This window comes from Anas platyrhynchos, chromosome 31 (genome assembly GCF_047663525.1).
Source record: "Anas platyrhynchos isolate ZD024472 breed Pekin duck chromosome 31, IASCAAS_PekinDuck_T2T, whole genome shotgun sequence".
Taxonomy (NCBI): Eukaryota; Metazoa; Chordata; class Aves; order Anseriformes; family Anatidae; genus Anas; species Anas platyrhynchos.
In genome coordinates, this window is record NC_092617.1 from 332,056 (window position 1) to 401,558 (window position 69,503).

Below are 69,503 nucleotides of genomic sequence, written 5' to 3' on the forward strand. Positions count from 1 at the left end.
CGGAAAATTCGAACCCGGAGGGTCCAGTTGCATGTGGGGCTGCGTAAAGGCTCCCCTGGGGAGTTCTCTTGTATGCAAAGCCTTCCTTTGGGGGCACTTTTGGATGGTCCAAAGGGGCTTGCAATGCATTTCCTGGGGCCTGATTTTTCTGTCGTCTTCGATGCCGGCTAAGGCTATGTTTAGGGATGCTCGGAAACAGCGAACCCGGAGGGTCCAGTTGCATGTGGGGCTGCGTAAAGGCTCCCCTGGGGAGTACACTTGTACCCAAAGCCTTCCTTTGGTGACACTTTTGGATGGTCCAAACGGGCTTGCAACGCTTTTTCTGGGGCCCGGTTTTTCAGTCTTCTCCCATGCCGGCTAGGGATATGTTTAGGGATGCTCGGAAAAATCGAACCCGGAGGGTCCAGTTGCATGTGGGGCTGCGTAAAGGCTCCCCTGGGGAGTTCTCTTGTACCCAAAGCCTTCCTTTGGGGGCACTTTTGGGTGGTCCAAAGGGGCTTGCAACGTGTTTTCTGGGGCCCGGTTTTTCAGTCTTCTCCCATGCCGTCTAGGAATATATTTAGTGTTGCTCGGAAAATTCGATCCCGGAGGGTCCAGTTGCATGTGGGGCTGCGTAAAGGCTCCCCTGGGGAGTTCTCTTGTACCCAAAGCCTTCCTTTGGGGCCACTTTTGGATGGGCGAAAAGGGCTTGGAACGTATTTCCTGGGGCCTGATTTTTCACTCGTCTTCGATGCCGGCTAGGGCTATATTTAGGGACACTCGGAAATAGCGATCCCGCAGGGTCCATTTGCATGTGGGGCTGGGTAAAGGCTCCCCTGGGGAGTTCACTTGTACCCAAAGCCTTCCTTTGGGGGCACTTTTGGATGGGCGAAAAGGGCTTGGAACGTATTTCCTGGGGCCTGATTTTTCAGTCGTCTTCGATGCCGGGTAGGGCTATATTTAGGGACACTCGGAAATAACGATCCCGCAGGGTCCATTTGCATGAGGGGCTGCGTAAAGGCTCCCCTGGGGAGTTCACTTGTACCCAAAGCCTTCCTTTGGGGGCACTTTTGGATGGTCCAAAGGGGCTCGCAACGCATTTCCTGGGGCCTGATTTTTCACTCGTCTCCAATGACGGCTAGTGCTACGTTTAGGTTTGCTCAGGAACTGCGATCCCGGAGGGTCCAGTTGCATGTGGGGCTGCGTAAAGGCTCCCCTGGGGAGTTCTCTTGTACCCAAAGCCTTCCTTTGGGGGCACTTTTGGATGGGCGAAAAGGGCTCGAAACGCATTTCCTGGGGCCTGATTTTTCAGTCGTCTTCGATGCCGGCTAGGGCTATGTTTAGGTTTGCTCAGGAAACAGCGAACCCGGAGGGTCCAGTTGCATGTGGGGCTGCATAAAGGCTCCCCTGGGGAGTTCACTTGTACTCAAAGCCTTCCTTTGGGGGCACTTTTGGATGGTCCAAAGGGGCTTGCAACGCGCTTTCTGGGGCCCAGTTTTTCAGTCTTCTTTCATGCCGGCTAGCTCTACTTTTTGGGTTGCTCGTGAAAATCGAACCCGGATGGTCCAGTTGCATGTGGGGCTGCGTAAAGGCTCCCCTGGGGAGTTCACTTGTACCCAAAGCCTTCCTTTGGGGGCACTTTTGGATGGTCCAAAGGGGCTCGCAACGCATTTCCTGGGGCCTGATTTTTCACTCGTCTCCAATGACGGCTAGGGCTACGTTTAGCTTTGCTCAGGAACAGCGAACCCGGATGGTCCAGTTGCATGTGGGGCTGCATAAAGGCTCCCCTGGGGAGTTCTCTTGTATGCAAAGCCTTCCTTTGGGGGCACTTTTGGATGGGCGAAAAGGGCTCGCAACGCATTTGCTGGGGCCTGAGTTTTCAGTCGTCTTCGATGCCGGCTAGGGCTATGTTTAGGGATGCTCAGAAACAGCGAACCCGGAGGGGTCCAGTTGCATGTGGGGCTGCGTAAAGGCTCCCCTGGGGAGTTCACTTGTACCCAAAGCCTTCCTTTGGGGGCGCTTTTGGATGGGCGAAAAGGGCTTGGAACGCATTTCCTGGGGCCTGATTTTTCACTCGTCTTCGATGCCGGCTAGGGCTATGTTTTGGTTTGCTCAGGAAACAGCGAACCCGGAGGGTCCAGTTGCATGTGGGGCTGCATAAAGGCTCCCCTGGGGAGTTCACTTGTACCCAAAGCCTTCCTTTGGTGACACTTTTGGATGGTCCAAAGGGGCTTGCAACTCTTTTTCTGGGGCCCAGATTTTCAGTCTTCTTTCATGCCGGCTTGGGCTACTTTTAGGGTTGCTCGTAAAAATCGAACCCGGAGGGTCCAGTTGCATGTGGGGTTGCGTAAAGGCTCCCCTGGGGAGTTCTCTTGTACCCAAAGCCTTCCTTTGGGGGCACTTTTGGATGGTCCAAAGGGGCTCACAACGAATTTCCTGAGGACTCTTTTTTCACTCGTCTCCAATGACGGCTAGCGCTATGTTTAGGTTTGCTCAGGAACAGCGAACCCGGAGGGTCCAGTTGCATGTGGGGCTGTGTAAAGGCTCCCCTGGGGAGTTCTCTTGTACCCAAAGCCTTCCTTTGGGGGCACTGTTGGATGGGCATAAAGGGCTCGCAACGCATTTCCTGGGGCCTGATTTTTCAGTCGTCTTCGATGCCGGCTAAGGCTATGTTTAGGGATGCTCGGAAACAGCGAACCCGGAGGGTCCAGTTGCATGTGGGGCTGCGTAAAGGCTCCCCTGGGGAGTACACTTGTACCCAAAGCCTTCCTTTGGTGACACTTTTGGATGGTCCAAACGGGCTTGCAACGCTTTTTCTGGGGCCCGGTTTTTCAGTCTTCTCCCATGCCGGCTAGGGATATGTTTAGGGATGCTCGGAAAAATCGAACCCGGAGGGTCCAGTTGCATGTGGGGCTGCGTAAAGGCTCCCCTGGGGAGTTCTCTTGTACCCAAAGCCTTCCTTTGGGGGCACTTTTGGGTGGTCCAAAGGGGCTTTCAACGTGTTTTCTGGGGCCCGGTTTTTCAGTCTTCTCCCATGCCGTCTAGGAATATATTTAGTGTTGCTCGGAAAATTCGATCCCGGAGGGTCCAGTTGCATGTGGGGCTGCGTAAAGGCTCCCCTGGGGAGTTCTCTTGTACCCAAACCCTTCCTTTGGGGGCACTTTTGGATGGGCGAAAAGGGCTTGGAACGTATTTCCTGGGGCCGGATTTTTCACTCGTCTTCGATGCCGGCTAGGGCTATATTTAGGGACACTCGGAAATAGCGATCCCGCAGGGTCCATTTGCATGTGGGGCTGCGTAAAGGCTCCCCTGGGGAGTTCACTTGTACCCAAAGCCTTCCTTTGGGGGCACTTTTGGATGGGCGAAAAGGGCTTGGAACGTATTTCCTGGGGCCTGATTTTTCAGTCGTCTTCGATGCCGGCTAGGGATATATTTAGGGACACTCGGAAATAGCGATCCCGCAGGGTCCATTTGCATGAGGGGCTGCGTAAAGGCTCCCCTGGGGAGTTCACTTGTACCCAAAGCCTTCCTTTGGGGGCACTTTTGGATGGTCCAAAGGGGCTCGCAACGCATTTCCTGGGGCCTGATTTTTCACTCGTCTCCAATGACGGCTAGGGCTACGTTTAGGTTTGCTCAGGAACTGTGATCCCGGAGGGTCCAGTTGCATGTGGGGCTGCGTAAAGGCTCCCCTGGGGAGTTCTCTTGTACCCAAAACCTTCCTTTGGGGGCACTTTTGGATGGGCAAAAAGGGCTTGCAACACATTTCCTGGGGCCTGATTTTTCAGTCGTCTTCGATGCCGGCTAGGGATATGTTTAGGGACACTCGGAAAATTCGAACCCGGAGGGTCCAGTTGCATGTGGGGCTGCGTAAAGGCTCCCCTGGGGAGTTCACTTGTACCCAAAGCCTTCCTTTGGGGGCACTTTTGGATGGTCCAAAGGGGCTCGCAACGCATTTCCTGGGGCCTGATTTTTCACTCGTCTCCAATGACGGCTAGGGCTACGTTTAGCTTTGCTCAGGAACAGCGAACCCGGATGGTCCAGTTGCATGTGGGGCTGCGTAAAGGCTCCCCTGGGGAGTTCTCTTGTATGCAAAGCCTTCCTATGGGGGCACTTTTGGATGGGCGAAAAGGGCTCGCAACGCATTTCCTGGGGCCTGAGTTTTCAGTCGTCTTCGATGCCGGCTAGGGCTATGTTTAGGGATGCTCGGAAACAGCGTACCCGGAGGTGTCCAGTTGCATGTGGGGCTGCGTAAAGGCTCCCCTGGGGAGTTCTCTTGTACCCAAAGCCTTCCTTTGGGGGCACTTTTGGGTTGTCCAAAGGGGCATGCAACGCGTTTTCTGGGGCCCGGTTTCTCAGTCTTCTCCCATGCCGGCTAGGGATATATTTAGGGTTGTTCGGAAAAATCCAACCGGGAGGGTCCAGTTGCATGTGGGGCTTCGTAAAGGCTCCCCTGGGGAGTTCTCTTGTTCCCAAAGCCTTCCTTTGGGGGTACTTTTGGATGGGCGAAAAGGGCTCGGAACGCATTTCCTGGGGCCTGATTTTTTACTCGTCTCCGATGACGTCTAGTGCTACGTTTAGGTTTGCTCAGGCACAGCGAACCCGGAGGGTCCAGTTGCATGTGGGGCTGCGTAAAGGCTCCCCTGGGGAGTTCACATGTACCCAAAGCCTTCCTTTGGGGGCACTTTTGGATGGGCGAAAAGGCTCGCAACGCATTTCCTGGGGCCTGATTTTTCAGTCGTCTTCGATGCCGGCTTAGGATATGTTTAGGGATGCTCGTAAACAGCGAACTCGGAGGGTCCAGTTGCATGTGGGGCTGCGTAAAGGCTCCCCTGGGGAGTTCTCTTGTACCCAAAGCCTTCCTTTGGGGGCACTTTTGGATGGTCCAAAGGGGCTTGGAACGCATTTCCTGGGGCCTGATTTTTCACTCGTCTTCGATGCCGGCTAGGGCTATGTTTTGGTTTGCTCAGGAAACAGCGAACCCGGAGGGTCCAGTTGCATGTGGGGCTGCGTAAAGGCTCCCCTGGGGAGTTCACTTGTACCCAAAGCCTTCCTTTGGTGACACTTTTGGATGGTCCAAAGGGGCTTGCAACGCTTTTTCTGGGGCCCAGATTTTCAGTCTTCTTTCATGCCGGCTTGGGCTACTTTTAGGGTTGCTCGTAAAAATCGAACCCGGAGGGTCCAGTTGCATGTGGGGCTGCGTAAAGGCTCCCCTGGGGAGTTCTCTTGTACGCAAAGCCTTCCTTTGGTGACACTTTTGGATGGTCCAAAGGGGCTTGCAACGTGTTTTCTGGGGCCCGGTTTTTCAGTCTTCTCCCATGCCGGCTAGCGATATGTTTAGGGATGCTCGGAAAAATCGAACCCGGAGGGTCCAGTTGCATGTGGGGCTGCGTAAAGGCTCCCCTGGGGAGTTCTCTTGTACCCAAAGCCTTCCTTTGGGGGCACTTTTGGATGGGCGAAAAGGGCTTGGAACGTATTTCCTGGGGCCTGATTTTTCACTCGTCTTCGATGCCGGCTAGGGCTATATTTAGGGACACTCGGAAATAGCGATCCCGCAGGGTCCATTTGCATGTGGGGCTGCGTAAAGGCTCCCCTGGGGAGTTCACTTGTACCCAAAGCCTTCCTTTGGGGGCACTTTTGGATGGGCGAAAAGGGCTTGGAACGTATTTCCTGGGGCCTGATTTTTCAGTCGTCTTCGATGCCGGCTAGGGTTATATTTAGGGACACTCGGAAATAGCGATCCCGCAGGGTCCATTTGCATGAGGGGCTGCGTAAAGGCTCCCCTGGGGAGTTCACTTGTACCCAAAGCCTTCCTTTGGGGGCACTTTTGGATGGTCCAATGGGGCTCGCAACGCATTTCCTGGGGCCTGATTTTTCACTCGTCTCCGATGACGGCTAGGGCTACGTTTAGGTTTGCTCAGGAACTGTGATCCCGGAGGGTCCAGTTGCATGTGGGGCTGCGTAAAGGCTCCCCTGGGGAGTTCTCTTGTATGCAAAGCCTTCCTTTGGGGGCACTTTTGGATGGGCGAAAAGGGCTCGAAACGCATTTCCTGGGGCCTGATTTTTCAGTCGTCTTCGATGCCGGCTAGGGCTATGTTTAGGTTTGCTCAGGAAACAGCGAACCCGGATGGTCCAGTTGCATGTGGGGTTGCGTAAAGGCTCCCCTGGGGAGTTCACTTGTACCCAAAACCTTCCTTTGGGGGCACTTTTGGATGGGCGAAAAGGGCTTGCAACACATTTCCTGGGGCCTGATTTTTCAGTCGTCTTCGATGCTGGCTAGGGCTATGTTTAGGGACACTCGGAAAATTCGAACCCGGAGGGTCCAGTTGCATGTGGGGCTGCGTAAAGGCTCCCCTGGGGAGTTCTCTTGTACCCAAAGCCTTCCTTTGGGGGCACTTTTGGATGGTCCAAAGGGGCTCGCAACGCATTTCCTGGGGCCTGATTTTTCACTCGTCTCCAATAACGGCTAGGGCTACGTTTAGGTTTGCTCAGGAACAGCGAACCCGGATGGTCCAGTTGCATGTGGGGCTGCGTAAAGGCTCCCCTGGGGAATTCTCTTGTATGCAAAGCCTTCCTTTGGGGGCACTTTTGGATGGGCGAAAAGGGCTCGCAACGCATTTCCTGTGGCCTGAGTTTTCAGTCGTCTTCGATGCCGGCTAAGGCTATGTTTAGGGATGCTCGGAAACAGCGAACCCGGAGGGTCCAGTTGCATGTGGGGCTGCGTAAAGGCTCCCCTGGGGAGTTCACTTGTACCCAAAGCCTTCCTTTGGGGGCACTTTTGGATGGTCCAAAGGGGCTTGCAACGCATTTCCTGGGGCCCAGTTTTTCAGTCTTCTTTCATGCCGACTTGGGATACTTTTAGGGTTGCTCGGAAAAATCGAACCCGGAGGGTCCAGTTGAATGTGGGGCTGTGTAAAGGCTCCCCTGGGGAGTTCTCTTGTACCCAAAGCCTTCCTTTGGGGGCACTTTTGGGTGGTCCAAAGGGGCATGCAACGCGTTTTCTGGGGCCCGGTTTCTCAGTCTTCTCCCATGCCGGCTAGGGATATATTTAGGATTGTTCGGAAAAATTGAACCGGGAGGGTCCAGTTGCATGTGGGGCTTCGTAAAGGCTCCCCTGGGGAGTTCTCTTGTTCCCAAAGCCTTCCTTTGGGGGTACTTTTGGATGGGCGAAAAGGGCTCGGAACGCATTTCCTGGGGCCTGATTTTTCACTCGTCTCCGATGACGTCTAGTGCTACGTTTAGGTTTGCTCAGGCACAGCGAACCCGGAGGGTCCAGTTGCATGTGGGGCTGCGTAAAGGCTCCCCTGGGGAGTTCTCTTGTACCCAAAGCCTTCCTTTGGGGGCACTTTTGGATGGTCCAAAGGGGCTCACAACGAATTTCCTGGGGACTCATTTTTCACTCGTCTCGGATGACGGCTAGCGCTACGTTTAGGTTTGCTCAGGAACAGCGAACCCGGAGGGTCCAGTTGCATGTGGGGCTGTGTAAAGGCTCCCCTGGGGAGTTCTCTTGTACCCAAAGCCTTCCTTTGGGGGCACTGTTGGATGGGCAAATAGGGCTTGCAACGTGTTTTCTGGGGCCCGGTTTTTCAGTCTTCTCCCATGCCGGCTAGGGATATGTTTAGGGATGCTCGGAAAAATCGAACCCGGAGGGTCCAGTTGCATGTGGGGCTGCGTAAAGGCTCCCCTGGGGAGTTCTCTTGTACCCAAAGCCTTCCTTTGGGGGCACTTTTGGGTGGTCCAAAGGGGCTTGCAACGTGTTTTCTGGGGCCCGGTTTTTCAGTCTTCTCCCATGCCGTCTAGGAATATATTTAGTGTTGCTCGGAAAATTCGATCCCGGAGGGTCCAGTTGCATGTGGGGCTGCGTAAAGGCTCCCCTGGGGAGTTCTCTTGTACCCAAACCCTTCCTTTGGGGGCACTTTTGGATGGGCGAAAAGGGCTTGGAACGTATTTCCTGGGGCCTGATTTTTCAGTCGTCTTCGATGCCGGCTTAGGATATGTTTAGGGATGCTCGGAAACAGCGAACTCGGAGGGTCCATTTGCATGTGGGGCTGCGTAAAGGCTCCCCTGGGGAGTTCACTTGTACCCAAAGCCTTCCTTTGGGGGCACTTTTGGATGGGCGAAAAGGGCTTGGAACGTATTTCCTGGGGCCTGATTTTTCAGTCGTCTTCGATGCCGGCTGGGCTATATTTAGGGACACTCGGAAATAGCGATCCCGCAGGGTCCATTTGCATGAGGGGCTGCCTAAAGGCTCCCCTGGGGAGTTCACTTGTACCCAAAGCCTTCCTTTGGGGGCACTTTTGGATGGTCCAAAGGGGCTCGCAACGCATTTCCTGGGGCCTGATTTTTCACTCGTCTCCGATGACGGCTAGGGCTACGTTTAGGTTTGCTCAGGAACTGTGATCCCGGAGGGTCCAGTTGCATGTGGGGCTGCGTAAAGGCTCCCCTGGGGAGTTCTCTTGTACCCAATGCCTTCCTTTGGGGGCACTTTTGGATGGGCGAAAAGGGCTCGAAACGCATTTCCTGGGGCCTGATTTTTCAGTTGTCTTCGATGCCGGCTAGGGCTATGTTTAGGTTTGCTCAGGAAACAGCGAACCCGGAGGGTCCAGTTGCATGTGGGGCTGCATAAAGGCTCCCCTGGGGAGTTCACTTGTACTCAAAGCCTTCCTTTGGTGACACTTTTGGATGGTCCAAAGGGGCTTGCAACGCGCTTTCTGGAGCCCAGTTTTTCAGTCTTCTTTCATGCCGGCTAGCGCTACTTTTTGGGTTGCTCGTGAAAATCGAACCCGGATGGTCCAGTTGCATGTGGGGCTGCGTAAAGGCTCCCCTGGGGAGTTCTCTTGTATGCAAAGCCTTCCTTTGGGGGCACTTTTGGATGGGCGAAAAGGGCTCGCAACGCATTTCCTGGGGCTTGAGTTTTCAGTCGTCTTCGATGCCGGCTAGGGCTATGTTTAGGGATGCTCGGAAAGAGCGAACCAGGAGGGGTCCAGTTGCATGTGGGGCTGCGTAAAGGCTCCCCTGGGGAGTTCACTTGTACCCAAAGCCTTCCTTTGGGGGCACTTTTGGATGGTCCAAAGGGGCTTGCAACGCATTTCCTGGGGCCCAGTTTTTCAGTCTTCTTTCATGCCGACTTGGGATACTTTTAGGGTTGCTCGGAAAAATCGAACCCGGAGGGTCCAGTTGAATGTGGGGCTGTGTAAAGGCTCCCCTGGGGAGTTCACTTGTACCCAAAGCCTTCCTTTGGGGGCACTTTTGGGTGGTCCAAAGGGGCATGTAACGCGTTTTCTGGGGCCCGGTTTCTCAGTCTTCTCCCATGCCGGCTAGGGATATATTTAGGTTTGTTTGGAAAAATCGAACCGGGAGGGTCCAGTTGCATGTGGGGCTTCGTAAAGGCTCCCCTGGGGAGTTCTCTTGTTCCCAAAGCCTTCCTTTGGGGGTACTTTTGGATGGGCGAAAAGGGCTCGGAACGCATTTCCTGGGGCCTGATTTTTCACTCGTCTCCGATGACGTCTAGTGCTACGTTTAGGTTTGCTCAGGCACAGCGAACCCGGAGGGTCCAGTTGCATGTGGGGCTGCGTAAAGGCTCCCCTGGGGAGTTTCTTGTACCCAAAGCCTTCCTTTGGGGGCACTTTTGGATGGGCGAAAAGGCTCGCAACGCATTTCCTGGGGCCTGATTTTTCATTCGTCTTCGATGCCGGCTTAGGATATGTTTAGGGATGCTCGTAAACAGCGAACTCGGAGGGTCCAGTTGCATGTGGGGCTGCGTAAAGGCTCCCCTGGGGAGTTCTCTTGTACCCAAAGCCTTCCTTTGGGGGCACTTTTGGATGGTCCAAAGGGGCTTGGAACGCATTTCCTGGGGCCTGATTTTTCAATCTTCTCCCATGCCGGCTAGGGATACATTTAGGTTTGCTCAGGAACAGCGAACCCGGAGGGTCCAGTTGCATGTGGGGCTGCGTAAAGGCTCCCCTGGGGAGTTCTCTTGTATGCAAAGCCTTTCTTTGGGGACACTTTTGGATGGGCGAAAAGGGCTCGCAACGCATTTCCTGGGGCCTGAGTTTTCAGTCGTCTTAGATGACGGCTAGGGCTATGTTTAGGGATGCTCGGAAAGAGCGAACCAGGAGGGGTCCAGTTGCATGTGGGGCTGCGTAAAGGCTCCCCTGGGGAGTTCACTTGTACCCAAAGCCTTCCTTTGGGGGCACTTTTGGATGGTCCAAAGGGGCTTGCAACGCATTTCCTGGGGCCCAGTTTTTCAGTCTTCTTTCATGCCGACTTGGGATACTTTTAGGGTTGCTCGGAAAAATCGAACCCGGAGGGTCCAGTTGAATGTGGGGCTGTGTAAAGGCTCCCCTGGGGAGTTCACTTGTACCCAAAGCCTTCCTTTGGGGGCACTTTTGGGTGGTCCAAAGGGGCATGTAACGCGTTTTCTGGGGCCCGGTTTCTCAGTCTTCTCCCATGCCGGCTAGGGATATATTTAGGTTTGTTTGGAAAAATCGAACCGGGAGGGTCCAGTTGCATGTGGGGCTTCGTAAAGGCTCCCCTGGGGAGTTCTCTTGTTCCCAAAGCCTTCCTTTGGGGGTACTTTTGGATGGGCGAAAAGGGCTCGGAACGCATTTCCTGGGGCCTGATTTTTCACTCGTCTCCGATGACGTCTAGTGCTACGTTTAGGTTTGCTCAGGCACAGCGAACCCGGAGGGTCCAGTTGCATGTGGGGCTGCGTAAAGGCTCCCCTGGGGAGTTTCTTGTACCCAAAGCCTTCCTTTGGGGGCACTTTTGGATGGGCGAAAAGGCTCGCAACGCATTTCCTGGGGCCTGATTTTTCATTCGTCTTCGATGCCGGCTTAGGATATGTTTAGGGATGCTCGTAAACAGCGAACTCGGAGGGTCCAGTTGCATGTGGGGCTGCGTAAAGGCTCCCCTGGGGAGTTCTCTTGTACCCAAAGCCTTCCTTTGGGGGCACTTTTGGATGGTCCAAAGGGGCTTGGAACGCATTTCCTGGGGCCTGATTTTTCAATCTTCTCCCATGCCGGCTAGGGATACATTTAGGTTTGCTCAGGAACAGCGAACCCGGAGGGTCCAGTTGCATGTGGGGCTGCGTAAAGGCTCCCCTGGGGAGTTCTCTTGTATGCAAAGCCTTTCTTTGGGGACACTTTTGGATGGGCGAAAAGGGCTCGCAACGCATTTCCTGGGGCCTGAGTTTTCAGTCGTCTTAGATGACGGCTAGGGCTATGTTTAGGGATGCTCGGAAAAATCGAACCCGGAGGGTCTAGGTGCATGTGGGGCTGCGTAAAGGCTCCCCTGGGGAGTTCACTTGTACCCAAAGCCTTCCTTTGGTGACATATTTGGATGGTCCAAAGGGGCTTGGAATGTCTTTCCTGGGGCCTGATTTTTCAGTCGTCTCCGATGACGGCTAGGGCTACGTTTAGGGATGCTCGGAAAAATCGAACCCGTAGGGTCCAGTTGCATGTGGGGCTGCGTAAAGGCTCCCCTGGGGAGTTCACTTGTACCCAAAGCCTTCCTTTGGGGGCACTTTTGGATGGTCCAAAGGGGCTCGCAACGCATTTCCTGGGGCCTGATTTTTCAGTCGTCTCCGATGACGGCTAGGGCTACGTTTAGGTTTGCTCAGGAACAGCGAACCCGAAGGGTCCAGTTGCATGTGGGGCTGCGTAAAGGCTCCCCTGGGGAGTTCACTTGTACCCAAAGCCTTCCTTTGGGGGCACTTTTGAATGGTACCAAGGGGCTCGCAACGCATTTCCTGGGGCCTGATTTTTCAGTCTTCTCCGATGACGGCTAGGGCTACGTTTAGGGATGCTCGGAAAAATCGAACCCGGAGGGTCTAGGTGCATGTGGGGCTGCGTAAAGGCTCCCCTGGGGAGTTCACTTGTACCCAAAGCCTTCCTTTGGTGACATATTTGGATGGTCCAAAGGGGCTTGGAATGTCTTTCCTGGGTCCTGATTTTTCAGTCGTCTCCGATGACGGCTAGGGCTACGTTTAGGGATGCTCGGAAAAATCGAACCCGTAGGGTCCAGTTGCATGTGGGGCTGCGTAAAGGCTCCCCTGGGGAGTTCACTTGTACCCAAAGCCTACCTTTGGGGGCACTTTTGGATGGTCCAAAGGGGCTCGCAACGCATTTCCTGGGGCCTGATTTTTCAGTCGTCTCCGATGACGGCTAGGGCTACGTTTAGGTTTGCTCAGGAACAGCGAACCCGGAGGGTCCAGTTGCATGTGGGGCTGCGTAAAGGCTCCCCTGGGGAGTTCACTTGTACCCAAAGCCTTCCTTTGGGGGCACTTTTGAATGGTACCAAGGGGCTCGCAACGCATTTCCTGGGGCCTGATTTTTCACTCGTCTCCGATGACGGCTAGGGCTACGTTTAGGTTTGCTCGGAAACAGCGAACCCGGAGGGTCCAGTTGCATGTGGGGCTGCGTAAAGGCTCCCCTGGGGATTTCAGATTTACCCAAAGACTTCCATTTGGGGAAATTTTGGATGGTCCACAGGGGCTCGCAACGCATTTCCTGGGGCCTGATTTTTCAGTCGTCTCCGATGACGGCTAGGGCTACGTTTAGGTTTGCTCAGGAACAGCGAACCCGGAGGGTCCAGTTGCATGTGGGGCTGCGTAAAGGCTCCCCTGGGGAGTTCACTTGTACCCAAAGCCTTCCTTTGGGAGCACTTTTTGATGGTCCAAAGGGGCTCGCAACGCATTTCCTGGGGACTGATTTTTCACTCGTCTCCGATGACGGCTAGGGCTACGTTTATGTTTGCTCAGGAACAGCGAACCCGGAGGGTCCAGTTGCATGTGGGGCTGCGTAAAGGCTCCCCTGGGGAGTTCTCTTGTACCCAAAGCCTTCCTTTGGGGGCACTTTTGGATGGTCCAAAGGGGCTCGCAACGCATTTCCTGGGGCCTGATTTTTCACTCGTCTCCGATGACGGCAAGGGCTACGTTTAGGTTTGCTCAGGAACAGCGAACCCGGAGGGTCCAGTTGCATGTGGGGCTGCGTAAAGGCTCCCCTGGGGAGTTCACTTGTACCCAAAGCCTTCCTTTGGGGGCACATTTGGATGGGCGATATGGGCTAGCAAGGCGTTTTCCTGGGCCCTGTTTTTCAGTCTTCTCCTATGCCTGCTAGGGATATATTTAGTGTTGCTCGGAGAAATCGAACCCGGAGGGTCCAGTTGCATGTGTGGCTGCGTAAAGGCTCCCCTGGGGAGTTCACTTGTACCCAAAGCCTTCCTTTGGGGGCACTTTTGGATGGTCCAAAGGGGCTCGCAACCCATTTCCTGGGGCCTGATTTTTCACTCGTCTCCGATGACGGCTAGGGCTACGTTTAGGTTTGCTCAGGAACAGCGAACCGGGAGGGTCCAGTTGCATGTGGGGCTGCATAAAGGCTCCCCTGGGGAGTTCACGTGAACCCAAAGCCTTCCTTTGGGGGCACTTTTGGATGGGCGAAAAGGGCTCGCAACGCATTTCCTGGGGCCTGATTTTTCACACGTCTTCGATGCCGGCTAGGGCTATGTTTAGGGATGCTCGTAAACAGCGAACCCGGAGGGTCCAATTACATAAGGGGCTGCGTAAAGGCTCCCTTGGGGAGTTCAGATGTACCCAAAGCCTTCCTTTGGGGGCACTTTTGGATGGGCGAAAAAGGCTCGCAACGAATTTCCTAGGGCCTGATTTTTCACTCGTCTCCGATGACGGCTAGGGCTACGTTTAGGTTTGCTCAGGAACAGCGAACCCGGAGGGTCCAGTCGCATGTGGGGCTGCGTAAAGGCTCCCCTGGGGAGTTCTCTTGTACCCAAAGCCTTCAGTTGGGGGCCCTTTTGGATGGTCCAAAGGGGCTCGCAACAAATTTCCTTGGGCCTGATTTTTCACTCATCTCCGATGACGGCTAGGGTTACTTTAAGGTTTGCTCAGGAACAGCAAACCGGGAGGGTCCAGTTGCATGTGGGGCTGCAAAAAGCCTCCCCTGGGGGGTTCACTTGTACCCAAAGCCTTCCTTTCGGGGCACTTTTGGATGGTCCAAAGGGTCTCGCAACGCATTTCCTGGAGCCTGATTTTTCACTCGTCTCCGATGACGGCTATGGCTACGTTTAGGTTTGCTCAGGAACAGCGAACCCGGAGGGTCCAGTCGCATGTGGGGCTGCATAAAGGCTCCACTGGGGAGTTCTCTTGTACCCAAAGCCTTCCTTTGGGGGCACTTTTGGATGGTCCAAAGGGGCTTGGAACGCATTTCCTGGGGCCTGATTTTTCAGTCGTCTTCGATGCCGGCTAGGGTTTTGTATAAGGATGCTTGGAAAAAGCGAACCCGAAGGGTCCAGTTGCATGTGGGGCTGCATAAAGGCTCCCCTGGGGAGTTCACGTGAACCCAAAGCCTTCCTTTGGGGGCACTTTTGGATGGTCCAAGGGGGCTCGCAACGCATTTCCTGGGGCCTGATTTTTCTGTCGTCTTCGATTCCGGCTAGGGCTTTGTATAAGGATGCTCGGAAAAAGCGAACCCGAAGGGTCCAGTTGCATGTGGGGATGCATAAAGGCTCCCCTGGGGAGTTCACTTGTACCCAAAGCCTTCCTTTGGTGACACTTTTGGATGGGAGAAAGGAGCTTGCAACGCGTTTTCTGGGACCCGGTTTTTCAATCTTATCCCATGCCGGCTAGGGGTATATTTAGGGGTGCTCGGAAAAATCGAACCCGGAGGGTCCAGTTGCATGTGGGGCTGCGTAAAGGCTCCCCTGGGGAGTTCACTTGTACCCAAAGCCTTCCTTTGGGGGTACTTTTGGATGGTCCAAACGGGCTTGCAACGCGTTTTCCTTGGCCCGGTTTTTCAATCTTCTCCTATGCCGACTAGGTATATATTTAGTTTTGCTCGGAAAAATCGAACCCGGAGGGTCCAGTTGCATGTGGGGCTGCGTAAAGGCTCCCCTGGGGAGTTCTCTTGTACCCAAAGCCTTCCTTTGGGGGCACTTTTGGATGGTCCAAAGGGGCTCGCAACGCATTTCCTGGGGCCTGATTTTTCACTCATCTCAGATGACGGCTAGGGCTACGTTTAGGATTGCTCAGGAACAGCGAACCCGGAGGGTCCAGTCGCATGTGGGACTGCATAACGGCTCCCCTGGGGAGTTCACTTGTACCCAAAGCCTTCCTTTGGGGGCACTTTTGGATGGGCAAAAAGGGCTTGCAACGCATTTCCTGGGGCCTGATTTTTCACTCGTCTTCGATGACGGCTAGGGCTATGTATAAGAATGCTAGGAAAAAGCGAACCCGGAGGATCCAGTTGCATGTGGGGCTGGGTAAAGGCTCCCCTGGTGAGTTCACATGTACCCAAAGCCTTCCTTTGGGGGCACTTTTGGATGGGCGAAAGGGGTACGCAACGCATTTCCTGGGGCCTGATTTTTCAATCGTCTTCGATGCCGGCTAGGGCTATGTTTAGGGATGCTCGTAAACAGCGAACCCGGAGGGCCCAGTTGCATGTGGGGCTGCGTAAAGGCTCCCCTGGGGAGTTCACTTGTACCCAAAGCCTTCCTTTGGGGGCACTTTTGGATGGTACCAAAGGGCTCGCAACGCATTTCCTGGGGCCTGATTTTTCAGTCGTCTCCGATGACGGCTAGTGCTACGTTTAGGTTTGCTCGGAAACAGCGAACCCGGAGGGTCCAGTTGCATGTGGGGCTGCGTAAAGTCTCCCCTGGGGAGTTCAGTTTTACCCAAAGCCTTCCTTTTGGGGAAATTTTGGATGGTCCACAGGGGCTCGCAACGCATTTCCTGGGGCCTGATTTTTCAGTCGTCTCCGATGACGGCTAGGGCTACGTTTAGGTTTGCTCAGGAACAGCGAACCCGGAGGGTCCAGTTGCATGTGGGGCTGCGTAAAGGCTCCCCTGGGGAGTTCACTTGTACCCAAAGCCTTCCTTTGGGGGCACTTTTGAATGGTACCAAGGGGCTCGCAACGCATTTCCTGGGGCCTGATCTTTCACTCATCTCCGATGACGGCTAGGGCTACGTTTAGATTTGCTCAGGAAGAGCGAACCCGGAGGGTCCAGTTGCATGTGGGGCTGCATAAAGTCTCCCCTGGGGAGTTCACTTGTACCCAAATCCTTCCTTTGGTGACACTTTTGGATGGGAGAAAGGAGCTTGCAACGCGTTTTCTGGGGCCCGGTTTTTCAGTCTTCTCCCATGCCGGCTAGGGGTATATTTAGGGGTGCTTGGAAAAATCGAACCCGGAGGGTCAAGTTGCATGTGGGGCTGCGTAAAGGCTCCCCTGGGGAGTTCACTTGTATGCAAAGCCTTCCTTTGTAAGCACTTTTGGATGGTCCATTGGCGCTCGCAATGCATTTCCTGGGGCCTGATTTTTCACTCGTCTCCGATGCCGCCTAGGACTACGGTTAGGTTTACTCAGGAACAGCGAACCCGGAGGGTCCAGTTGCATGTGGGGCTGCGTAAAGGCTCCCCTGGGGAGTTCTCTTGTACCCAAAGCCTTCCTTTGGGGGCACTTTAGGATGGTCCAAAGGGGCTCGCAACGCATTTCCTGGGGCCTGATTTTTCACTCATCTCAGATGACGGCTAGGTCTACTTTTAGGTTTGCTCAGGAACAGCGAACCCGGAGGGTCCAGTCGCATGTGGGACTGCATAAAGGCTCCCCTGGGGAGTTCACTTGTACCCAAAGCCTTCCTTTGGGGGCACTTTTGGATGGGCGAAAAGGGCTCGAAACGCATTTCCTGGGGCCTGATTTTTCACTCGTCTTCGATGACGGCTAGGGGTATGTATAAGAATGCTCGGAAAATGCGAACCCGGAGGGTCCAGTTGCATATGGGGCTGCATAAAGGCTCCCCTGGGGGGTTCTCTTGTACCCAAAGCCTTCCTTTGGGGGCACTTTTGGATGGGCGAAAAGGGCTCGCAACGCATTTCCTGGGGCCTGATTTTTAAATCGTCTTCGATGCTGGCTAGGGCTATGTTTAGGGACGCTCGTAAACAGCGAACCCGGAGGGTCCAGTTGCATCTGGGGCTGCATAAAGGCTCCCTTGGGGAGTTCACTTGTACCCAAATCCTTCCTTTGGTGACACTTTTGGATGGGAGAAAGGAGCTTGCAACGTGTTTTCTGGGGCCCGGTTTTTCAGTCTTCTCCCATGCCGGCTAGGGCTATGTTTAGGGATGCTCGGAAAAATCGAACCCGGAGGGTCCAGTTGCATGTGGGGCTGCGTAAAGGCTCCCCTGGGGAGTTCTCTTGTACCCAAAGCCGTCCTTTGGGGGCACTTTTGGATGGTCCAAAGGGGCTCGCAACGCATTTCCTGGGGCCTGATTTTTCACTCATCTCCGATGACGGCTAGGGCTACGTTTAGGTTTGCTCAGGAACAGCGAACCCGGAGGGTCCAGTTGCATGTGGGGCTGCGTAAAGGCTCCCCTGGGGAGTTCACTTGTACCCAAAGCCTTCCTTTGGGGGCACTTTTGGATGGGCGAAAAGGGCTCGCAACGCATTTCCTGGGGCCTGATTTTTCAATCGTCTTCGATGCCGGCTAGGGCTATGTTTAGGGATGCTCGTAAACAACGAACCCGGAGGGTCCAGTTACATGTGGGGCTGCGTAAAGGCTCCCCTGGGGAGTTCACTTGTACCCAAAGCCTTCATTTGGGGGCACTTTTGGATGGGCGAAAAGGGCTCGCAACGCATTTCCTGGGGCCTGATTTTTCACTCGTCTCCGATGACGGCTAGGGCTACGTTTAGGTTTGCTCAGGAACAGCGAACCTGGAGGGTCCAGTTGCATGTGGGGCTGCGTAAAGGCTCCCCTGGGGAGTTCACTTGTACCCAAAGCCTTCCTTTGGGGACACTTTTGGATGGGCGATAGGGGCTGGCAACGCGTTTTTCTGGGCCCGGTTTTTCAGTCTTCTCCTATGCCAGCTAGGGATATATGTAAGGTTGCTCCGAGAAATCGAACCCGGAGGGTCCAGTTGCATGTGGGGCTGCATAAAGGCTCCCCTGGGGAGTTCACTTGTACCCAAACCCTTCCTTTGGGGGCACTTTTGGATGGTCCAAAGGGGCTCGCAACGCATTTCCTGGGGCCTGATTTTTCACTCGTCTCCGATGACGGCTAGGGCTACGTTTAGGTTTGCTCAGGAACAGCGAACCTGGAGGGTCCAGTTGCATGTGGGGCTGCGTAAAGGCTCCCCTGGGGAGTTCACTTGTACCCAAAGCCTTCCTTTGGGGGCACTTTTGGATGGGCGATAGGGGCTGGCAACGCATTTCCTGGGGCCTGATCTTTCACTCATCTCCGATGACGGCTAGGACTACGTTTAGGTTTGCTCAGGAACAGCGAACCCGGAGGGTCCAGTTGCATGTGGGGCTGCATAAAAGCTCCCCTGGGGAGTTCACTTGTACCCAAATCCTTCCTTTGGTGACACTTTTGGATGGGAGAAAGGAGCTTGCAACGTGTTTTCTGGGGCCCTGTTTTTCAGTCTTCTCCCATGCCGGTAGGGGTATATTTAGGGGTGCTCGGAAAAATCGAACCCGGAGGGTCCAGTTGCATGTGGGGCTGCGTAAAGGCTCCCCTGGGGAGTTCACTTGTACCCAAAGCCTTCCTTTGGGGGCACTTTTTGATGGTCCAAAGGGGCTCGCAACGCATTTCCTGGGGCCTGATTTTTCACTCATCTCCGATGACGGCTAGTGCTACGTTTAGTTTTGCTCAGGAACAGCGAACCCGGAGGGTCCAGTCGCATGTGGGACTGCATAAAGGCTCCCCTGGGGAGTTCACTTGTACCCAAAGCCTTCCTTTGGGGGCACTTTTGGATGGGCGAAAAGGGCTCGAAACGCATTTCCTGGGGCCTGATTTTTCACTCGTCTTCGATGACGGCTAGAGTTATGTATAAGAATGCTCGGAAAAAGCGAACCCGGAGGGTCCAGTTGCATGTGGGGCTGCATAAAGGCTCCCCTGGAGGGTTCTCTTGTACTTAAAGCCTTCCTTTGGGGGCACTTTTGGATGGGCGAAAAGGCTCGCAACTCATTTCCTGGGGCCTGATTTTTCAATCGTCTTCGATGACGGCTAGGGATATATTTAGTGTTGCTCGGAGAAATCGAACCCGGAGGGTCCAGTTGCATGTGTGGCTGCGTAAAGGCTCCCCTGGGGAGTTCACTTGTACCCAAAGCCTTCCTTTGGGGGCACTTTTGGATGGGCGAAAAGGGCTCGCAACGCATTTCCTGGGGCCTGATTTTTCACTCGTCTCCGATGACGGCTAGGGCTACGTTTAGGTTTGCTCAGGAACTGCGAACCTGGAGGGTCCAGTTGCATGTGGGGCTGCGTAAAGGCTCCCCTGGGGAGTTCACTTGTACCCAAAGCCTTACTTTGGGGGCACTTTTGGATGGTCCAAAGGGGCTCGCAACGCATTTCCTGGGGCCTGATTTTTCACTCGTCTCCGATGACGGCTAGGGCTACGTTTAGGTTTGCTCAGGAACAGCGAACCTGGAGGGTCCAGTTGCATGTGGGGCTGCGTAAAGGCTCTCCTGGGGAGTTCACTTGTACCCAAAGCCTTCCTTTGGGGGCACTTTTGGATGGGCGATAGGGGCTGGCAACGCGTTTTCCTGGGCCCGGTTTTTCAGTCTTCTCCTATGCCAGCTAGGGATATATTTAAGGTTGCTCCGAGAAATCGAACCCGGAGGGTCCAGTTGCATGTGGGGCTGCGTAAAGGCTCCCCTGGGGAGTTCACTTGTACCCAAAGCCTTCCTTTGGGGGCACTTTTGGATGGTCCAAAGGGGCTCGCTACGCATTTCCTGGGGCCTGATTTTTCACTCGTCTCCGATGACGGCTAGGGCTACGTTTAGGTTTGCTCAGGAACAGCGAACCCGGAGGGTCCAGTTGCATGTGGGGCTGCATAAAGGCTCCCCTGGGGAGTTCTCTTGTACCCAAAGCCTTCCTTTGGGGGCACTTTTGGATGGGCAAAAAGGTCTTGGAACGCATTTCCTGGGGCCTGATTTTTCAGTCATCTTCGATGCCGGCTTGGGATATGTTTAGGGATGCTCGGAAAGAGCGATCCCGTAGGGTCCAGTTGCATGTGGTGCTGTGTAAAGGCTACCCTGGGGAGTTCACTTGTACCCAAAGCCTTCCTTTGGGGGCACTTTTGGATGATCCAAACGGGCTTGAAACGCGTTTTCCTGGGCACAGTTTTTCAGTCTTCTCCTATGCCGGCTAGGTATATATTTAGTGTTGCTCGGAAAAATCGAACCCGGAGGGTCCAGTTGCATGTGGGGCTGCGTAAAGGCTCCCCTGGGGAGTTCTCTTGTACCCAAAGCCTTCCTTTGGGGGCACTTTTGGATGGGCGAAAAGGGCTCGCAACGCATTTCCTGGGGCCTGATTTTTCACTCGTCTTCGATGACGGCTAGGGCTATGTATAAGAATGCTCGGAAAAAGCGAACCCGGAGGGTCCAGTTGCATGTGGGGCTGCATAAAGGCTCCCCTGGGGGGTTCTCTTGTACCCAAAGACTTCTTTTGGGGGCACTTTTGGATGGGCGAAAAGGGCTCACAACGCATTTCCTGGGGCCTGATTTTTCAATCGTCTTCGATGCCGGCTAGGGCTATGTTTAGGGATGCTCGTAAACAGCGAACCCGGAGGGTCCAGTTACATGTGGGGCTGCATAAAGGCTCCCCTGGGGAGTTCACTTGTACCCAAAGCCTTCCTTTGGGGGCACATTTGGATGGTCCAAACGGGCTCGCAACGCATTTCCTGGGACCTGATTTTTCACTCGTCTCCGATGACGGCTAGGGCTACGTTTAGGTTTGCTCAGGAACAGCGAACCCGGAGGGTCCAGTTGCATGTGGGGCTGCGTAAAGGCTCCCCTGGGGAGTTCTCTTGTACCCAAAGCCTTCCTTTGGGGGCACTTTTGGATGGGCGAAAAGGGCTTGGAACGTATTTCCTGGGGCCTGATTTTTCACTCGTCTTCGATGCCGGCTAGGGCTATATTTAGGGACACTCGGAAGTAGCGATCCCGCAGGGTCCATTTGCATGTGGGGCTGCGTAAAGGCTCCCCTGGGGAGTTCACTTGTACCCAAAGCCTTCCTTTGGGGGCACTTTTGGATGGGCGAAAAGGGCTTGGAACGTATTTCCTGGGGCCTGATTTTTCAGTCGTCTTCGATGCCGGCTAGGGTTATATTTAGGGACACTCGGAAATAGCGATCCCGCAGGGTCCATTTGCATGAGGGGCTGCATAAAGGCTCCCCTGGGGAGTTCACTTGTACCCAAAGCCTTCCTTTGGGGGCACTTTTGGATGGTCCAAAGGGGCTTGCAACGCATTTCCTGGGGCCTGATTTTTCACTCGTCTCCGATGACGGCTAGGGCTACGTTTAGGTTTGCTCAGGAACTGTGATCCCGGAGGGTCCAGTTGCATGTGGGGCTGCGTAAAGGCTCCCCTGGGGAGTTCTCTTGTACCCAATGCCTTCCTTTGGGGGCACTTTTGGATGGGCGAAAAGGGCTCGCAACGCATTTCCTGGGGCCTGAGTTTTCAGTCGTCTTCGATGCCGGCTAAGGCTATGTTTAGGGATGCTCGGAAACAGCGAACCCGGAGGGTCCAGTTGCATGTGGGGCTGCGTAAAGGCTCCCCTGGGGAGTTCACTTGTACCCAAAGCCTTCCTTTGGGGGCACTTTTGGATGGTCCAAAGGGGCTTGCAACGCATTTCCTGGGGCCCAGTTTTTCAGTCTTCTTTCATGCCGACTTGGGATACTTTTAGGGTTGCTCGGAAAAATCGAACCCGGAGGGTCCAGTTGAATGTGGGGCTGTGTAAAGGCTCCCCTGGGGAGTTCTCTTGTACCCAAAGCCTTCCTTTGGGGGCACTTTTGGGTGGTCCAAAGGGGCATGCAACGCGTTTTCTGGGGCCCGGTTTCTCAGTCTTCTTTCATGCCGGCTAGGGATATATTTAGGATTGTTCGGAAAAATTGAACCGGGAGGGTCCAGTTGCATGTAGGGCTTCGTAAAGGCTCCCCTGGGGAGTTCTCTTGTTCCCAAAGCCTTCCTTTGGGGGTACTTTTGGATGGGCGAAAAGGGCTCGGAACGCATTTCCTGGGGCCTGATTTTTCACTCGTCTCCTATGACGTCTAGTGCTACGTTTAGGTTTGCTCAGGCACAGCGAACCCGGAGGGTCCAGTTGCATGTGGGGCTGTGTAAAGGCTCCCCTGGGGAGTTCTCTTGTACCCAAAGCCTTCCTTTGGGGGCACTTTTGGATGGGCGAAAAGGCTCGCAACGCATTTCCTGGGGCCTGATTTTTCAGTCGTCTTCGATGCCGGCTTAGGATATGTTTAGGGATGCTCGTAAACAGCGAACTCGGAGGGTCCAGTTGCATGTGGGGCTGCGTAAAGGCTCCCCTGGGGAGTTCTCTTGTACCCAAAGCCTTCCTTTGGTGACACTTTTGGATGGTCCAAAGGGGCTTGCAACGCTTTTTCTGGGGCCCAGATTTTCAGTCTTCTTTCATGCCGGCTTGGGCTACTTTTAGGGTTGCTCGTAAAAATCGAACCCGGAGGGTCCAGTTGCATGTGGGGCTGCGTAAAGGCTCCCCTGGGGAGTTCTCTTGTACCCAAAGCCTTCCTTTGGGGGCACTTTTGGATGGTCCAAAGGGGCTCACAACGAATTTCCTGGGGCCTGATTTTTCACTCGTCTCGGATGACGGCTAGCGCTACGTTTAGGTTTGCTCAGGAACAGCGAACCCGGAGGGTCCAGTTGCATGTGGGGCTGTGTAAAGGCTCCCCTGGGGAGTTCTCTTGTACCCAAAGCCTTCCTTTGGGGGCACTGTTGGATGGGCAAATAGGGCTTGCAACGTGTTTTCTGGGGCCCGGTTTTTCAGTCTTCTCCCATGCCGGCTAGGGATATGTTTAGGGATGCTCGGAAAAATCGAACCCGGAGGGTCCAGTTGCATGTGGGGCTGCGTAAAGGCTCCCCTGGGGAGTTCTCTTGTACCCAAAGCCTTCCTTTGGGGGCACTTTTGGGTGGTCCAAAGGGGCTTGCAACGTGTTTTCTGGGGCCCGGTTTTTCAGTCTTCTCCCATGCCGTCTAGGAATATATTTAGTGTTGCTCGGAAAATTCGATCCCGGAGGGTCCAGTTGCATGTGGGGCTGCGTAAAGGCTCCCCTGGGGAGTTCACTTGTACCCAAACCCTTCCTTTGGGGGCACTTTTGGATGGGCGAAAAGGGCTTGGAACGTATTTCCTGGGGCCTGATTTTTCAGTCGTCTTCGATGCCGGCTTAGGATATGTTTAGGGATGCTCGTAAACAGCGAACTCGGAGGGTCCATTTGCATGTGGGGCTGCGTAAAGGCTCCCCTGGGGAGTTCACTTGTACCCAAAGCCTTCCTTTGGGGGCACTTTTGGATGGGCGAAAAGGGCTTGGAACGTATTTCCTGGGGCCTGATTTTTCAGTCGTCTTCGATGCCGGCTAGGGCTATATTTAGGGACACTCGGAAATAGCGATCCCGCAGGGTCCATTTGCATGAGGGGCTGCGTAAAGGCTCCCCTGGGGAGTTCACTTGTACCCAAAGCCTTCCTTTGGGGGCACTTTTGGATGGTCCAAAGGGGCTCGCAACGCATTTCCTGGGGCCTGATTTTTCACTCGTCTCCGATGACGGCTAGGGCTACGTTTAGGTTTGCTCAGGAACTGTGATCCCGGAGGGTCCAGTTGCATGTGGGGCTGCGTAAAGGCTCCCCTGGGGAGTTCTCTTGTACCCAATGCCTTCCTTTGGGGGCACTTTTGGATGGGCGAAAAGGGCTCGAAACGCATTTCCTGGGGCCTGATTTTTCAGTCGTCTTCGATGCCGGCTAGGGCTATGTTTAGGTTTGCTCAGGAAACAGCGAACCCGGAGGGTCCAGTTGCATGTGGGGCTGCATAAAGGCTCCCCTGGGGAGTTCACTTGTACTCAAAGCCTTCCTTTGGTGACACTTTTGGATGGTCCAAAGGGGCTTGCAACGCGCTTTCTGGAGCCCAGTTTTTCAGTCTTCTTTCATGCCGGCTAGCGCTAATTTTTGGGTTGCTCGTGAAAATCGAACCCGGATGGTCCAGTTTCATGTGGGGCTGCGTAAAGGCTCCCCTGGGGAGTTCTCTTGTATGCAAAGCCTTCCTTTGGGGGCACTTTTGGATGGGCGAAAAGGGCTCGCAACGCATTTCCTGGGGCCTGATTTTTCAGTCGTCTTCGATGCCGGCTAGGGCTATGTTTAGGGATGCTCGGAAAGAGCGAACCAGGAGGGGTCCAGTTGCATGTGGGGCTGCGTAAAGGCTCCCCTGGGGAGTTCACTTGTACCCAAAGCCTTCCTTTGGGGGCACTTTTGGATGGTCCAAAGGGGCTTGCAACGCATTTCCTGGGGCCCAGTTTTTCAGTCTTCTTTCATGCCGACTTGGGATACTTTTAGGGTTGCTCGGAAAAATCGAACCCGGAGGGTCCAGTTGAATGTGGGGCTGTGTAAAGGCTCCCCTGGGGAGTTCTCTTGTACCCAAAGCCTTCCTTGGGGGGCACTTTTGGGTGGTCCAAAGGGGCATGTAACGCGTTTTCTGGGGCCCGGTTTCTCAGTCTTCTCCCATGCCGGCTAGGGATATATTTAGGGTTGTTCGGAAAAATCGAACCGGGAGGGTCCAGTTGCATGTGGGGCTGCGTAAAGGCTCCCCTGGGGAGTTCTCTTGTTCCCAAAGCCTTCCTTTGGGGGTACTTTTGGATGGGCGAAAAGGGCTCGGAACGTATTTCCTGGGGCCTGATTTTTCAATCGTCTCCGATGACGTCAAGTGCTACGTTTAGGTTTGCTCAGGCACAGCGAACCCGGAGGGTCCAGTTGCATGTGGGGCTTCGTAAAGGCTCCCCTGGGGAGTTTCTTGTACCCAAAGCCTTCCTTTGGGTGCACTTTTGGATGGGCGAAAAGGCTCGCAACGCATTTCCTGGGGCCTGATTTTTCAGTCGTCTTCGATGCCGGCTAGGGTTTTGTATAAGGATGCTTTTAAAAAAGCGAACCCGAAGGGTCCAGTTGCATGTGGGGCTGCATAAAGGCTCCCGTGGGGAGTTCACGTGAACCCAAAGCCTTCCTTTGGGGGCACTTTTGGATGGTCCAAGGGGGCTCGCAACGCATGTCCTGGGGCCTGATTTTTCACTCGTCTCCGATGACGGATAGGGCTACGTTTAGGTTTTCTCAGGAACAGCGAACCCGGAGGGTCCAGTTGCATGTGGGGCTGCGTAAAGGCTCCACTGTGGAGTTCTCTTGTATCCAAAGCCTTCCTTTGGGGGCACTTTTTGATGGGCGAAAAGGGCTCGCAACGCATTTCCTGGGGCCTGATTTTTCAGTCGTCTTCGATTCCGGCTAGGGCTATGTATAAGGATGCTCGGAAAAAGCGAACCCGAAGGGTCCAGTTGCATGTGGGGCTGCATAAAGGCTCCCCTGGGGGGTTCACTTGTACCCAAAGCCTTCCTTTGGTGACACTTTTGGATGGGAGAAAGGAGCTTGCAACGCGTTTTCTGGGGCCCGGTTTTTCAATCTTCTCCCATGCCGGCTAGGGGTATATTTAGGGGTGCTCGGAAAAATCGAACCCGGAGGGTCCAGTTGCATGTGGGGCTGCGTAAAGGCTCCCCTGGGGAGTTCACTTGTACCCAAAGCCTTCCTTTGGGGTTACTTTTGGATGGTCCAAACGGGCTTGCAACGCGTTTTCCTTGGCCCGGTTTTTCAATCTTCTCCTATGCCGACTAGGTATATATTTAGTTTTGCTCGGAAAAATCGAACCCGGAGGGTCCAGTTGCATGTGGGGCTGCGTAAAGGCTCCCCTGGTGAGTTCACATGTACCCAAAGCCTTCCTTTGGGGGCACTTTTGGATGGGCGAAAGGGGTACGCAACGCATTTCCTGGGGCCTGATTTTTCAATCGTCTTTGATGCCGGCTAGGGCTATGTTTAGGGATGCTCGTAAACAGCGAACCCGGAGGGTCCAGTTGCATGTGGGGCTCCGTAAAGGCTCCCCTGGGGAGTTCACTTGTACCCAAAGCCTTCCTTTGGGGGCACTTTTGGATGGTACCAAAGGGCTCGCAACGCATTTCCTGGGGCCTGATTTTTCAGTCGTCTCCGATGACGGCTAGTGCTACGTTTAGGTTTGCTCGGAAACAGCGAACCCGGAGGGTCCAGTTGCATGTGGGGCTGCATAAAGTCTCCCCTGGGGAGTTCACTTGTACCCAAATCCTTCCTTTGGTGACACTTTTGGATGGGAGAAAGGAGCTTGCAACGCGTTTTCTGGGGCCTGGTTTTTCAGTCTTCTCCCATGCCGGCTAGGGGTATATTTAGGGGTGCTCGGAAAAATCGAACCCGGAGGGTCAAGTTGCATGTGGGGCTGCGTAAAGGCTCCCCTGGGGAGTTCACTTGTACCCAAAGCCTTCCTTTGGGGGCACTTTTGGATGGTCCAAAGGCGCTCGCAATGCATTTCCTGGGGCCTGATTTTTCACTCGTCTCCGATGCCGCCTAGGACTACGGTTAGGTTTACTCAGGAACAGCGAACCCGGAGGGTCCAGTTGCATGTTGGGCTGCGTAAAGGCTCCCCTGGGGAGTTCTCTTGTACCCAAAGCCTTCCTTTGGGGGCACTTTTGGATGATCCAAACGGGCTTGAAACGCGTTTTCCTGGGCACAGTTTTTCAGTCTTCTCCTATGCCGGCTAGGTCTACTTTTATGTTTGCTCAGGAACAGCGAACCCGGAGGGTCCAGTCGCATGTGGGACTGCATAAAGGCTCCCCTGGGGAGTTCACTTGTACCCAAAGCCTTCCTTTGGGGGCACTTTTGGATGGGCGAAAAGGGCTCGAAACGCATTTCCTGGGGCCTGATTTTTCACTCGTCTTCTATGACGGCTAGGGGTATGTATAAGAATGCTCGGAAAATGCGAACCCGGAGGGTCCAGTTGCATGTGGGGCTGCATAAAGGCTCCCCTGGGGGGTTCTCTTGTACCCAAAGCCTTCCTTTGGGGGCACTTTTGGATGGGCGAAAAGGGCTCGCAACTCATTTCCTGGGGCCTGATTTTTAAATCGTCTTCGATGCTGGCTAGGGCTATGTTTAGGGATGCTCGTAAACAGCGAACCCGGAGGGTCCAGTTGCATCTGGGGCTGCATAAAGGCTCCCCTGGGGAGTTCACTTGTACCCAAATCCTTCCTTTGGTGACACTTTTGGATGGGAGAAAGGAGCTTGCAACGTGTTTTCTGGGGCCCGGTTTTTCAGTCTTCTCCCATGCCGGCTAGGGGTATAATTAGGGGTACTCGGAAAAATCGAACCCGGAGGGTCCAGTTGCATGTGGGGCTGCGTAAAGGCTCCCCTGGGGAGTTCTCTTGTACCCAAAGCCTTCCTTTGGGGGCACTTTTGGATGGTCCAAAGGGGCTCGCAACGCATTTCCTGGGGCCTGATTTTTCACTCATCTCCGATGACGGCTAGGGCTACGTTTAGGTTTGCTCAGGAACAGCGAACCCGGAGGGTCCAGTCGCATTTGGGACTGCATAAAAGCTCCCCTGGGGAGTTCACTTGTACCCAAAGCCTTCCTTTGGGGGCACTTTTGGATGGGCGAAAAGGGCTCGCAACGCATTTCCTGGGGCCTGATTTTTCAATCGTCTTCGATGCCGGCTAGGGCTATGTTTAGGGATGCTCGTAAACAACGAACCCGGAGGGTCCAGTTACATGTGGGGCTGCGTAAAGGCTCCCCTGGGGAGTTCACTTGTACCCAAAGCCTTCCTTTGGGGGCACTTTTGGATGGGCGAAAAGGGCTCGCAACGCATTTCCTGGGGCCTGATTTTTCACTCGTCTCCGATGACGGCTAGGGCTACGTTTAGGTTTGCTCAGGAACAGCGAACCTGGAGGGTCCAGTTGCATGTGGGGCTGCGTAAAGGCTCCCCTGGGGAGTTCACTTGTACCCAAAGCCTTCCTTTGGGGGCACTTTTGGATGGGCGATAGGGGCTGGCAACGCGTTTTTCTGGGCCCGGTTTTTCAGTCTTCTCCTATGCCAGCTAGGGATATATTTAAGGTTGCTCCGAGAAATCGAACCCGGAGGGTCCAGTTGCATGTTGGGCTGCGTAAAGGCTCCCCTGGGGAGTTCACTTGTACCCAAAGCCTTCCTTTGGGGGCACTTTTGGATGGTCCAAAGGGGCTCGCAACGCATTTCCTGGGGCCTGATTTTTCACTCGTCTCCGATGACGGCTAGGGCTACGTTTAGGTTTGCTCAGGAACAGCGAACCTGGAGGGTCCAGTTGCATGTGGGGCTGCGTAAAGGCTCCCCTGGGGAGTTCACTTGTACCCAAAGCCTTCCTTTGGGGGCACTTTTGGATGGGCGATAGGGGCTGGCAACGCATTTCCTGGGGCCTGATCTTTCACTCATCTCCGATGACGGCTAGGGCTACGTTTAGGTTTGCTCAGGAACAGCGAACCCGGAGGGTCCAGTTGCATGTGGGGCTGCATAAAAGCTCCCCTGGGGAGTTCACTTGTACCCAAATCCTTCCTTTGGTGACACTTTTGGATGGGAGAAAGGAGCTTGCAACGTGTTTTCTGGGGCCCGGTTTTTCAGTCTTCTCCCATGCCGGTAGGGGTATATTTAGGAGTGCTCGGAAAAATCGAACCCGGAGGGTCCAGTTGCATGTGGGGCTGCGTAAAGGCTCCCCTGGGGAGTTCACTTGTACCCAAAGCCTTCCTTTGGGGGCACTTTTGGATGGTCCAAAGGGGCTCGCAACGCATTTCCTGGGGCCTGATTTTTCACTCATCTCCGATGACGGCTAGTGCTACGTTTAGGTTTGCTCAGGAACAGCGAACCCGGAGGGTCCAGTCGCATGTGGGACTGCATAAAGGCTCCCCTGGGGAGTTCACTTGTACCCAAAGCCTTCCTTTGGGGGCACTTTTGGATGGGCGAAAAGGGCTCGAAACGCATTTCCTGGGGCCTGATTTTTCACTCGTCTTCGATGACGGCTAGAGTTATGTATAAGAATGCTCGGAAAAAGCGAACCCGGAGGGTCCAGTTGCATGTGGGGCTGCGTAAAGGCTCCCCTGGGGGGTTCTCTTGTACCCAAAGCCTTCCTTTGGGGGCACTTTTGGATGGGCGAAAAGGCTCGCAACTCATTTCCTGGGGCCTGATTTTTCAATCGTCTTCGATGACGGCTAGGGGTATGTTTAGGGATGCTCGTAAACAGCGAACCCGGAGGGTCCAGTTACATGTGGGGCTGCGTAAAGGCTCCCCTGGGGAGTTCACTTGTACCCAAAGCCTTACTTTGGGGGCACTTTTGGATGGTCCAAAGGGGCTCGCAACGCATTTCCTGGGGCCTGATTTTTCACTCGTCTCCGATGACGGCTAGGGCTACGTTTAGGTTTGCTCAGGAACAGCGAAAACGGAGGGTCCAGTTGCATGTGGGACTGCGTAAAGGCTCTCCTGGGGAGTTCACTTGTACCCAAAGCCTTCCTTTGGGGGCACTTTTGGATGGGCGATAGGGGCTGGCAACGCGTTTTCCTGGGCCCGGTTTTTCAGTCTTCTCCTATGCCAGCTAGGGATATATTTAAGGTTGCTCGGAGAAATCGAACCCGGAGGGTCCAGTTGCATGTGGGGCTGCGTAAAGGCTCCCCTGGGGAGTTCACTTGTACCCAAAGCCTTCCTTTGGGGGCACTTTTGGATGGTCCAAAGGGGCTCGCAACGCATTTCCTGGGGCCTGATTTTTCACTCGTCTCCGATGACGGCTAGGGCTACGTTTAGGTTTGCTCAGGAACAGCGAACCCGGAGGGTCCAGTTGCATGTGGGGCTGCATAAAGGCTCCCCTGGGGAGTTCTCTTGTACCCAAAGCCTTCCTTTGGGGGCACTTTTGGATGGGCAAAAAGGTCTTGGAACGCATTTCCTGGGGCCTGATTTTTCAGTCGTCTTCGATGCCGGCTTGGGCTATGTTTAGGGATGCTCGGAAAGAGCGATCCCGTAGGGTCCAGTTGCATGTGGTGCTGTGTAAAGGCTACCCTGGGGAGTTCACTTGTACCCAAAGCCTTCCTTTGGGGGCACTTTTGGATGATCCAAACGGGCTTGAAACGCGTTTTCCTGGGCCCAGTTTTTCAGTCTTCTCCTATGCCGGCTAGGTATATATTTAGTGTTGCTCGGAAAAATCGAACCCGGAGGGTCCAGTTGCATGTGGGGCTGCGTAAAGGCTCCCCTGGGGAGTTCTCTTGTACCCAAAGCCTTCCTTTGGGGGCACTTTTGGATGGTCCAAAGGGGCTCGCAACGCATTTCCTGGGGCCTGATTTTTCACTCATTTCCGATGACGGCTAGGGCTACGTTTAGTTTTGCTCAGGAACAGCGAACCCGGAGGGTCCAGTCGCATGTGGGACTGCGTAAAGGCTCCCCTGGGGAGTTCACTTGTACCCAAAGCCTTCCTTTGGGGGCACTTTTGGATGGGCGAAAAGGGCTCGAAACGCATTTCCTGGGGCCTGATTTTTCACTCGTCTTCGATGACGGCTAGGGCTATGTATAAGTATGCTCGGAAAAAGCGAACCCGGAGGGTCCAGTTGCATGTGGGGCTGCATAAAACCTCCCCTGGGGGGTTCTCTTGTACCCAAAGACTTCTTTTGGGGGCACTTTTGGATGGGCGAAAAGGGCTCACAACGCATTTCCTGGGGCCTGATTTTTCAATCGTCTTCGATGCCGGCTAGGGCTATGTTTAGGGATGCTCGTAAACAGCGAACCCGGAGGGTCCAGTTACATGTGGGGCTGCATAAAGGCTCCCCTGGGGAGTTCACTTGTACCCAAAGCCTTCCTATGGGGGCACATTTGGATGGTCCAAACGGGCTCGCAACGCATTTCCTGGGGCCTGATTTTTCACTCGTCTCCGATGACGGCTAGGGCTACGTTTAGGTTTGCTCAGGAACAGCGAACCCGGAGGGTCCAGTTGCATGTGGGGCTGCGTAAAGGCTCCCCTGGGGAGTTCTCTTGTACCCAAAGCCTTCCTTTGGGGCACTTTTGGATGGTCCAACGGGTCTCGCAACGCATTTCCTGGAGCCTGATTTTTCACTCGTCTCCGATGACGGCTAGGGCTACGTTTAGGTTTGCTCAGGAACAGCGAACCTGGAGGGTCCAGTCGCATTTGGGGCTGCATAAAGGCTCCCCTGGGGAGTTCTCTTGTACCCAAAGCCTTCCTTTGGGGGCACTTTTGGATGGGCGAAAGGGGCTCGCAACGCATTTCCTGGAGCCTGATTTTTCACTCGTCTCCGATGATGGCTAGGGCTACGTTTAGGTTTGCTCAGAAACAGCGAACCCGGAGGGTCCAGTTGCATGTGGGGCTGCGAAAAGGCTCCCGTGGGGAGTTCAGATGTACCCAAAGCCTTCCTTTGGGGGCACTTTTGGATGGGCGAAAAAGGCTTGCAACGCATTTCCTGGGGCCTGATTTTTCAGTCGTCTCCGATGACGGCTAGGGCTACGTTTAGGTTTGCTCAGGAACAGCGAACCCGGAGGGTCCAGTTGCATGTGGGGCTGCATAAAGGATCCCCTGGGGAGTTCTCTTGTACCCAAAGCCTTCCTTTGGTGACACTTTTGGATGGGAAAAAAGGCCTTGGAACGCATTTCCCGGGGCCTGATTTTTCGATCGTCTTCGATGCCGGCTAGGAATATGTTTAGGTATGCTCAGGAACAGCGATCCCGGAGGGTCCAGTTACATGTGGGGCTGCGTAAAGGCTCCCCTGGGGAGTTCACTTGTACCCAAAGCCTTCCATTGGGGGCACTTTTGAATGGTACCAAGGGGCTCGCAACGCATTTCCTGGGGCCTGAGTTTTCAGTCGTCTCCGATGACCGCTAGGGCTACGTTTAGGTTTGCTCGGAAATAGCGAACCCGGAGGGTCCAGTTGCATGTGGGGCTGCGTAAAGGCTCCCCTGGGGAGTTCTCTTGTACCCAAAGCCTTCCTTTGGGGGCACTTTTGGATGGTCCAAAGGGGCTCGGAACGCATTTCTTGGGGCCTGATTTTTCACTCGTCTCCGATGACGGCTAGTGCTACGTTTAGGTTTGCTCAGGAACAGCGAACCCGGAGGGTCCAGTCGCATGTGGGACTGCATAAAGGCTCCCCTGGGGAGTTCACTTGTACCCAAAGCCTTCCTTTGGGGGCACTTTTGGATGGGCGAAAAGGGCTCGAAACGCATTTCCTGGGGCCTGATTTTTCACTCGTCTTCGATGACGGCTAGAGTTATGTATAAGAATGCTCGGAAAAAGCGAACCCGGAGGGTCCAGTTGCATGTGGGGCTGCATAAAGGCTCCCCTGGGGGGTTCTCTTGTACCCAAAGCCTTCCTTTGGGGGCACTTTTGGATGGGCGAAAAGGCTCGCAACTCATTTCCTGGGGCCTGATTTTTCAATCGTCTTCGATGACGGCTAGGGGTATGTTTAGGGATGCTCGTAAACAGCGAACCCGGAGGGTCCAGTTACATGTGGGGCTGCGTAAAGGCTCCCCTGGGGAGTTCACTTGTACCCAAAGCCTTACTTTGGGGGCACTTTTGGATGGTCCAAAGGGGCTCGCAACGCATTTCCTGGGGCCTGATTTTTCACTCGTCTCCGATGACGGCTAGGGCTACGTTTAGGTTTGCTCAGGAACAGCGAAAACGGAGGGTCCAGTTGCATGTGGGGCTGCGTAAAGGCTCTCCTGGGGAGTTCACTTGTACCCAAAGCCTTCCTTTGGGGGCACTTTTGGATGGGCGATAGGGGCTGGCAACGCGTTTTCCTGGGCCCGGTTTTTCAGTCTTCTCCTATGCCAGCTAGGGCTCCGTTTAGGTTTGCTCAGGAACAGCGAACCTGGAGGGTCCAGTCGCATTTGGGGCTGCATAAAGGCTCCCCTGGGGAGTTCTCTTGTACCCAAAGCCTTCCTTTGGGGGCACTTTTGGATGGGCGAAAGGGGCTCGCAACGCATTTCCTGGGGCCTGATTTTTCACTCGTCTCCGATGATGGCTAGGGCTACGTTTAGGTTTGCTCAGAAACAGCGAACCCGGAGGGTCCAGTTGCATGTGGGGCTGCGAAAAGGCTCCCGTGGGGAGTTCAGATGTACCCAAAGCCTTCCTTTGGGGGCACTTTTGGATGGGCGAAAAAGGCTTGCAACGCATTTCCTGGGGCCTGATTTTTCAGTCGTCTCCGATGACGGCTAGGGCTACGTTTAGGTTTGCTCAGGAACAGCGAACCCGGAGGGTCCAGTTGCATGTGGGGCTGCATAAAGGATCCCCTGGGGAGTTCTCTTGTACCCAAAGCCTTCCTTTGGTGACACTTTTGGATGGGAAAAAAGGCCTTGGAACGCATTTCCCGGGGCCTGATTTTTCGATCGTCTTCGATGCCGGCTAGGAATATGTTTAGGTATGCTCAGGAACAGCGATCCCGGAGGGTCCAGTTACATGTGGGGCTGCGTAAAGGCTCCCCTGGGGAGTTCACTTGTACCCAAAGCCTTCCATTGGGGGCACTTTTGAATGGTACCAAGGGGCTCGCAACGCATTTCCTGGGGCCTGAGTTTTCAGTCGTCTCCGATGACCGCTAGGGCTACGTTTAGGTTTGCTCGGAAATAGCGAACCCGGAGGGTCCAGTTGCATGTGGGGCTGCGTAAAGGCTCCCCTGGGGAGTTCTCTTGTACCCAAAGCCTTCCTTTGGGGGCACTTTTGGATGGTCCAAAGGGGCTCGGAACGCATTTCTTGGGGCCTGATTTTTCACTCGTCTCCGATGACGGCTAGTGCTACGTTTAGGTTTGCTCAGGAACAGCGAACCCGGAGGGTCCAGTCGCATGTGGGACTGCATAAAGGCTCCCCTGGGGAGTTCACTTGTACCCAAAGCCTTCCTTTGGGGGCACTTTTGGATGGGCGAAAAGGGCTCGAAACGCATTTCCTGGGGCCTGATTTTTCACTCGTCTTCGATGACGGCTAGAGTTATGTATAAGAATGCTCGGAAAAAGCGAACCCGGAGGGTCCAGTTGCATGTGGGGCTGCATAAAGGCTCCCCTGGGGGGTTCTCTTGTACCCAAAGCCTTCCTTTGGGGGCACTTTTGGATGGGCGAAAAGGCTCGCAACTCATTTCCTGGGGCCTGATTTTTCAATCGTCTTCGATGACGGCTAGGGGTATGTTTAGGGATGCTCGTAAACAGCGAACCCGGAGGGTCCAGTTACATGTGGGGCTGCGTAAAGGCTCCCCTGGGGAGTTCACTTGTACCCAAAGCCTTACTTTGGGGGCACTTTTGGATGGTCCAAAGGGGCTCGCAACGCATTTCCTGGGGCCTGATTTTTCACTCGTCTCCGATGACGGCTAGGGCTACGTTTAGGTTTGCTCAGGAACAGCGAAAACGGAGGGTCCAGTTGCATGTGGGGCTGCGTAAAGGCTCTCCTGGGGAGTTCACTTGTACCCAAAGCCTTCCTTTGGGGGCACTTTTGGATGGGCGATAGGGGCTGGCAACGCGTTTTCCTGGGCCCGGTTTTTCAGTCTTCTCCTATGCCAGCTAGGGCTCCGTTTAGGTTTGCTCAGGAACAGCGAACCTGGAGGGTCCAGTCGCATTTGGGGCTGCATAAAGGCTCCCCTGGGGAGTTCTCTTGTACCCAAAGCCTTCCTTTGGGGGCACTTTTGGATGGGCGAAAGGGGCTCGCAACGCATTTCCTGGGGCCTGATTTTTCACTCGTCTCCGATGATGGCTAGGGCTACGTTTAGGTTTGCTCAGAAACAGCGAACCCGGAGGGTCCAGTTGCATGTGGGGCTGCGAAAAGGCTCCCGTGGGGAGTTCAGATGTACCCAAAGCCTTCCTTTGGGGGCACTTTTGGATGGGCGAAAAAGGCTTGCAACGCATTTCCTGGGGCCTGATTTTTCAGTCGTCTCCGATGACGGCTAGGGCTACGTTTAGGTTTGCTCAGGAACAGCGAACCCGGAGGGTCCAGTAGCATGTGGGGCTGCGTAAAGGCTCCCCTGGTGAGTTCACTTGTACCCAAAGCCTTCCTTTGGTGGCACTTTTGAATGGGCGAAAAGGGCTCGCTCCGCATTTCATAGAGCCTGATGTTTCATTCGTCTCCGATGACGGCTAGGTCTACGTTTAGGTTTGCTCAGGGACAGCGAACCCGGAGGGTCCAGTTGCATGTGGGGCTGCATAAAGACTCCCCTGGGGAGTTCACTTGTACCCAAAGCCTTCCTTTGGGGGCACTTTTGAATGGTCCAAAGGGGCTCACAACGCATTTCCTGGGGCCTGATTTTTCACTCATCTTCGATGACAGCTAGGGATATGTTTAGGGATACTCGGAAACAGCGAACCCGGAGGGTCCAGTCGCATGTGGGGCTGCGTAAAGGCTCCCCTGGGGAGTTCACTTGTACCCAAAGCCTTCCTTTGGGGGCACTTTTGGATGGGCGAAAAGGGCTCGCAACTCATTTCCTGGGGCCTGATTTTTCACTCGTCTTCGATGATGGCTAGGGCTATGTATAAGAATGCTCGGAAAAAGCGAACCCGAAGGGTCCAGTTGCATGTGGGGCTGCATAAAGGCTCCCCTGGGAAGTTCACTTGTACCCAAAGCCTTCCTTTGGTGACACTTTTGGATGGGTGATAGGGGCTTGCAACGCGTTTTCTGGTGCCCGGTTCTTCAGTCTTCTCCCATGCTGGCTAGGGATTTATTTAGGGATACTCGGAAACAGTGAACCCGGAGGGTCCAGTTGCATGTGGGGCTGCGTAAAGGCTCCCCTGGGGAGTTCTCTTGTACCCAAAGCCTTCCTTTGGGGGCACTTTTGGATGGTCCAAAGGGGCTCGCAATGCCTTTCCTGGGGCCTGATTTTTCACTCATCTCCGATGACGGCTAGGGCTACGTTTAGGTTTGCTCAGGAACAGCGAACCCGGAGGGTCCAATCGCATGTGGGGCTGCATAAAGCCTCCCCTGGGGAGTTCACTTGTACCCAAAGCCTTCCTTTGGGGGCACTATTGGATGGTCCAAAGGGGCTCGCAACGCATTTCCTGGAGCCTGATATTTCACTCGTCTCCGATGACGGCTAGGGCTACGTTTAGGTTTGCTCAGGAACAGCGAACCCGGAGGGTCCAGTCGCATGTGGGGCTGCATAAAGGCTCCCCTGGGGAGTTCTCTTGTACCCAAAGCCTTCCTTTGGGGGCACTTTTGGATGGGCGAAAAGGGCTCGCAACGCATTTCCTGGGGCCTGATTTTTCAATCGTCTTCAATGACGGCTAGGGTTATGTATAAGAATGCTCGGAAAAAGCGAACCCGAAGGGTCCAGTTGCATGTGGGGCTGCATAAAGGATCCCCTGGGGAGTTCTCTTGTACCCAAAGCCTTCCTTTGGTGACACTTTTGGATGGGAAAAAAGGCCTTGGAACGCATTTCCCGGGGCCTGATTTTTCGATCGTCTTCGATGCCGGCTAGGAATATGTTTAGGTATGCTCAGGAACAGCGATCCCGGAGGGTCCAGTTACATGTGGGGCTGCGTAAAGGCTCCCCTGGGGAGTTCACTTGTACCAAAAGCCTTCCATTGGGGGCACTTTTGAATGGTACCAAGGGGCTCGCAACGCATTTCCTGGGGCCTGAGTTTTCAGTCGTCTCCGATGACCGCTAGGGCTACGTTTAGGTTTGCTCGGAAATAGCGAACCCGGAGGGTCCAGTTGCATGTGGGGCTGCGTAAAGGCTCCCCTGGGGAGTTCTCTTGTACCCAAAGCCTTCCTTTGGGGGCACTTTTGGATGGTCCAAAGGGGCTCGGAACGCATTTCTTGGGGCCTGATTTTTCACTCGTCTCCGATGACGGCTAGGGCTACGTTTAGGTTTGCTCAGGAACAGCGAACCCGGAGGGTCCAGTTGCATGTGGGGCTGCGTAAAGGCTCCCCTGGGGAGTTCTCTTGTACCCAAAGCCTTCCTTTGGGGGCACTTTTGGATGGGCGAAACGGGCTCGCAACACATTTCCTGGGGCCTGATTTTTCACTCGTCTCCGATGACGGCTAGGGCTACGTTTAGGTTTGCTCAGGAACAGCGAACCCGGAGGGTCCAGTTGCATGTGGGGCTGCGTAAAGGCTCCCCTGGGGAGTTCACTTGTACCCAAAGCCTTGCTTTGGGGGCACTTTTGAATGGGCGAAAAGTGCTTGGAACGCATTTCCTGGGGCCTGATTTTTCACTCGTCTTCGATGCCGGCTAGGGCTATGTTTAGAGATACTCGGAAACAGCGAACCCGGAGGGTCCAGTTGCATGTGGGGCTGCATAAAGGCTCCCCTGGGGAGTTCTCTTGTACCCAAAGCCTTCCTTTGGGGGCACTTTTGGATGGTCCAAAGGGGCTCGCAACGCATTTCCTGGGGCCTGATTTTTCAGTCGTCTCCGATGACGGCTAGGGCTACGTTTAGGTTTGCTCAGGAACAGCGAACCCGGAGGGTCCAGTTGCATGTGGGGCTGCGTAAAGGCTCCCCTGGGGAGTTCACTTGTACCCAAAGCCTTCATTTGGGGGCACTTTTGGATGGGCGAAAAGGTCTCGCAACGCATTTCCTGGGGCCTGATTTTTCATTCCTCTCCGATGACGGCTAGGGTTAGGTTTAGTTTTCCTCAGGAACAGAGAACCCGGAGGGTCCAGTTGCATGTGGGGCTGCGTAAAGGCTCCCCTGGGGAGTTCTCTTGTACCCAAAGCCTTCCTTTGGGGGCACTTTTGGATGGTCCAAAGGGGCTCGCAACGCATTTCCTGGGGCCTGATTTTTCACTCGTCTGAGATGACGGCTAGGGCTACGTTTAGGTTTACTCAGGAACATGGAACCCGGAGGGTCCAGTTGCATGTGGGGCTGCGTAAAGGCTCCCCTGGGGAGTTCTCTTGTACCCAAAGCCTTCCTTTGGGGGCACTTTTGGATGGTCCAAAGGGGCTCGCAACACATTTCCTGGGGCCTCATTTTTCACTCGTCTCGGATGACGGCTAGGGCTACGTTTAGGTTTGCTCAGGAACAGCGAACCCGGAGGGTCCAGTTGCATGTGGGGCTGCGTAAAGGCTCCCCTGGGGAGTTCTCTTGTACCCAAAGCCTTCCTTTGGGGGCACTGTTGGATGGGCAAAAAGGGCTCACAACGCATTTCCTGGGGCCTGATTTTTCACTCATCTTCGATGACGGCTAGGGATATGTTTAGGGATACTCGGAAACAGCGAACCCGGAGGGTCCAGTCGCATGTGGGGCTGCGTAAAGGCTCCCCTGGGGAGTTCACTTGTACCCAAAGCCTTCCTTTGGGGGCACTTTTGGATGGGCGAAAAGGGCTCGCAACTCATTTCCTGGGGCCTGATTTTTCACTCGTCTTCGATGACGGCTAGGGCTATGTATAAGAATGCTCGGAAAAAGCGAACCCGAAGGGTCCAGTTGCATGTGGGGCTGCATAAAGGCTCCCCTGGGAAGTTCACTTGTACCCAAAGCCTTCCTTTGGTGACACTTTTGGATGGGTGATAGGGGCTTGCAACGCGTTTTCTGGTGCCCGGTTCTTCAGTCTTCTCCCATGCTGGCTAGGGATTTATTTAGGGATACTCGGAAACAGTGAACCCGGAGGGTCCAGTTGCATGTGGGGCTGCGTAAAGGCTCCCCTGGGGAGTTCTCTTGTACCCAAAGCCTTCCTTTGGGGGCACTTTTGGATGGTCCAAAGGGGCTCGCAATGCCTTTCCTGGGGCCTGATTTTTCACTCATCTCCGATGACGGCTAGGGCTACGTTTAGGTTTGCTCAGGAACAGCGAACCCGGAGGGTCCAGTCGCATGTGGGGCTGCATAAAGCCTCCCCTGGGGAGTTCACTTGTACCCAAAGCCTTCCTTTTGGGGCACTATTGGATGGTCCAAAGGGGCTCGCAACGCATTTCCTGGAGCCTGATATTTCACTCGTCTCCGATGACGGCTAGGGCTACGTTTAGGTTTGCTCAGGAACAGCGAACCCGGAGGGTCCAGTCGCATGTGGGGCTGCATAAAGGCTCCCCTGGGGAGTTCTCTTGTACCCAAAGCCTTCCTTTGGGGGCACTTTTGGATGGGCGAAAAGGGCTCGCAACGCATTTCCTGGGGCCTGATTTTTCAATCGTCTTCAATGACGGCTAGGGTTATGTATAAGAATGCTCGGAAAAAGAGAACCCGAAGGGTCCAGTTGCATGTGGGGCTGCGTAAAGGATCCCCTGGGGAGTTCTCTTGTACCCAAAGCCTTCCTTTGGTGACACTTTTGGATGGGAAAAAAGGCCTTGGAACGCATTTCCCGGGGCCTGATTTTTCGATCGTCTTCGATGCCGGCTAGGAATATGTTTAGGTATGCTCAGGAACAGCGATCCCGGAGGGTCCAGTTACATGTGGGGCTGCGTAAAGGCTCCCCTGGGGAGTTCACTTGTACCCAAAGCCTTCCATTGGGGGCACTTTTGAATGGTACCAAGGGGCTCGCAACGCATTTCCTGGGGCCTGATTTTTCAGTCTTCTCCGATGACCGCTAGGGCTACGTTTAGGTTTGCTCGGAAATAGCGAACCCGGAGGGTCCAGTTGCATGTGGGGCTGCGTAAAGGCTCCCCTGCGGAGTTCAGTTTTACCCAAAGCCTTCCTTTTGGGAAAATTTTGGATGGTCCACCGGGGCTCGGAACGCATTTCTTGGGGCCTGATTTTTCACTCGTCTCCGATGACGGCTAGGGCTACATTTAGGTTTGCTCAGGAACAGCGAACCCGGATGGTCCAGTTGCATGTGGGGCTGCGTAAAGGCTCCCCTGGGGAGTTCTCTTGTACCCAAAGCCTTCCTTTGGGGGCACTTTGGGATGGGCGAAACGGGCTCGCAACACATTTCCTGGGGCCTGATTTTTCACTCGTCTCCGATGACGGCTAGGGCTACGTTTAGGTTTGCTCAGGAACAGCGAACCCGGAGGGTCCAGTTGCATGTGGGGCTGCGTAAAGGCTCCCCTGGGGAGTTCACTTGTACCCAAAGCCTTGCTTTGGGGGCACTTTTGAATGGGCGAAAAGTGCTTGGAACGCATTTCCTGGGGCCTGATTTTTTACTCGTCTTCGATGCCGGCTAGGGCTATGTTTAGAGATACTCGGAAACAGCGAACCCGGAGGGTCCAGTTGCATGTGGGGCTGCATAAAGGCTTCCCTGGGGAGTTCTCTTGTACCCAAAGCCTTCCTTTGGGGGCACTTTTGGATGGTCCAAAGGGGCTCGCAACGCATTTCCTGGGGCCTGATTTTTCAGTCGTCTCCGATGACGGCTAGGGCTACGTTTAGGTTTGCTCAGGAACAGCGAACCCGGAGGGTCCTGTTGCATGTGGGGCTGCGTAAAGGCTCCCCTGGGGAGTTCACTTGTACCCAAAGCCTTCATTTGGGGGCACTTTTGGATGGGCGAAAAGGTCTCGCAACGCATTTCCTGCGGCCTGATTTTTTATTCCTCTCCGATGACGGCTAGGGTTAGGTTTAGTTTTCCTCAGGAACAGAGAACCCGGAGGGTCCAGTTGCATGTGGGGCTGCGTAAAGGCTCCCCTGGGGAGTTCTCTTGTACCCAAAGCCTTCATTTGGGGGCACTTTTTGATGGTCCAAAGGGGCTCGGAACGCATTTCCTGGGGCCTGATTTTTCACTCGTCTGAGATGACGGCTAGGGCTACGTTTAGGTTTACTCAGGAACATCGAACCCGGAGGGTCCAGTTGCATGTGGGGCTGCGTAAAGGCTCCCCTGGGGAGTTCTCTTGTACCCAAAGCCTTCCTTTGGGGGCACTTTTGGATGGTCCAAAGGGGCTCGCAACACATTTCCTGGGGCCTCATTTTTCACTCGTCTCCGATGACGGCTAGCGCTACGTTTAGGTTTGCTCAGGAACAGCGAACCCGGAGGGTCCAGTTGCATGTGGGGCTGCGTAAAAGCTCCCCTGGGGAGTTCTCTTGTACCCAAAGCCTTCCTTTGGGGGCACTGTTGGATGGGCAAAAAGGGCTTGGAACGCATTTCCTGTGGCATGATTTTTCAGTCGTCTTCGATGCCGGGTAGGGCTATGTATAAGGACACTCGGAAACAGCGAACCCGGAGGGTCCAGTTGCATGTGGGGCTGGGTAAAGGCTCCCCTAAGGAGTTCACTTGTACCCAAAGCCTTCCTTTGGGGGCACTTTTGGGTGGTCCAAAGGGGCTTGCAACGTGTTTTCTGGGGCCCGGTTTTTCAGTCTTCTCCCATGCCGGCTAGACATATATTTAGTGTTCCTCGGAAAATTCGAACCTGGAGGGTCCAGTTGCATGTGGGGCTGCGTAAAGGCTCCCCTGGGGAGTTCACTTGTACCCAAAGCCTTCTTTTGGGGGCACTTTTGGATGGTTTAAAGGGGCTTGCAACGCATTTCCAGGGGCCTGATTTTTCACTCGTCTCCGATGACGGCTAGGGCTACATTTATGTGTGCTCAGGAACAGCGATCCCGGAGGGTCCAGTTGCATGTGGGGCTGCGTAAAGTCTTCCCTGGGGAGATCTCTTGTACCCAAAGCCTTCCTTTGAGGGCTCTTTTGAATGGGCGAAAAGGGCTCGCAACGCATTTCCCGGGGCCTGATTTTTCAGTCGTCTTCGATGCAGGCTAGGGCTATGTTTAGGTTTGCTCAGGAAACAGCGAACCCGGAGGGTCCAGTTGCATGTGGGGCTGCGTAAAGGCTCCCCTGGTAAGTTCACTTGTACCCAAAGCCTTCCTTTGGTGACACTTTTGGATGGTCCAAAGGGGCTTGCAACGCTTTTTCTGGGGCCCAATTTTTCAGTCTTCTTTCATGCCGGCTTGGGCTACTTTTAGGGGTGCTCGTAAAAATCGAACCCGGAGGGTCCAGTTGCATGTGGGGCTGCGTAAAGGCTCCCCTGGGGAGTTCTCTTGTACCCAAAGCCTTCCCTTGGGAGCACTTTTTGTAGGTCCGAAGGGGCTTGCAACGCGTTTTCTGGGGCCCGGTTTTTCAGGCTTCTCCCATGCCGGCTAGGGTTACGTTTAGGTTTGCTCAGGAACAGCGATCCCGGAGGGTCCAGTTGCATGTGGGGCTGCGTAAAGGCTCCCCTGGGGAGTTCTCTTGTACCCAAAGCCTTCCTTTGGGGGCACCTTTGGGTGGTCCAAAGGGGATCGCAACGCAATTCCTGGGGCCTGATTTTTCACTCGTCTGAGATGACGGCTAGGGCTACGTTTAGGTTTGCTCAGGAACAACGATCCCGGAGGGTCCAGTTGCATGTGGGGCTGCGTAAAGGCTCCCCTGGGGAGTTCTCTTGTACCCAAAGCCTTCCTTTGGGGGCACTTTTTGGTGGTCCAAAGGGGCTTGAAACGCATTTCCTGGAGCCTGATTTTTCAGTCGTCTTCGATGCCGGCTAGGGCTATGTTTAGGGATGCTCGGAAACAGCGAACTCGGAGGGTCCAGTTGCATGTGGGGCTGCGTAAAGACTCCCCTGGGGAGTTCTCTTGTACCCAAAGCCTTCCTTTGGGGGCACCTTTGGGTGGTCCAAAGGGGATCGCAACGCAATTCCTGGGGCCTGATTTTTCACTCGTCTGAGATGACGGCTAGGGCTACGTTTAGGTTTGCTCAGGAACAGCGAACCCGGAGGGTCCAGTTGCATGTGGGGCTGCGTAAAGGCTCCCCTGGGGAGTTCACTTGTACCCAAAGCCTTGCTTTGGGGGCACTTTTGAATGGGCGAAAAGTGCTTGGAACGCATTTCCTGGGGCCTGATTTTTTACTCGTCTTCGATGCCGGCTAGGGCTATGTTTAGAGATACTCGGAAACAGCGAACCCGGAGGGTCCAGTTGCATGTGGGGCTGCATAAAGGCTTCCCTGGGGAGTTCTCTTGTACCCAAAGCCTTCCTTTGGGGGCACTTTTGGATGGTCCAAAGGGGCTCGCAACGCATTTCCTGGGGCCTGATTTTTCAGTCGTCTCCGATGACGGCTAGGGCTACGTTTAGGTTTGCTCAGGAACAGCGAACCCGGAGGGTCCTGTTGCATGTGGGGCTGCGTAAAGGCTCCCCTGGGGAGTTCACTTGTACCCAAAGCCTTCATTTGGGGGCACTTTTGGATGGGCGAAAAGGTCTCGCAACGCATTTCCTGCGGCCTGATTTTTTATTCCTCTCCGATGACGGCTAGGGTTAGGTTTAGTTTTCCTCAGGAACAGAGAACCCGGAGGGTCCAGTTGCATGTGGGGCTGCGTAAAGGCTCCCCTGGGGAGTTCTCTTGTACCCAAAGCCTTCATTTGGGGGCACTTTTTGATGGTCCAAAGGGGCTCGGAACGCATTTCCTGGGGCCTGATTTTTCACTCGTCTGAGATGACGGCTAGGGCTACGTTTAGGTTTACTCAGGAACATCGAACCCGGAGGGTCCAGTTGCATGTGGGGCTGCGTAAAGGCTCCCCTGGGGAGTTCTCTTGTACCCAAAGCCTTCCTTTGGGGGCACTTTTGGATGGTCCAAAGGGGCTCGCAACACATTTCCTGGGGCCTCATTTTTCACTCGTCTCCGATGACGGCTAGCGCTACGTTTAGGTTTGCTCAGGAACAGCGAACCCGGAGGGTCCAGTTGCATGTGGGGCTGCGTAAAAGCTCCCCTGGGGAGTTCTCTTGTACCCAAAGCCTTCCTTTGGGGGCACTGTTGGATGGGCAAAAAGGGCTTGGAACGCATTTCCTGTGGCATGATTTTTCAGTCGTCTTCGATGCCGGGTAGGGCTATGTATAAGGACACTCGGAAACAGCGAACCCGGAGGGTCCAGTTGCATGTGGGGCTGGGTAAAGGCTCCCCTAAGGAGTTCACTTGTACCCAAAGCCTTCCTTTGGGGGCACTTTTGGGTGGTCCAAAGGGGCTTGCAACGTGTTTTCTGGGGCCCGGTTTTTCAGTCTTCTCCCATGCCGGCTAGACATATATTTAGTGTTCCTCGGAAAATTCGAACCTGGAGGGTCCAGTTGCATGTGGGGCTGCGTAAAGGCTCCCCTGGGGAGTTCACTTGTACCCAAAGCCTTCTTTTGGGGGCACTTTTGGATGGTTTAAAGGGGCTTGCAACGCATTTCCAGGGGCCTGATTTTTCACTCGTCTCCGATGACGGCTAGGGCTACATTTATGTGTGCTCAGGAACAGCGATCCCGGAGGGTCCAGTTGCATGTGGGGCTGCGTAAAGTCTTCCCTGGGGAGATCTCTTGTACCCAAAGCCTTCCTTTGAGGGCTCTTTTGAATGGGCGAAAAGGGCTCGCAACGCATTTCCCGGGGCCTGATTTTTCAGTCGTCTTCGATGCAGGCTAGGGCTATGTTTAGGTTTGCTCAGGAAACAGCGAACCCGGAGGGTCCAGTTGCATGTGGGGCTGCGTAAAGGCTCCCCTGGTAAGTTCACTTGTACCCAAAGCCTTCCTTTGGTGACACTTTTGGATGGTCCAAAGGGGCTTGCAACGCTTTTTCTGGGGCCCAATTTTTCAGTCTTCTTTCATGCCGGCTTGGGCTACTTTTAGGGGTGCTCGTAAAAATCGAACCCGGAGGGTCCAGTTGCATGTGGGGCTGCATAAAGGCTCCCCTGGGGAGTTCTCTTGTACCCAAAGCCTTCCCTTGGGAGCACTTTTTGTAGGTCCGAAGGGGCTTGCAACGCGTTTTCTGGGGCCCGGTTTTTCAGGCTTCTCCCATGCCGGCTAGGGTTACGTTTAGGTTTGCTCAGGAACAGCGATCCCGGAGGGTCCAGTTGCATGTGGGGCTGCGTAAAGGCTCCCCTGGGGAGTTCTCTTGTACCCAAAGCCTTCCTTTGGGGGCACCTTTGGGTGGTCCAAAGGGGATCGCAACGCAATTCCTGGGGCCTGATTTTTCACTCGTCTGAGATGACGGCTAGGGCTACGTTTAGGTTTGCTCAGGAACAACGATCCCGGAGGGTCCAGTTGCATGTGGGGCTGCGTAAAGGCTCCCCTGGGGAGTTCTCTTGTACCCAAAGCCTTCCTTTGGGGGCACTTTTTGGTGGTCCAAAGGGGCTTGAAACGCATTTCCTGGAGCCTGATTTTTCAGTCGTCTTCGATGCCGGCTAGGGCTATGTTTAGGGATGCTCGGAAACAGCGAACTCGGAGGGTCCAGTTGCATGTGGGGCTGCGTAAAGACTCCCCTGGGGAGTTCTCTTGTACCAAAAGCCTTCCTTTGGGGGCACCTTTGGGTGGTCCAAAGGGGATCGCAACGCAATTCCTGGGGCCTGATTTTTCACTCGTCTGAGATGACGGCTAGGGCTACGTTTAGGTTTGCTCAGGAACAACGATCCCGGAGGGTCCAGTTGCATGTGGGGCTGCGTAAAGGCTCCCCTGGGGAGTTCTCTTGTACCCAAAGCCTTCCTTTGGGGGCACTTTTTGGTGGTCCAAAGGGGCTTGAAACGCATTTCCTGGAGCCTGATTTTTCAGTCGTCTTCGATGCCGGCTAGGGCTATGTTTAGGGATACTCGGAAACAGCGAACCCGGAGGGTCCAGTTGCATGTGGGGCTGTGTAAAGGCTCCCCTGGGGAGTTCAATTGTACCCAAAGCCTTCCGTTGGTGACACTTTTTGGTGGTCCAAAGGGGCTTGCAACGCGTTTTCTGGGGCCCGGTTTTTCAGTCTTCTCCCATGCCGGCTAAGGATATATTTAGGGTTGATCGGAAAAATCGGACCCGGAGGGTCCAGTTGCATGTGGGGCTGCGTAAAGGCTCCCCTGGGGAGTTCTCTTGTACCCAAAGCCTTCCTTTGGGGGCACTTTTGGATGGTCCAAACGGGCTCGCAACGCATTTCCTGGGGCCTGATTTTTCACTCGTCTTAGATGACGGCTAGGGCTACGTTTAGGTTTACTCAGGAACAGCGAACCCGGAGGGTCCAGTTACATGTGGGGCTGCGTAAAGGCTCCCCTGGGGAGTTCACTTGTACCCAAAGCCTTCATTTGGGGGCACTTTTTGGTGGTCCAAAGGGGCTTGCAACGCATTTCCTTTGTCCTGATTTTTCAGTCGTCTTCGATGCCGGCTAGGGCTATGTTTAGGGACACTCGGAAACAGCGAACCCGGAGGGTCCAGTTGCATGTGGGGCTGCGTAAAGGCTCCCCTGGGGAGTTCACTTGTACCCAAAGCCTTCCTTTGGGGGCACGTTTGGATGTTCCAAAGGGGCTCGCAACGCATTTCCTGGGGCCTGATTTTTCACTCGTCTCCGATGAAGGCTAGGGCTACGTTTAGGTTTGCTCAGGAACAGCGATCCCGGAGGGTCCAGTTGCATGTGGGGCTGCGTAAAGGCTCCCCTGGGGAGTTCACTTGTTCCCAAAGCCTTCCTTTGGGGGCACTTTTGGATGGGCGAAAAGGGCTCGCAACGCATTTCCTGGGGCCTGATTTTTCAGTCGTCTTCGATGCCGGCTAGGGATATGTTTAGGGATGCTCGGAAACAGCGAACTCGGAGGGTCCAGTTGCATGTGGGGCTGCGTAAAGGCTCCCCTGGGGAGTTCACTTGTACCCAAAGCCTTCCTTTGGGGGCACTTTTGGATGGTCCAAAAGGGCTCGCAACGCATTTCCTTGGGCCTGATTTTTCACTCGTCTTAGATGACGGCTAGGGCTACGTTTAGGTTTACTCAGGAACAGCGAACCCGGAGGGTCCAGTTGCATGTGGGGCTGCATAAAGGCTCCCCTGGGGAGTTCTCTTGTACCCAAAGCCTTCCTTTGGGGGCACTTTTGGATGGTCTAAAGGGGCTCGCAACGCATTTCCTGGGGCCTGATTTTTCACTCGTCTCCGATGAAGGCTAGGGATACGTTTAGGTTTGCTCAGGAACAGCGATTTCGGAGGGTCCAGTTGCATGTGGGGCTGAGTAAAGGCTCCCCTGGGGAGTTCTCTTGTACCCAAAGCCTTCCCTTGGGGGCACTTTTTGGTGGTCCAAAGGGGCTTGCAACGCATTTCCTGGGGCCTGATTTTTCAGTCATCTTCGATTCCGGCTAGGGCTATGTTTAGGGACATTCGGAAACACCGAACCCGGAGGGTCCAGTTGCATGTGGGGCTGCGTAAAGGCTCCCCTGGGGAGTTCTCTTGTACCCAAAGCCTTCCTTTGGGGGCACTTTTGGATGGGCGAAAAGGGCTCGCAACGCATTTCCTGGGGCCTGATTTTTCAGTCGTCTTCGATGCCGGCTAGGGCTATGTTTAGGTTTGCTCAGGAAACAGCGATCCCGGAGGGTCCAGTTGCATGTGGGGCTGCGTAAAGGCTCCCCTGGGGAGTTCACTTGTACCCAAAGCCTTCCTTTGGGGGCACCTTTGGGTGGTCCAAAGGGGCTCGCAACGCAATTCCTGGGGCCTGATTTTTCACTCGTCTGAGATGACGGCTAGGGCTACGTTTAGGTTTGCTCAGGAACAACGATCCCGGAGGGTCCAGTTGCATGTGGGGCTGCGTAAAGGCTCCCCTGGGGAGTTCTCTTGTACCCAAAGCCTTCCTTTGGGGGCACTTTTTGGTGGTCCAAAGGGGCTTGAAACGCATTTCCTGGAGCCTGATTTTTCAGTCGTCTTCGATGCCGGCTAGGGCTATGTTTAGGGACACTCGGAAACAGCGAACCCGGAGGGTCCAGTTGCATGTGGGGCTGCGTAAAGGCTCCCCTGGGGAGTTCAATTGTACCCAAAGCCTTCCGTTGGTGACACTTTTTGGTGGTCCAAAGGGGCTTGCAACGCGTTTTCTGGGGCCCGGTTTTTCAGTCTTCTCCCATGCCGGCTAGGGATATATTTAGGATTGATGGGAAAAATCGGACCCGGAGGGTCCAGTTGCATGTGGGGCTGCGTAAAGGCTCCCCTGGGGAGTTCTCTTGTACCCAAAGCCTTCATTTGGGGGCACTTTTTGGTGGTCCAAAGGGGCTTGCAACGCATTTCCTTTGTCCTGATTTTTCAGTCGTCTTCGATGCCGGCTAGGGCTATGTTTAGGGACACTCGGAAACAGCGAACCCGGAGGGTCCAGTTGCATGTGGGGCTGCATAAAGGCTCCCCTGGGGAGTTCACTTGTACCCAAAGCCTTCCTTTGGGGGCACTTTTGGATGGTCCAAAGGGGCTCGCAACGCATTTCCTGGGGCCTGATTTTTCACTCGTCTCCGATGAAGGCTAGGGCTACGTTTAGGTTTGCTCAGGAACAGCGATCCCGGAGGGTCCAGTTGCATGTGGGGCTGCGTAAAGGCTCCCCTGGGGAGTTCACTTGTTCCCAAAGCCTTCCTTTGGGGGCACTTTTGGATGGGCGAAAAGGGCTCGCAACGCATTTCCTGGGGCCTGATTTTTCAGTCGTCTTCGATGCCGGCTAGGGATATGTTTAGGGATGCTCGGAAACAGCGAACTCGGAGGGTCCAGTTGCATGTGGGGCTGCGTAAAGGCTCCCCTGGGGAGTTCACTTGTACCCAAAGCCTTCCTTTGGGGGCACTTTTGGATGGTCCAAAGGGGCTCGCAACACATTTCCTTGGGCCTGATTTTTCACTCGTCTTAGATGACGGCTAGGGCTATGTTTAGGTTTACTCAGGAACAGCGAACCCGGAGGGTCCAGTTGCATGTGGGGCTGCATAAAGGCTCCCCTGGGGAGTTCTCTTGTACCCAAAGCCTTCCTTTGGGGGCACTTTTGGATGGGTGAAACGGGCTCGCAACACATTTCCTGGGGCCTGATTTTTCAGTCGTCTTCGATTCCGGCTAGGGATATATTTAGGGTTGCTCGGAAAAAGCGAACCCGGAGGGTCCAGTTGCATGTGGGGCTGCGTAAAGGCTCCCCTGGGGAGTTCTCTTGTACCCAAAGCCTTCCTTTGGGGGCACTTTTGGATGGTCCAAAGGAGCTCGCAAAGCATTTCCTGGGGCCTGATTTTTCACTCGTCTCCGATGACGGCTAGGGCTACGTTTAGGGATGCTCGGAAACAGCGAACCCGGAGGGTCCAGTTGCATGTGGGGCTGCGTAAAGGCTCCCCTGGGGAGTTCTCTTGTACCCAAAGCCTTCCCTTGGGGGCACTTTTTGGTGGTCCAAAGGGGCTTGCAACGCATTTCCTGGGGCCTGATTTTTCAGTCGTCTTCGATGCCGGCTAGCGTTATGTTTAGGGATGCTCGGAAACAGCGAACCCGGAGGGTCCAGTTGCATGTGGGGCTGTGTAAAGGCTCCCCTGGGGAGTTCACTTGTTCCCAAAGCCTTCCTGTGGGGGCACTTTTGGATGGGCGAAAAGGGCTCGCAACGCATTTCCTGGGGCCTGATTTTTCAGTCGTCTTCGATGCCGGCTAAGGCTATGTTTAGGGATGCTCGGAATAATCGAACCCGGAGGGTCCAGTTGCATGTGGGGCTGCGTAAAGGCTCCCCTGGGGAGTTCTCTTGTACCCAAAGCCTTCCTTTGGGGGCACTTTTGGATGGTCCAAAGGGGCTCACGACGCATTTCCATGGGCCTCATTTTTCACTCGTCTCGGATGACGGCTAGGGATACGTTTAGGTTTGCTCAGGAACAGCGAACCCGGAGGGTCCAGTTGCATGTGGGGCTGCGTAAAGGCTCCCCTGGGGAGTTCACTTGTACCCAAAGACTTCCTTTGGGGGCACTTTTGCATGGTCCAAAGGGGCTCGCAACGCATTTCCTGGGGCCTGATTTTTCAGTCGTCTCCGATGACGGTTAGGGCTACGTTTATGTTTGCTCAGGAACAGCGATCCCGGAGGGTCCAGTTGCATGTGGGGCTGCGTAAAGGCTCCCCTGGGGAGTTCTCTTGTACCCAAAGCCTTCCTTTGGGGGCACTTTTGGATGGTCCAAAAGGGCTCGCAACGCATTTCCTGGGGCCTGATTTTTCAGTCGTCTTCGATGCCGGCTAGGGCTATGTTTAGGTTTGCTCAGGAAACAGCGAACCCGGAGGGTCCAGTTGCATGTGGGGCTGCATAAAGGCTCTCCTGGGGAGTTCACTTGTAACCAAAGCCTTCCTTTGGTGACACTTTTGGATGGTCCAAAGGGGCTTGCAACGCTTTTTCTGGGGCCCAGTTTTTCAGTCTTCTTTCATGCCGGCTTGGGCTACTTTTAGTGTTGCTCGTAAAAATCGAACCCGGAGGGTCCAGTTGCATGTGGGGCTGCGTAAAGGCTCCCCTGGGGAGTTCACTTGTACCCAAAGCCTTCCTTTGGGGGCACTTTTGGGTGGTCCAAAGGGGCTCGCAACGCATTTCCTTGGGCCTGATTTTTCACTCGTCTTAGATGACGGCTAGGGCTACGTTTAGGTTTACTCAGGAACAGCGAACCCGGAGGGTCCAGTTGCATGTGGGGCTGCGTAAAGGCTCCCCTGGGGAGTTCTCTTGTACCCAAAGCCTTCCTTTGGGGGCACTTTTGGATGGGTGAAACGGGCTCGCAACACATTTCCTGGGGCCTGATTTTTCAGTCGTCTTCGATTCCGGCTAGGGCTATGTTTAGGGACACTCGGAAACAGCGAACCCGGAGGGTCCAGTTGCATGTGGGGCTGCGTGAAGGCTCCCCTGGGGAGTTCAATTGTACCCAAAGCCTTTCGTTGGTGACACTTTTTGGTGGTCCAAAGGGGCTTGCAACGCGTTTTCTGGGGCCCGGTTTTTCAGTTTTCTCCCATGCCGGCTAGGGATATATTTAGGATTGATCGGAAAAATCGGACCCGGAGGGTCCAGTTGCATGTGGGGCTGCGTAAAGGCTCCCCTGGGGAGTTCTCTTGTACCCAAAGCCTTCATTTGGGGGCACTTTTTGGTGGTCCAAAGGGGCTTGCAACGCATTTCCTGCGTCCTGATTTTTCAGTCGTCTTCGATGCCGGCTAGGGCTATGTTTAGGGACACTCGGAAACAGCGAACCCGGAGGGTCCAGTTGCATGTGGGGCTGCGTAAAGGCTCCCCTGGGGAGTTCACTTGTACCCAAAGCCTTCCTTTGGGGGCACTTTTGGATGGTCCAAAGGGGCTCGCAACGCATTTCCTGGGGCCTGATTTTTCACTCGTCTCCGATGAAGGCTAGGGCTACGTTTAGGTTTGCTCAGGAACAGCGATCCCGGAGGGTCCAGTTGCATGTGGGGCTGCGTAAAGGCTCCCCTGGGGAGTTCACTTGTTCCCAAAGCCTTCCTTTGGGGGCACTTTTGGATGGGCGAAAAGGGCTCGCAACGCATTTCCTGGGGCCTGATTTTTCAGTCGTCTTCGATGCCGGCTAGGGATATGTTTAGGGATGCTCGGAAACAGCGAACTCGGAGGGTCCAGTTGCATGTGGGGCTGCGTAAAGGCTCCCCTGGGGAGTTCACTTGTACCCAAAGCCTTCCTTTGGGGGCACTTTTGGATGGTCCAAAGGGGCTCGCAACACATTTCCTTGGGCCTGATTTTTCACTCGTCTTAGATGACGGCTAGGGCTATATTTAGGTTTACTCAGGAACAGCGAACCCGGAGGGTCCAGTTGCATGTGGGGCTGCATAAAGTCTCCCCTGGGGAGTTCTCTTGTACCCAAAGCCTTCCTTTGGGGGCACTTTTGGATGGGTGAAACGGGCTCGCAACACATTTCCTGGGGCCTGATTTTTCAGTCGTCTTCGATTCCGGCTAGGGATATATTTAGGGTTGCTCGGAAAAAGCGAACCCGGAGGGTCCAGTTGCATGTGGGGCTGCGTAAAGGCTCCCCTGGGGAGTTCTCTTGTACCCAAAGCCTTCCTTTGGGGGCACTTTTGGATGGTCCAAAGGAGCTCGCAAAGCATTTCCTTGGGCCTGATTTTTCACTCGTCTCCGATGACGGCTAGGGCTACGTTTAGGGATGCTCGGAAAAGTCGAACCCGGAGGGTCCAGTTGCATGTGGGGCTGCGTAAAGGCTCCCCTGGGGAGTTCTCTTGTACCCAAAGCCTTCCCTTGGGGGCACTTTTTGGTGGTCCAAAGGGGCTTGCAACGCATTTCCTGGGGCCTGATTTTTCAGTCGTCTTCGATGTCGGCTAGCGTTATGTTTAGGGATGCTCGGAAACAGCGAACCCGGAGGGTCCAGTTGCATGTGGGGCTGCGTAAAGGCTCCCCTGGGGAGTTCACTTGTTCCCAAAGCCTTCCTGTGGGGGCACTTTTGGATGGGCGAAAAGGGCTCGCAACGCATTTCCTGGGGCCTGATTTTTCAGTCGTCTTCGATGCCGGCTAAGGCTATGTTTAGGGATGCTCGGAATAATCGAACCCGGAGGGTCCAGTTGCATGTGGGGCTGCGTAAAGGCTCCCCTGGGGAGTTCTCTTGTACCCAAATCCTTCCTTTGGGGGCACTTTTGGATGGTCCAAAGGGGCTCACGACGCATTTCCTTGGGCCTCATTTTTCACTCGTCTCGGATGACGGCTAGGGATACGTTTAGGTTTGCTCAGGAACAGCGAACCCGGAGGGTCCAGTTGCATGTGGGGCTGCGTAAAGGCTCCCCTGGGGAGTTCACTTGTACCCAAAGACTTCCTTTGGGGGCACTTTTGCATGGTCCAAAGGGGCTCGCAACGCATTTCCTGGGGCCTGATTTTTCAGTCGTCTCCGATGACGGTTAGGGCTACGTTTATGTTTGCTCAGGAACAGCGATCCCGGAGGGTCCAGTTGCATGTGGGGCTGCGTAAAGGCTCCCCTGGGGAGTTCTCTTGTACCCAAAGCCTTCCTTTGGGGGCACTTTTGGATGGTCCAAAAGGGCTCGCAACGCATTTCCTGGGGCCTGATTTTTCAGTTGTCTTCGATGCCGGCTAGGGCTATGTTTAGGTTTGCTCAGGAAACAGCGAACCCGGAGGGTCCAGTTGCATGTGGGGCTGCATAAAGGCTCTCCTGGGGAGTTCACTTGTAACCAAAGCCTTCCTTTGGTGACACTTTTGGATGGTCCAAAGGGGCTTGCAACGCTTTTTCTGGGGCCCAGTTTTTCAGTCTTCTTTCATGCCGGCTTGGGCTACTTTTAGTGTTGCTCGTAAAAATCGAACCCGGAGGGTCCAGTTGCATGTGGGGCTGCGTAAAGGCTCCCCTGGGGAGTTCTCTTGTACGCAAAGCCTTCCTTTGGGGGCACTTTTGGGTGGTCCAAAGGGGCTTGCAACGCGTTTTCTGGGGCCCGGTTTTTCAGTCTTCTCCCATGCCGGCTAGGGATATATTTAGGGTTGCTCGGAAAAAGCGAACCCGGATGGTCCAGTTGCATGTGGGGCTGCGTAAAGGCTCCCCTGGGCAGTTCTCTTGTACCCAAAGCCTTCCCTTGGGTGCACATTTTGGTGGTCCAAAAGGGCTTGGAACGCATTTCCTGGGGCCTGATTTTTCAGTCGTCTTCGATGCCGGCTAGGGCTATGTTTAGGGACACTCGGAAACAGCGAACCCGGAGGGTCCAGTTGCATGTGGGGCTGCGTAAAGGCTCCCCTGGGGAGTTCACTTGTACCCAAAGCCTTCCTTTGGGGGCACTTTTGGATGGTCCAAACGGGCTCGCAACGCATTTCCTGGGGCCTGATTTTTCACTCGTCTCCGATGAAGGCTAGGGCTACGTTTAGGTTTGCTCTGGAACAGCGATTTCGGAGGGTCCAGTTGCATGTGGGGCTGCGTAAAGGCTCCCCTGGGGAGTTCTCTTGTACCCAAAGCCTTTCTTTGGGGGCACTTTTGGATGGGCGAAAAGGGCTCGCAACGCATTTCCTGGGGCCTGATTTTTCAGTCGTCTTCGATGCCGGCCAGGGTTATGTTTAGGGATGCTCGGAAACAGCGAACCCGGAGGGTCCAGTTGCATGTGGGGCTGCGTAAAGGCTCCCCTGGGGAGTTCACTTGTACCCAAAGCCTTCCTTTGGGGGCACTTTTGGATGGGCGAAAAGGGCTCGGAACGCACTTCCTGGGGCCTGATTTTTCACTCGTCTCCGATGAAGGCTAGGGCTACTTTTAGGTTTGCTCTGGAACAGCGATTTCGGAGGGTCCAGTTGCATGTGGGGCTGCGTAAAGGCTCCCCTGGGGAGTTCTCTTGTACCCAAAGCCTTTCTTTGGGGGCACTTTTGGATGGGCGAAAAGGGCTCGGAACGCATTTCCTGGGGCCTGATTTTTCAGTCGTCTTCGATGCCGGCTTAGGATATGTTTAGGGATGCTCATAAACAGCGAACCCGGAGGGTCCAGTTGCATGTGGGGCTGCGTAAAGGCTCCCCTGGGGAGTTCTCTTGTACCCAAAGCCTTCCTTTGGGGGCACTTTTGGATATTCCAAAAGGGCTCGCAACGCATTTCCTGGGGCCTGATTTTTCAGTCGTCTTCGATGCCGGTTAGGGCTATGTTTAGGTTTGCTCAGGAAACAGCGAACCCGGAGGGTCCAGTTGCATGTGGGGCTGCATAAAGGCTCCCCTGGGGAGTTCACTTGTAACCAAAGCCTTCCTTTGGGGGCACGTTTTGGTGGTCCAAAGGGGCTTGCAACGCGTTTTCTGGGGCCCGGTTTTTCAGTCTTCTCCCATGCAGGCTAAGGATATATTTAGGGTTGCTCGGAAAAAGCGAACCCGGAGGGTCCAGTTGCATGTGGGGCTGCGTAAAGGCTCCCCTGGGGAGTTCACTTGTACCCAAAGCCTTCCTTTGGGGGCACGTTTTGGTGGTCCAAAGGGGCTTGCAACGCGTTTTCTTGGGCCCGGTTTTTCAGTCTTCTCCCATGCCGGCTAGGGATATATTTAGGGTTGCTCGGACAAAGCGAACCCGGAGGGTCCAGTTGCATGTGGGGCTGCGTAAAGGCTCCCCTGGGGAGTTCTCTTGTACCCAAAGCCTTCCTTTGGGGGCACTTTTGGATGGTCCAAAAAGGCTCGCAACGCATGTCCTGGGGCCTGATTTTTCAGTCGTCTTCGATGCCGGCTAGGGCTATGTTTAGGTTTGCTCAGGAAACAGCGAACCCGGAGGGTCCAGTTGCATGTGGGGCTGCGTAAAGGCTCCCCTGGGGAGTTCTCTTGTACCCAAAGCCTTCCTTTGGTGACACTTTTGGATGGTCCAATGGGGTTTGCAACGCGTTTTCTGGTGCCCGGTTTTTCACTCGTCTTCGATGCCGGCTAGGGCTATATTTAGGGACATTCGGAAATAGCGATCCCGCAGGGTCGAGTTGCATGTGGGGCTGCGTAAAGGCTCCCCTGGGGAGTTCACTTGTACCCAAAGCCTTCCTTTGGGGGCACTTTTGGATGGTCCAAAGGGGCTTGCAACGCGCTTTCTGGGGCCCAGTTTTTCAGTCTTCTTTTATGCCGGCTAGGGATACTTTTTGGGTTGCTCGTGAAAATCGAACCCGGATGGTCCAGTTGCATGTGGGGCTGCGTAAAGGCTCCCCTGGGGAGTTCACTTGTACCCAAAGCCTTCCTTTGGGGGCATTGTTGGATGGGCAAAAAGGGCTTGCAACGCATTTCCTGGGGCCTGATTTTTCACTAGTCTCCGATGACGGCTAGGGCTATGTTTAGGGATGCTCGGAAACAGCGAACCCGGAGGGTCCAGTTGCATGTGGGGCTGCGTAAAGGCTCCCCTGGGGAGTTCACTTGTACCCAAAGCCTTCCTTTGGGGGCACTTTTGGGTGGTCCAAAGGGCCTTGAAACGCGTTTTCTGGGGCCAGGTTTCTCAGTCTTCTCCCATGCCGGCTAGGGATATATTTAGGGTTGTTCGGAAAAATCGAACCCGGAGGGTCCAGTTGCATGTGGGGCTGCGTAAAGGCTCCCCTGGGGAGTTCACTTGTACCCAAAGCCTTCCTTTGGGGGCACTTTTGGATGGTCCAAAGGGGCCTGAAACGAGTTTTCTGGGGCACGGTTTTTCAGTCTTCTCCCATGCCGGCTAGGGCTATGTTTAAGGATGCTCGGAAAAATCGAACCCGGAGGGTCCAGTTGCATGTGGGGCTGCGTAAAGGTCCCCTGGGGAGTTCACTTGTACCCAAAGCCTTCCTTTGGGGGCACTTTTGGATGGGCGAAAAGGGCTCGCAATGCATTTCCTGGGGCCTGATTTTTCAGTCGTCTTCGATGCCGGCTAAGGCTATGTTTAGGGATGCTCGGAAACAGCGAACCTGGAGGGTCCAGTTGTATGTGGGGCTGCGTAAAGGCTCCCCTGGGGAGTTCACTTGTACCCAAAGCCTTCCTTTGGGGGCACTTTTGGGTGGTCCAAAGGGGCTCGCAACGCATTTCCTGGGTCCTGATTTTTCACTCGTCTTAGATGACGGCTAGGGCTACGTTAAGGTTTACTCAGGAACAGCGAACCCGGAGGGTCCAGTTGCATGTGGGGCTGCGTAAAGGCTCCCCTGGGGAGTTCTCTTGTACCCAAAGCCTTCCTTTGGGGGCACTTTTGGATGTTCCAAAAAGGCTCGCAATGCATTTCCTGGGGCCTGATTTTTCAGTCGTCTTCGATGCCGGCTAGGGCTAGGTTTAGGTTTGCTCAGGAAACAGCGAACCCGGAGGGTCCAGTTGCATGTGGGGCTGCATAAAGGCTCCCCTGGGGAGTTCTCTTGTACCCAAAGCCTTCCTTTGGTGACACTTTTGGATGGTCCAATGGGGTTTGCAACGCGTTTTCCTGGGCCCGGTTTTTCACTCGTCTTCGATGCCGGCTAGGGCTATATTTAGGGACATTCGGAAATAGCGATCCCGCAGGGTCGAGTTGCATGTGGGGCTGCGTAAAGGCTCCCCTGGGGAGTTCACTTGTACCCAAAGCCTTCCTTTGGGGGCACTTTTGGATGGTCCAAAGGGGCTTGCAACGCGCTTTCTGGGGCCCAGTTTTTCAGTCTTCTTTTATGCCGGCTAGGGATACTTTTTGGGTTGCTCGTGAAAATCGAACCCGGATGGTCCAGTTGCATGTGGGGCTGCGTAAAGGCTCCCCTGGGGAGTTCACTTGTACCCAAAGCCTTCCTTTGGGGGCACTGTTGGATGGGCAAAAAGGGCTTGCAACGCATTTCCTGGGGCCTGATTTTTCACTAGTCTCCGATGACGGCTAGGGCTATGTTTAGGGATGCTCGGAAACAGCGAACCCGGAGGGTCCAGTTGCATGTGGGGCTGCGTAAAGGCTCCCCTGGGGAGTTCACTTGTACCCAAAGCCTTCCTTTGGGGGCACTTTTGGATGGTCCAAAGGGGCTCGCAACGCATTTCCTGGGTCCTGATTTTTCACTCGTCTTAGATGACGGCTAGGGATATATTTAGGGTTGTTCGGAAAAATCGAACCAGGAGGGTCCAGTTGCATGTGGGACTGCGTAAAGGCTCCCCTGGGGGGTTCTCTTGTACCCAGAGCCTTCCTTTGGGGGCACTTTTGGATGGGTAAAAAGGCCTTGGAACGCATTTCTTGGGGCCTGATTTTTTCACTCGTCTTCGATGCCGGCTAGGGCTATGTTTAGGGATGCTCAGAAACAGCGAACCCGGAGGGTCCAGTTGCATGTGGGGCTGCGTAAAGGCTCCCCTGGGGAGTTCACTTGTACCCAAAGCCTTCCTTTGGGGGCACTTTTGGATGGTCCAAAGGGGCCTGAAACGAGTTTTCTGGGGCACGGTTTTTCAGTCTTCTCCCATGCCGGCTAGGGCTATGTTTAAGGATGCTCGGAAAAATCGAACCCGGAGGGTCCAGTTGCATGTGGGGCTGCGTAAAGGCTCCCCTGGGGAGTTCACTTGTACCCAAAGCCTTCCTTTGGGGGCACTTTTGGATGGGCGAAAAGGGCTCGCAACGCATTTCCTGGGGCCTGATTTTTCAGTCGTCTTCGATGCCGGCTAAGGCTATGTTTAGGGATGCTCGGAAACAGCGAACCTGGAGGGTCCAGTTGTATGTGGGGCTGCGTAAAGGCTCCCCTGGGGAGTTCACTTGTACCCAAAGCCTTCCTTTGGGGGCACTTTTGGGTGGTCCAAAGGGGCTCGCAACGCATTTCCTGGGTCCTGATTTTTCACTCGTCTTAGATGACGGCTAGGGCTACGTTAAGGTTTACTCAGGAACAGCGAACCCGGAGGGTCCAGTTGCATGTGGGGCTGCGTAAAGGCTCCCCTGGGGAGTTCTCTTGTACCCAAAGCCTTCCTTTGGGGGCACTTTTGGATGTTCCAAAAAGGCTCGCAATGCATTTCCTGGGGCCTGATTTTTCAGTCGTCTTCGATGCCGGCTAGGGCTAGGTTTAGGTTTGCTCAGGAAACAGCGAACCCGGAGGGTCCAGTTGCATGTGGGGCTGCATAAAGGCTCCCCTGGGGAGTTCTCTTGTACCCAAAGCCTTCCTTTGGTGACACTTTTGGATGGTCCAATGGGGTTTGCAACGCGTTTTCTGGTGCCCGGTTTTTCACTCGTCTTCGATGCCGGCTAGGGCTATATTTAGGGACATTCGGAAATAGCGATCCCGCAGGGTCGAGTTGCATGTGGGGCTGCGTAAAGGCTCCCCTGGGGAGTTCACTTGTACCCAAAGCCTTCCTTTGGGGGCACTTTTGGATGGTCCAAAGGGGCTTGTAACGCGCTTTCTGGGGCCCAGTTTTTCAGTCTTCTTTTATGCCGGCTAGGGATACTTTTTGGGTTGCTCGTGAAAATCGAACCCGGATGGTCCAGTTGCATGTGGGGCTGCGTAAAGGCTCCCCTGGGGAGTTCACTTGTACCCAAAGCCTTCCTTTGGGGGCACTGTTGGATGGGCAAAAAGGGCTTGCAAAGCATTTCCTGGGGCCTGATTTTTCACTAGTCTCCGATGACGGCTAGGGCTATGTTTAGGGATGCTCGGAAACAGCGAACCCGGAGGGTCCAGTTGCATGTGGGGCTGCGTAAAGGCTCCCCTGGGGAGTTCACTTGTACCCAAAGCCTTCCTTTGGGGGCACTTTTGGATGGTCCAAAGGGGCTCGCAACGCATTTCCTGGGTCCTGATTTTTCACTCGTCTTAGATGACGGCTAGGGATATATTTAGGGTTGTTCGGAAAAATCGAACCAGGAGGGTCCAGTTGCATGTGGGACTGCGTAAAGGCTCCCCTGGGGAGTTCTCTTGTACCCAAAGCCTTCCTTTGGGGGTACTTTTGGATTGGCGAAAAGGGCTCGCAACGCATTTCCTGGGGCCTGATTTTTCACTCGTCTCCGATGCCGGCTAGGGATACGTTTAGGTTTGCTCAGGAACAGCGAACCTGGAGGGTCCATTTGCATGTGGGGCTGCGTAAAGGCTCCCCTGGGGAGTTCTCTTGTACCCAAAGCCTTCCTTTGGGGGCACTTTTGGATGGTCCAAAAGGGCTTGGAACGCATTTCCTGGTGCCTGATTTATCACTCGTCTCCGATGACGGCTAGGGCTACGTTTAGGGATGCTCGGAAAAATCGAACCCGGAGGGTCCAGTTGCATGTGGGGCTGTGTGAAGGCTCCCCTGGGGAGTTCACTTGTACCCAAAGCCTTCCTTTGGGGGCACTTTTGGATGGGCGAAAAGGGCTCGCAACGCATTTCCTGGGGCCCGATTTTTCAATCGTTTACGATGACGGCTAGGGCTACGTTTAGGTTTGCTCAGGAACAGCGAACCCGGAGGGTCCAGTTGCATGTGGGGCTGCGTAAAGGCTCCCCTGGGGGGTTCTCTTGTACCCAGAGCCTTCCTTTGGGGGCACTTTTGGATGGGTAAAAAGGCCTTGGAACGCATTTCTTGGGGCCTGATTTTTCACTCGTCTTCGATGCCGGCTAGGGCTATGTTTAGGGACACTCGGAAACAGCGAACCCGGAGGGTCCAGTTGCATGTGGGGCTGCGTAAAGGCTCCCCTGGGGAGTTCACTTGTACCCAAAGCCTTCCTTTGGGGGCACTTTTGGATGGTCCAAAGGGGCCTGAAACGAGTTTTCTGGGGCACGGTTTTTCAGTCTTCTCCCATGCCGGCTAGGGCTATGTTTAGGGATGCTCGGAAAAATCGAACCCGGAGGGTCCAGTTGCATGTGGGGCTGCGTAAAGGCTCCCCTGGGGAGTTCACTTGTACCCAAAGCCTTCCTTTGGCGGCACTTTTGGATGGGCGAAAAGGGCTCGCAACGCATTTCCTGGGGCCTGATTTTTCAGTCGTCTTCGATGCCGGCTAAGGCTATGTTTAGGGATGCTCGGAAACAGCGAACCTGGAGGGTCCAGTTGTATGTGGGGCTGCGTAAAGGCTCCCCTGGGGAGTTCACTTGTACCCAAAGCCTTCCTTTGGGGGCACTTTTGGGTGGTCCAAAGGGGCTCGCAACGCATTTCCTGCGTCCTGATTTTTCACTCGTCTTAGATGACGGCTAGGGCTACGTTAAGGTTTACTCAGGAACAGCGAACCCGGAGGGTCCAGTTGCATGTGGGGCTGCGTAAAGGCTCCCCTGGGGAGTTCTCTTGTACCCAAAGCCTTCCTTTGGGGGTACTTTTGGATGGTCCAAAGGGGCTCACAACGCATTTCCTGGGGCCTGATTTTTCACTCGTCTCGGATGACGGCTAGGGCTACGTTTAGGTTTGCTCAGGAACAGCGAACCCGGAGGGTCCAGTTGCATGTGGGGCTGCGTAAAGGCTCCCCTGGGGAGTTCTCTTGTACCCAAAGCCTTCCTTTGGGGGCACTTTTGGATGTTCCAAAAAGGCTCGCAACGCATTTCCTGGGGCCTGATTTTTCAGTCGTCTTCGATGCCGGATAGGGCTAGGTTTAGGTTTGCTCAGGAAACAGCGAACCCGGAGGGTCCAGTTGCATGTGAGGCTGCATAAAGGCTCCCCTGGGGAGTTCACTTGTACCCAAAGCCTTCCTTTGGTGACACTTTTGGATGGTCCAATGGGGTTTGCAACGCCTTTTCTGGGGCCCGGTTTTTCACTCGTCTTCGATGCCGGCTAGGGCTATATTTAGGGACATTCGGAAATAGCGATCCCGCAGGGTCGAGTTGCATGTGGGGCTGCGTAAAGGCTCCCCTGGGGAGTTCACTTGTACCCAAAGCCTTCCTTTGGGCGCACTTTTGGATGGTCCAAAGGGGCTTGCAACGCGCTTTCTGGGGCCCAGTTTTTCAGTCTTCTTTTATGCCGGCTAGGGATACTTTTTGGGTTGCTCGTGAAAATCGAACCCGGATGGTCCAGTTGCATGTGGGGCTGCGTAAAGGCTCCCCTGGGGAGTTCACTTGTACCCAAAGCCTTCCTTTGGGGGCACTGTTGGATGGGCAAAAAGGGCTTGCAACGCATTTCCTGGGGCCTGATTTTTCACTAGTCTCCGATGCCGGCTAGGGCTACGTTTAGGGATGCTCGGAAACAGCGAACCCGGAGGGTCCAGTTGCATGTGGGGCTGCGTAAAGGCTCCCCTGGGGAGTTCACTTGTACCCAAAGCCTTCCTTTGGGGGCACTTTTGGGTGGTCCAAAGGGCCTTGAAACGCGTTTTCTGGGGCCAGGTTTCTCAGTCTTCTCCCATGCCGGCTAGGGCTACGTTTAGGTTTGCTCAGGAACAGCGAACCCGGAGGGTCCAGTTGCATGTGGGGCTGCGTAAAGGCTCCCCTGGGGAGTTCTCTTGTACCCAAAGCCTTCCTTTGGGGGCACTTTTGGATGGTCCAAAAGGGCTTGGAATGCATTCCCTGGGGCCTGATTTTTCACTCGTCTCCGATGACGGCTAGGGCTACGTTTAGGGATGCTCGGAAAAATCGAACCCGGAGGGTCCAGTTGCATGTGGGGCTGCGTGAAGGCTCCCCTGGGGAGTTCACTTGTACCCAAAGCCTTCCTTTGGTGACACTTTTGGATGGTCCAAAGGGGCTTGGAACGCATTTCCTGGGGCCTGATTTTTCACTCGTCTCCGATGACGGCTAGGGCTATGTTTAGGGATGCTTGGAAAAATCGAACCCGGAGGGTCCAGTTGCATGTGGGGCTGCGTAAAGGCTCCCCTGGGGAGTTCACTTGTACCCAAAGCCTTCCTTTGGGGGCACTTCTGGATGGGCGAAAAGGGCTCGCAACGCATTTCCTGGGGCCTGATTTTTCAGTCGTCTTCGATGCCGGCTAGGGCTATATTTAGGGATGCTCGGAAACAGCGAACCCGGAGGGGTCCAGTTGCATGTGGGGCTGCGTAAAGGCTCCCCTGGGGAGTTCACTTGTACCCAAAGCCTTCCTTTGGGGGCACTTTTGGATGGTCCAAAGGGGCTTGCAACGCATTTCCTGGGGCCCGGTTTTTCAGTCTTCTTTCATGCCGGCTTGGGCTACGTTTAGGGTTGCTCGGAAAAATCGAAACCGGAGGGTCCAGTTGAATGTGGGGCTGCGTAAAGGCTCCCCTGGGGAGTTCTCTTGCACCCAAAGCCTTCCTTTGGGGGCACTTTTGGGTGGTCCAAAGGGGCTTGAAACGCGTTTTCTGGGGCCCGGTTTCTCAGTCTTCTCCCATGCCGGCTAGGGATATATTTACGGTTGTTCGGAAAAATCGAACCCGGAGGGTCCAGTTGCATGTGGGGCTGCGTAAAGGCTCCCCTGGGGAGTTCTCTTGTACCAAAAGCCTTCCTTTGGGGGTACTTTTGGATTGGCGAAAAGGGCTCGCAACGCATTTCCTGGGGCCTGATTTTTCACTCGTCTCCGATGCTGGCTAGGGCTACGTTTAGGTTTGCTCAGGAACAGCGAACCCGGAGGGTCCAGTTGCATGTGGGGCTGCGTAAAGGCTCCCCTGGGGAGTTCTCTTGTACCCAAAGCCTTCCTTTGGGGGCACTTTTGGATGGTCCAAAAGGGCTTGGAACGCATTTCCTGGTGCCTGATTTTTCACTCGTCTCCGATGACGGCTAGGGCTACGTTTAGGGATGCTCGGAAAAGTCGAACCCGGAGGGTCCAGTTGCATGTGGGGCTGCGTAAAGGCTCCCCTGGGGAGTTCACTTGTACCCAAAGCCTTCCTTTGGGGGCACTTTTGGATGGGCGAAAAGGGCTCGCAACGCATTTCCTGGGGCCCGATTTTTCAATCGTTTACGATGACGGCTAGGGCTACGTTTAGGTTTGCTCAGGAACAGCGAACCCGGAGGGTCCAGTTGCATGTGGGGCTGCGTAAAGGCTCCCCTGGGGGGTTCTCTTGTACCCAGAGCCTTCCTTTGGGGGCACTTTTGGATGGGTAAAAAGGCCTTGGAACGCATTTCTTGGGGCCTGATTTTTCACTCGTCTTCGATGCCGGCTAGGGCTATGTTTAGGGATGCTCAGAAACAGCGAACCCGGAGGGTCCAGTTGTATGTGGGGCTGCGTAAAGGCTCCCCTGGGGAGTTCTCTTGTACCCAAAGCCTTCCTTTGGGGGCACTTTTGGATGGTCCAAAGGGGCCTGAAACGAGTTTTCTGGGGCACGGTTTTTCAGTCTTCTCCCATGCCGGCTAGGGCTATGTTTAGGGATGCTCGGAAAAATCGAACCCGGAGGGTCCAGTTGCATGTGGGGCTGCGTAAAGGCTCCCCTGGGGAGTTCACTTGTACCCAAAGCCTTCCTTTGGGGGCACTTTTGGATGGGCGAAAAGGGCTCGCAACGCATTTCCTGGGGCCTGATTTTTCAGTCATCTTCGATGCCGGCTAAGGCTATGTTTAGGGATGCTCGGAAACAGCGAACCTGGAGGGTACAGTTGTATGTGGGGCTGCGTAAAGGCTCCCCTGGGGAGTTCACTTGTACCCAAAGCCTTCCTTTGGGGGCACTTTTGGGTGGTCCAAAGGGGCTCGCAACGCATTTCCTGGGTCCTGATTTTTCACTCGTCTTAGATGACGGCTAGGGCTACGTTAAGTTTTACTCAGGAACAGCGAACCCGGAGGGTCCAGTTGCATGTGGGGCTGCGTAAAGGCTCCCCTGGGGAGTTCTCTTGTACCCAAAGCCTTCCTTTGGGGGCACTTTTGGATGGTCCAAAGGGGCTCACAACGCATTTCCTGGGGCCTGATTTTTCACTCGTCTCGGATGACGGCTAGGGCTACGTTTAGGTTTGCTCAGGAACAGCGAACCCGGAGGGTCCAGTTGCATGTGGGGCTGCGTAAAGGCTCCCCTGGGGAGTTCTCTTGTACCCAAAGCCTTCCTTTGGGGGCACTTTTGGATGGTCCAAAAAGGCTCGCAACGCATTTCCTGGGGCCTGATTTTTCAGTCGTCTTCGATGCCGGCTAGGGCTAGGTTTAGGTTTGCTCAGGAAACAGCGAACCCGGAGGGTCCAGTTGCATGTGGGGCTGCATAAAGGCTCCCCTGGGGAGTTCTCTTGTACCCAAAGCCTTCCTTTGGGGGCACTTTTGGATGGTCCAATGGGGTTTGCAACGCGTTTTCTGGGGCCCGGTTTTTCACTCGTCTTCGATGCCGGCTAGGGCTATATTTAGGGACATTCGGAAATAGCGATCCCGCAGGGTCGAGTTGCATGTGGGGCTGCGTAAAGGCTCCCCTGGGGAGTTCACTTGTACCCAAAGCCTTCCTTTGGGGGCACTTTTGGATGGTCCAAAGGGGCTTGCAACGCGCTTTCTGGGGCCCAGTTTTTCAGTCTTCTTTTATGCCGGCTAGGGATACTTTTTGGGTTGCTCGTGAAAATCGAACCCGGATGGTCCAGTTGCATGTGGGGCTGCGTAAAGGCTCCCCTGGGGAGTTCTCTTGTACCCAAAGCCTTCATTTGGGGGCACTTTTGGATGGTCCAAAAGGGCTTGGAATGCATTCCCTGGGGCCTGATTTTTCACTCGTCTCCGATGACGGCTAGGGCTACGTTTAGGGATGCTCGGAAAAATCGAACCCGGAGGGTCCAGTTGCATGTGGGGCTGCGTGAAGGCTCCCCTGGGGAGTTCACTTGTACCCAAAGCCTTCCTTTGGTGACACTTTTGGATGGTCCAAAGGGGCTTGGAACGCATTTCCTGGGGCCTGATTTTTCACTCGTCTCCGATGACGGCTAGGGCTATGTTTAGGGATGCTTGGAAAAATCGAACCCGGAGGGTCCAGTTGCATGTGGGGCTGCGTAAAGGCTCCCCTGGGGAGTTCACTTGTACCCAAAGCCTTCCTTTGGGGGCACTTCTGGATGGGCGAAAAGGGCTCGCAACGCATTTCCTGGGGCCTGATTTTTCAGTCGTCTTCGATGCCGGCTAGGGCTATATTTAGGGATGCTCGGAAACAGCGAACCCGGAGGGGTCCAGTTGCATGTGGGGCTGCGTAAAGGCTCCCCTGGGGAGTTCACTTGTACCCAAAGCCTTCCTTTGGGGGCACTTTTGGATGGTCCAAAGGGGCTTGCAACGCATTTCCTGGGGCCCGGTTTTTCAGTCTTCTTTCATGCCGGCTTGGGCTACGTTTAGGGTTGCTCGGAAAAATCGAAACCGGAGGGTCCAGTTGAATGTGGGGCTGCGTAAAGGCTCCCCTGGGGAGTTCTCTTGTACCCAAAGCCTTCCTTTGGGGGCACTTTTGGGTGGTCCAAAGGGGCTTGAAACGCGTTTTCTGGGGCCCGGTTTCTCAGTCTTCTCCCATGCCGGCTAGGGATATATTTACGGTTGTTCGGAAAAATCGAACCCGGAGGGTCCAGTTGCATGTGGGGCTGCGTAAAGGCTTCCCTGGGGAGTTCACTTGTACCCAAAGCCTTCCTTTGGGGGCACTTTTGGATGGTCCCAAGGTGCTCGCAACGCATTTCCTGGGGCCTGATTTTTCACTCGTCTCCGATGCCGGCTAGGGATACATTTAGGTTTGCTCAGGAACAGCGAACCCGGAGGGTCCAGTAGCCTGTGGGGCTGCGTAAAGGCTCCCCTGGGGAGTTCACTTGTACCCAAAGCCTTCCTTTGGGGGTACTTTTGGATTGGCGAAAAGGGCTCGCAACGCATTTCCTGGGGCCTGATTTTTCAGTCGTCTTCGATGCCGGCTAGGGCTATGTATAGCGATACTCGGAAACAGCGAACCCGGAGGGTCCAGTTGCATGTGGGGCTGCGTAAAGGCTCCCCTGGGGAGTTCTCTTGTACCCAAAGCCTTCCTTTGGGGGCACTTTTGGATGGTCCAAAGGGGCTCACAACGCATTTCCTGGGGCCTGATTTTTCACTCGTCTCCGATGACGGCTAGGGCTACGTTTAGGTTTGCTCAGGAACAGCGAACCCGGAGGGTCCAGTTGCATGTGGGGCTGCGTAAAGGCTCCCCTGGGGAGTTCTCTTGTACCCAAAGCCTTCCTTTGGGGGCACTTTTGGATGTTCCAAAAAGGCTCGCAACGCATGTCCTGGGGCCTGATTTTTCAGTCGTCTTCGATGCCGGCTAGGGCTATGTTTAGGTTTGCTCAGGAAACAGCGAACCCGGAGGGTCCAGTTGCATGTGGGGCTGCATAAAGGCTCCCCTGGGGAGTTCTCTTGTACCCAAAGCCTTCCTTTGGTGACACTTTTGGATGGTCCAATGGGGTTTGCAACGCGTTTTCTGGGGCCCGGTTTTTCACTCGTCTTCGATGCCGGCTAGGTCTATATTTAGGGACATTCGGAAATAGTGATCCCGCAGGGTCGAGTTGCATGTGGGGCTGCGTAAAGGCTCCCCTGGGGAGTTCACTTGTACCCAAAGCCTTCCTTTGGGGGCACTTTTGGATGGTCCAAAGGGGCTTGCAACGCGCTTTCTGGGGCCCAGTTTTTCAGTCTTCTTTTATGCCGGCTAGGGATACTTTTTGGGTTGCTCGTGAAAATCGAACCCGGATGGTCCAGTTGCATGTGGGGCTGCGTAAAGGCTCCCCTGGGGAGTTCACTTGTACCCAAAGCCTTCCTTTGGGGGCACTGTTGGATGGGCAAAAAGGGCTTGCAACGCATTTCCTGGGGCCTGATTTTTCACTAGTCTCCGATGCCGGCTAGGGCTATGTTTAGGGATGCTCGGAAACAGCGAACCCGGAGGGTCCAGTTGCATGTGGGGCTGCGTAAAGGCTCCCCTGGGGAGTTCATTGGACCCAAAGCCTTCCTTTGGGGGCACTTTTGGGTGGTCCAAAGGGCCTTGAAACGCGTTTTCTGGGGCCAGGTTTCTCAGTCTTCTCCCATGCCGGCTAAGGGATAAATTTAGGGTTGTTCGGAAAAATCGAACCCGGAGGGTCCAGTTGCATGTGGGACTGCGTAAAGGCTCCCCTGGGGAGTTCTCTTGTACCCAAAGCCTTCCTTTGGGGGCACTTTTGGATGGTCCAAAAGGGCTTGGAACGCATTTCCTGGTGCCTGATTTTTCACTCGTCTCCGATGACGGCTAGGGCTACGTTTAGGGATGCTCGGAAAAATCGAACCCGTAGGGTCCAGTTGCATGTGGGGCTGTGTGAAGGCTCCCCTGGGGAGTTCACTTGTACCCAAAGCCTTCCTTTGGGGGCACTTTTGGATGGTCCAAAGGGGCTTGGAACGCATTTCCTGGGGCCTGATTTTTCACTCGTCTCCGATGACGGCTAGGGCTATGTTTAGGGATGCTTGGAAAAATCGAACCCGGAGGGTCCAGTTGCATGTGGGGCTGCGTAAAGGCTCCCCTGGGGAGTTCACTTGTACCCAAAGCCTTCCTTTGGGGGCACTTTTGGATGGGCGAAAAGGGCTCGCAACGCATTTCCTGGGGCCTGATTTTTCAGTCGTCTTCGATGCCGGCTAGGGCTATATTTAGGGATGCTCGGAAACAGCGAACCCGGAGGGGTCCAGTTGCATGTGGGGCTGCGTAAAGGCTCCCCTGGGGAGTTCACTTGTACCCAAAGCCTTCCTTTGGGGGCACTTCTGGATGGGCGAAAAGGGCTCGCAACGCATTTCCTGGGGCCTGATTTTTCAGTCGTCTTCGATGCCGGCTAGGGCTATATTTAGGGATGCTCGGAAACAGCGAACCCGGAGGGGTCCAGTTGCATGTGGGGCTGCGTAAAGGCTCCCCTGGGGAGTTCACTTGTACCCAAAGCCTTCCTTTGGGGGCACTTTTGGATGGTCCAAAGGGGCTTGCAACGCATTTCCTGGGGCCCGGTTTTTCAGTCTTCTTTCATGCCGGCTTGGGCTACGTTTAGGGTTGCTCGGAAAAATCGAACCCGGAGGGTCCAGTTGAATGTGGGGCTGCGTAAAGGCTCCCCTGGGGAGTTCTCTTGTACCCAAAGCCTTCCTTTGGGGGCACTTTTGGGTGGTCCAAAGGGGCTTGAAACGCGTTTTCTGGGGCCCGGTTTCTCAGTCTTCTCCCATTCCGGCTAGGGATATATTTACGGTTGTTCGGAAAAATCGAACCCGGAGGGTCCAGTTGCATGTGGGGCTGCGTAAAGGCTTCCCTGGGGAGTTCACTTGTACCCAAAGCCTTCCTTTGGGGGCACTTTTGGATGGTCCCAAGGTGCTCGCAACGCATTTCCTGGGGCCTGATTTTTCAATCGTCTCCGATGCCGGCTAGGGATACATTTAGGTTTGCTCAGGAACAGCGAACCCGGAGGGTCCAGTAGCATGTGGGGCTGCGTAAAGGCTCCCCTGGGGAGTTCACTTGTACCCAAAGCCTTCCTTTGGGGGCACTTTTGGATGGGCGAAAAGGGCTCGCAACGCATTTCCTGGGGCCTGATTTTTCAGTCGTCTTCGATGCCGGCTAGGGCTATGTATAGCGATACTCGGAAACAGCGAACCCGGAGGGTCCAGTTGCATGTGGGGCTGCGTAAAGGCTCCCCTGGGGAGTTCTCTTGTACCCAAAGCCTTCCTTTGGGGGCACTTTTGGATGGTCCAAAGGGGCTCACAACGCATTTCCTGGGGCCTGATTTTTCACTCGTCTCGGATGACGGCTAGGGCTACGTTTAGGTTTGCTCAGGAACAGCGAACCCGGATGGTCCAGTTGCATGTGGGGCTGCGTAAAGGCTCCCCTGGGGAGTTCACTTGTACCCAAAGCCTTCCTTTGGGGGCACTTTTGGATGGTCCAAAGGGGCTCGCAACGCATTTCCTGGGGCCCGATTTTTCACTCGTTTACGATGACGGCTAGGGCTACGTTTAGGTTTGCTCAGGAACAGCGAACCCGGAGGGTCCAGTTGCATGTGGGGCTGCGTAAAGGCTCCCCTGGGGAGTTCACTTGTACCCAAAGCCTTCCTTTGGGGACACTTTTGGATGGGCGAAAGGGGCTTGCAACGCGTTTTCTGGGGCCTGGTTTTTCAGTCTTCTCCCATGCCGGCTAGGGATATATTTAGGGGTGCTCGGAAAAATCGAACCCGGAGGGTCCAGCTGCATGTGGGGCTGCGTAAAGGCTCCCCTGGGGAGTTCTCTTGTACCCAGAGCCTTCCTTTGGGGGCACTTTTGGATGGGTAATAAGGCCTTGGAACGCATTTCCTGGGGCCTGATTTTTCAGTCGTCTTCGATGCCGGCTAGGGCTATGTTTAGGGATGCTCAGAAACAGCGAACCCGGAGGGTCCAGTTGCATGTGGGGCTGCGTAAAGGCTCCCCTGGGGAGTTCACTTGTACCCAAAGCCTTCCTTTGGGGGCACCTTTGGATGGTCCAAAGGGTCTCGCAACGCATTTCCTGGGGCCTGATTTTTCACTCGTCTCCGATGAGGTTAGGGCTACGTATAGGTTTGCTCAGGAACAGCGAACCCGGAGGGTCCAGTTGCACGTGGGGCTGCGTAAAGGCTCCCCTGGGGAGTTCACTTGTACCCAAAGCCTTCCTTTGGGGACACTTCTGGATGGGCGAAAAGGGCTTGGAATGCATTCCCTGGGGCCTGATTTTTCAGTCGTCTTCGATGCTGGCTAGGGCTATGTTTAGGGATGCCCATAAACAGCGAACCCGGAGGGTCCAGTAGCATGTGGGGCTGCGTAAAGGCTCCCCTTGGGAGTTCTATTGTATGCAAAGCCATCCTTTGGGGGCACTTTTGGATGGTCGAAAGGGGTACGCACGCATTTCCTGGGGCCTGATTTTTCAGTCGTCTCCGATGACGGCTAGGGCTATGTTTAGTTTTGCTCAGGAACAGCGAACCCGGAGGGTCCAGTTGCATGTGGGGCTGCGTAAAGGCTCCCCTGGGGAGTTCACTTGTACCCAAAGCCTTCCTTTGGGGGCACTTTTGGATGTTCCAAAGGGGCTCGCAACGCATTTCCTGGGGCCTGA